A 67,488-nucleotide genomic window follows, 5' to 3' on the forward strand; every position below is an offset into this window, starting at 1 on the left:
GGCCTAAACATATCATATCCTCCGGGGAGACCAAACCAGTCCATTCCTCTAGGAGTCGAGTAGTTAGTCAACTCCTGGAGATGTAGAACTAGCCTGGCCTAAGACTGCATGCACAAATTCCTTACACTTTTTTTTTTCTCATGCAGTCATAATCTATAACATGTATTCAACTACACCGGCTCCTGATTAGGTGACTCAACTCAAATATGTCCACCACTATGCAGTATGTGTACGTGAGAATCAAACATAAAGGCTAAAGATCATAAATAATATCCGAGAACACTGGATGGGTGATCCAAAGCAACAATGCCAAAAGCACTAAAGAAATAACAGGTAAAATGCAGTAACTCATCTATAGTAAGATAAGATCAAGGACAAGGAACGATTACCTTGACATAGGTACTCACAGAGGCAGTTATTTGTCAATTTTGAGAGCAAATGCCAATGGCATTACGTAAGGTCAGAAAGCGTTCTGTATCCAGTGGTTTGGTGAACAAATCTGCCCATTGATAATTGGTAGAAACAAATTCTAATGAGAGAATATTCTTATCAACAAGTTTCCGAATGAAATGATAACGTATATCAATGTGTTTAGTCCTAGTATGTTGAACATGATTTTTGGAAATACTAATAGCACTTGTATTATCACAGAATACAACAAGCTTTCCTTGTTGGAATACCATAATCCATAAGCATATTTTTCAACCAAAGCATTTGTGTACAACAACTACATGGATCAACATATTCAACTTCTGTTATAGACAATGAGTGCAGATTTATTTCTAACTATGTCATGCAACTAAATTCTTACCAACGAATACACAACCACCACTAGTACTTTTCCAATCTTGCAGATTATCTCTTCAATCAGCATCAGAATAACTTGTAATTTCAGCGTTAGTTCCTTTAACGTTCTCTTTAATAAAACTTACTAGAGCTTTGTTAATTTCCACATTTTCAGTGTCGGAGCTTTCTGTGTTTTCTCCTTTGTGTGACGCAATTTACATTGTCCTTCCTCTGGTCTGAACGCATTCTCCAATGACATCTCTAGTTGAATGATCTTTTTGAACCTGTTTAAAAACTGTACGAAATTTTGTTGCAGGTTGTAAACTTTTATCAACTTCTCTTGATTCTCCCTGTGACTGCACATTTGTATTATTAGTTCTTGGCAACCCATCATCAGATAATTCAGACAAATCCACATAATGATCAGCAGTTACATTTATAGAGTCAATTGCAGTTCTAGTTTCTTTATCATCAGATTCATAATCTATATCAATACAACACAGATTACAATAAGTTTCTATGTGACTCTGGTCTTCCTTTTTCCTCCAAACTTTCTTACTTAGATATTTCTGAGTCTTTGTCACATCCTGCTTAGTTCCTTTATAAGATTTAGATAAACCGACAAAGTGAGAAATATCCAGTAAAAACTGACCATGTTGTTCCAACTTACTTCGAATATCTTTAATATCTTTCTCATATCTATCATTCGAGTTGATCACTTTTGAATTGAAGGAAGTCTGAATATTCTCAGTTTTTTCATGTTTTCCAACATATGTTTCACTTGCCTTTGAACCTGTTTGTTCACGAACAAAGTTAGTAGAGAAATTAGAATTTCTATTTGAGCTAGACTTACCAGTATATCCAAGTCCAGTTCTATCATTGTAGCTCTTTCCTGAACTTAAAATGTCAGATAACGATTTCGAACTATTTTGAAATTTTCCGACCTTGTTATATGTTCCATCAAGCAAAACCTGCAACTTGCCAAGTTTAGAGTTTAATAAATCAATTAGATTGTCTTTTTCGATTACCTCATCCTGGAGCATTTGAATCTTTGCTAGAAGCCGTTTTCTTTCAAGCACATGATCACCATTGTCACTTTTCTTTCTCAAGTTTAGTTTCTCCACTTCCCATTCCATTTTTTCACCTTCCAGCTTCTCCACTTGTTGCTTTAATAGAACATTATTTTCTGATATTTTCTCAGCAGCCTTGATAACTTTTGCTTGATATTCAAACATCTCATTATCCTCATAGATGTTTTCTCCATCTTCTTCTTGATCCTCAGTTTTTGAACCTGCATAATCTAAAGAGAAAGAAGACACAAGAGCAAACATTTTGTCCCTTTTTGGGGAACTATCATCATCAACACTCCAAGAGGACTTGTAAGCCTTATTACCTGAATCAAATTTTTTATTTCCACAGTTAGTAGCAACGTGGCCAATGCCACCACAAGTATAACACTTCTTATTACTATTACTACTACTTCCATACTCATACTTTTTTTGTGAGTAATTATCATTACGTTTCTCAAAACGCCTATTATTTCCATTAAAATTCCTCCTAGAATTTTGATTATTTTGTTCATTTGAAATTGACTTTCTCTGACTCAAAAATTTCTCAAATTCTAAAATCAACAGTTCATTATTTTCAGCCTCCTCAGAGCTTGATTTAGGATTTTTTGTAACACTTAAAGCAATATTTTTAGAATTCTTACCTTTCGGTCTTTCATCCTCTTAAGCTCCATCTCCCAAGCCTTCAGATTTCCAATCAACAAGTCCACAGAATATGTGTTGAGATTATATTGTTCTTGAATCGTTGTCTTTTTCATCTGGTAAGACTTTGGAAGAGACCGTAATATTTTTCTTACAATATCAGATTCTTGTAAAGGTCTTCCAAGGCTTTCACATAAACTAGAGAGATCAGTAAAACGACTATAAAAATCATCAATAGTTTCATCATCTCTCATTTTTAAAGCATCGATTTCAGAATAATATTGTTGTAATCTTTGTCTTTTACAGTATCATTACCTTCATTTAAAACACAAAGTTTATCCCAAACCTGTTTGGCTGTAACGCAATTCTGAACTCTTTTCCTTTCTTCTCTGCTCATTGACGCATATAGAGCGTTAAGAGCCTTGTGATTTCTTTCACTAGCCCTAATCTCTTTTTCAGTCCACTCATCTTCATCTTTTAATTCACCAGTGGATGTCCCCTCAGTAGCTTTTGAATTAACATCTTTGATTGGAGGTTTCCATCCACGTTCAACGCTTCTCCATGCATGAAAATCAATACCATATATAAAAGATCTCATTTGAAGCTTCCATTGAGCGAAATCCATACTGTAGAGCATGGGTGGTTGATTCAATCCTTGACGTTCCATCTTTAATCCCACAGATCTCACTAAGTACGTCTAGTGACCTGCTCTGGTACCAATTGAAAATACAAGATAGAACAACAACGAGTAATAGCAGCGGAATATATAGAAGAATTTTATTTTTCTATTGAACAATTCATATTACAATGATTACACCTTAATCAATAATAATATTATTCTCAAAAGTAAAAATACTTCTTACTTAATAGTCACAATCAAACATGAAACAACCTCACTAAGATCGTTGCTTCAAATGTCGATACAACCTCACTAAGATCGTTGTAGACACACGGATGATCAACCTCACTAAGAACGTTGATGTTGCCACTAAGGTCTTCAATGGAGTCACAAAGATCTCCTAGCACTAAGCTTCCATTTTTGTGAATTTTCTTCTCTTTAGTTTCACCTTCTTTCTCCTCTTTTTTTTTCTTGTTCGTGTATCTCCTAGAGGCCACACAACCTACTGCCTATATACATCATATATATAGCAGCCACATATATTCCCTAACCCTAGGAATTAAACCTAACTTCCCTTCCTAATACATCTCACATAGAAAAGGAAAAAATCCATATGAATATGGAATACACATTTTATTTTGAATCCTTTTCTATAACAATTCCCAAACACCATTTAACTAAATATATATTCCCAAATATATATCAATCTACCCATAATCAAATCGGTGGAGACTTTTTTGGTAGGAAAAACAAACCATAATCTTTTCCTAGTCCAATTAGGAAACAACTTCAATTCTCCTTTTGCATATCAAATCTTCATGACTTGTCCTCCACACTTTTGGATCTTCATCAACTATATAAATGCCAATATATGTACCTTCATCATTTATTTAAATTTACTAAACCCACCCACCCACACTCACTGGCCGGGTTTATATTTACTATATTTAAGTGTAGCTGACATATCTGTCTGAGCAAAATAAAAATAGAGAAGCAAGAACCTGTCAGTTTATTTTAGACAGCTGAATATGAATTCCGTCTCCAAAACTGTAATGATTGAGCCGCAGCAAGAAAATGGCAGGTCGATCTTTCTTGGATTTTCTGGCCAGTAGGTAAGTACAGTACCGGGACACTGATCGAAGTATGATTGTACTGCTGTCATCTACTGTAGCATTTGAAGTGTGGTGTTAGGGTTTATTAGTTATACAGTTATACATTTGTATCTCAGCTTTTCTTACCAGCGAACGTAGGTAAAACGCATGAAATGTTTGAGGCTCTGAGCAGCCTTTACTGCTAAGTGCTAATAGTCAGAGATTTAGTGCCTTGAATAATAATGCGCTAATGTACTGATAGGCTGCTGCTAGTCTGCTACTATATCATTTCAGAGCGGTGAGGTACTTATTGCTTGTCCGTTTTTGTTAATTGAGGCTTCGCCAGATGCTTACCAAAAATTACCCAGACACCTAAAGCAGGCAGTCCACTCAGTAGTGTAGCTAGCAATTACTCACAAATAGCAGTGAAGTTTTGAAGGGTGAGAATAAATTTGGAGAGGATACGGATCCATTGCAACCGATCTATAAGCAGAGGGTTTATTATTCAACACTGACTTCATGCATCCGCCTTCAGATTCAGCAGTGTTTGCATGTTTGGCAAGTGGAACACGTACCTAACAATGATGTTAAAAAAAAAAAACTTAACCGTGCAGATAACTAGTCGAAATTTTGATGCTATAATCAGAACGTTCTTGACTTATAAAATAAAGTTCAGTATCAGATAGATGAAGATTTTACAGTTTTACCGGAATTGCATCGGTCTTGGAAGTATTGGGAAGAAGCTGGAGTAATGCGAATAGGGTGCTATTTGATTGTATCACGGCATCATATATTAACGAAGTCAGATTACATTGGTGTATACCAAAATGAATCAAACCACTGCGTGCCTCTCTTTTTTTCATATATATTAAAAGTTAACGCGAAATGTTTATTGTAGTTTAGGACTAGGGTTGTTTCATATGTTAAACAACGATTCAACAAGTATAAAATCGTCAATTAATACGTTTCTATGGCGGAGAATAGTTATTTAATTTGTAGCGGTTTCTAGGTATAAAATCGTCAATTAATACGTTTCTATGGCGGAGAATAGTTATTTAATTTGTAGCGGTTTCTAGGTTATTTAATAGTTATTTAATATCCTCGTTCAAATTTAAGCTAGTTAATCGTTCCATGTGTACGCACAGCGAGTATACCAATGGGATATGGCATTTTGTATTCCTTGCGATGATAGTATTTGCCAAATCTGTGTAAGCGAGTTATGGAGAAGCAAGAAAATGAGACCCTGTCAGTCAATCAATCTTATAAGCTAGGTTAATGTGCATGCCTCCAAAGAGTAATGATGAAACAAAAGAAATATCTCTTTGCTAGAAATGACGGTCCATCAATATCGGATTCTCCATCTACAACAACTAGTGATCAGGCTGGCAGAACTGTAGAAGAGACAATGGCGCCCTCGGCCAAAACTACTTGTCTTCTGAATATAATATCCCAGAACTGGTCATATCTCTCTCTCTCTCTCTCTCTCTCGTTAAAACCACGTAACAATCGATCATCACATGATAATTTACAAATCAAAAGAACATGCTCAAATAAATAAATATCAACGCTATAATAAACTTATTCGTAAATAAAAATTACGACAGTATATAATATAACAAACCATATATATGTACCGATTTTATCAATTATATACATACACAATTTACTATATCATATACATATCATAGTTCATTCTTCTTAATTTAGCGTAATTCTAAATCTCCGCAAGGGGAAATTCGTCACTGTGAGATTTTTACTTAACTTATAATCTTGAGCGTAATTTCCACGATTCCACAAGTGAATCATTTACTTATTGTGTCGATCACCTAGAATAGATAAGAAATGAATTTAGAAGCGTTACGTAAAACCTTAAATGCCGAAACAGTGATAATGTTTTACTGTTCAGAAATTTCTGATTTTTACGAAATTACTGTTCACATAATTACTATTCACGTAATTACTGTACAAATACATATGAATTACGTATTCATGTACGAGTATATACTATTTACATATTTCTGTACGAATACATACTATTTACGTATTTATGTACTAGTACATACTATTTACGTATTCATGTACATTCATGTACTATTCCATCATAAATACTGTTTAAGTAAATAATAATTACCGATTTATCCTTAAGAAATTACTTTTATAATTACAATACGTAAATTACAATTACATTTACTGTACATAATTTACTTTTTACATTTACTACACGTAAAATAATTTTACATTCACCGTACGTAAAATAATTTTACAAAAATTTACTGTTTCAAAATTTATTGTTCACGCGCCACCTCCGGCGACCGCGCGTAGCTTGCCCACTGCCGCCCAAATCTCTTTCTTCTCTTCTCCTCTACCTTCCCATGGCCTACGGCCGCCTCCTACCCTCCTCACGCTCACACACGCGCCGCCCTAGGCGGCGGTGTCTCCCTCATCTCCTCCTCCTCCGCTCTTCTCCAAAATCAATCCAAAACAACCACAATAATTACTCTAAGCTAACCCTCACCTTGATTGGACCTTGGGATCGTCAAATTGTCTCCAGAGAAGCTCGAGATGTCACGGATTCGAAGTTGAGCAGCGGCGAGGCGAGACGTGAAATCGATAACCAATCTCGTCACAGGTGGCAACCGGGGTGAGGTGAGGTTATGGCGATCTAGTCTCCGTGCCCTAGTCTCGTCGGCGACTAACCTTGGACGGCGGAGGAAGATGCAGAAGCTTGGGGACGTCGCGCGGGAGGAAGCGTGTGCTCGGGGTTTGACGCGGTGGACCGTGCGATGCTAATGGGCGGGGCGGTGTGAGCCACGGCGGTCCAGCTGGTGAGATCGCCGGAGGCGATTTGAGGGAGAGGGAGAGAGTCGGGGAGAGAGAAGAGAGAGAAAGGGAGGGATGCGGGTGAAGGGTTTCCGAAAATGGAAACCCTAATCCCTAAAATTCCCTTTTTATACCTTTTTTCCAAATCGGAAACTAATTTCCGTCGTTAATAAATTTCATGTACGACATCCAATTAGGATGCGTGACGTGTCCACGAACTCGTATCGACGAGCTCTACAACTTTCGTGAAGGAAGTTTCACAAACAAACGACGGAGTAAAAGTCGATTCTCGTGTCGCGGAAACGTAACGTTTTTCTAATTAAAATTTCCGATAACGATTCTGTTTTTCGACTAACAACGTCGCGAAGCGAACAAATGTGGTTTATTAAATTTTACAAACTCTATTAATTTCTAAGAACTCAATTTATTTAACTCCGAAAGAAAATCGGGTAATTACAGACTGACTTAGGCTTCGGAGTTGAATAGTCCGCTAACACCTGACATGTTTCCTAATCCAAGCAATTCTAATATAGGCTTTGCAGGAAGAAGTTGTCTACGGTTTTAATACATAAACAACCCTGTAGGGCGGGGATTGATACGCATGCTCATTAGTCACCGTCATTTTGAAGAAATTCCATTTGAATATGAACTTAGATGTTGGGAAAACTAGGTTGATTCTTTGGTAGATTTTTAGCACTATAACGGATGTGTTCATGTTGCTAATTATGATAAGAAGAAGTTGTCTACTGTTTCGATACAGAAACAATCTTGTAGGGCGGGATTGATAGGCATGCTCATTGGACACCGTTATTTTGAAGAAATTCCATTTGAATATGAACTTAGATGTTGGGAAAACTAGGTTGATTCTTTGGTAGATTTTTAGCGCTATAACGCATGTGTTCCCGTTGCAAATGATGATAAGACACTTCTACAAATGAGGCGCAAGAAATTGTAGGTTATGAAATGGGTAGAAGACAAAAGTTAGTCATTTCTTAGGTCTCAGAGCATCTCTAACAGTTTTGGTAAAAATTTTCTAAAATGAAAAAGCAAATGCCAAAATCTCAAAAAAAATATTACTCAAACTCCAACAGTTTATGCATTTTACATGTCTCTGCATTTATTACAAGTGAAAAAAAAAATTTATATAATCCTATTTTTATAACCATTAATTATTTTATATATTTAATATGCTAGTTTGAGATCAATGATTTTAATTTTTTATTGTTTTGATTGGTTGTTATAACTCAAGAGTTATTGGATAAAGTGTAGAGCATTAAATATCTGTTTCTCCAAAATTTTGCAGGTTGCTACAAATTTAAAGAATTTCACATTCTCTCTCATCTATTTCTCTATTTTAGAGAATGTGATAGATGATCTGTTGGAGTAGAAAAAAACCCGAAATCTGTAAATTTTCATTTTTTCTCTAAAATGGCATCGCTGTTGGAGATACTCTCATAGCTAAATTTGTTGTCACAATTAATCAGGATCTGTATTTTCAGTTGATACCAGAAATAAAATCAGCAATAGCCTCAACTGTCACTAAATAATTTGGACAATTTTGGTGATGACAGAATCACATAGAATGGTTAAACGATCCCGTTATCGAAAGGGAAAGTGACATAGTGACAGGATCAGATATAAACACAGATGTTTGCCTTATCTTTTCATGAAATACATTTTACGAGATGCAGACGCTCTATGATTTTCAAGCTTATGTCCATAATAAACTAATACGTGTTTACATCTAATCTCATACTCCCCTGTATCTTCCCATCAGTTTTCACTTTAACTCTAGGCATTATGGTATAGAAAACCATGTGACAGCTACAGAAACGTGGGGCAGCTTTCCATGATCCCTCCGAGAATGCATGCAGTTTTAGTTACATTTTTGTCACAGCTGCTGGCCAAATCGAAATCCCCCAAATAAATTTACAAAGCATGTATCCACATTGCTCGTGACTAGTAGATATACAAAGCTAAGATTCAGATGGCATACATCCGAGCTAGTTTCTCAGCTTCTTCCAAGTCCTTCAAGAACCTGTTCATTTACCAGCCAAATTATAATCTTATATTTAGGCAAGTTCAATATTGATTACAATAACCTCACAAAGTACAACATAACAAAAGGATTCAAGCGACTACAAACCCTCAACTTTCATGTTGCAAAACAGACTTGAAAATGTGGCCTACAGTCCTTACATGGAAGGAGACTCTCAAAGATAGCAGGGTAGGACTCTCAAATGTGTCTCAAAGTAAATAGTGTATTGAAGACCTCCACTAGCAATTTACAGATTTGCAATCAGAATCTCTTTGCTTCAAGCAGCTATTTATTGACACAACATCCTAGTATCCAAGGTTGGTCATGTAAGTCCCCCTAATACCCCCATAGATAGTTCAAAATGTGTAGGAACGATAACCTATTTCGGCTTGAATATTTTGAATATAAACTAGAATTGTGGATGAATTGAAACCTACGGGCAATAAGATAATGCAACCCAAAGAACTCAATCTTCAGAAAATCTTGAAGGTAATATACTCAAACTTATACTTTTCCAAACTTTGCTACCAGCACAAGAAAGAAGTGGCATCATGTAAGCATCTAAAGACATAATTTTCACTACTATGCAATTTCTTCCAGTGAAGGCACAAATCCCTATATAAAGCATACCTCTTAGAATTTAGGACCACCGAACCACCAAGGATGAATTGAACTCCAGACTTAGTAGCATTTTGCAAAGCTACAGAACGAGCCTCCTCATATGTTGTACCACCCACAATGAAAATGATCACTTCTTGAGGCCTGCTTAGGGATGAAGTATTCATAATTCAGAATATAATCCGAGTTTACACATTAAAATAAGTCACTTTACTTGCTGAAAATAACAAGATCGATTCAAAAAAGTTTGAAGCTTTCATGGGAAAGAGAAACTACTACTCCATGTGAATACATCAGGCAACAATACTGTGTCATGACTGATGCAGCAATACTGTTATTAAATCATTAGAATGAGAGATTCTATTGGAATAATCTTGGTGTTGTTCTTGTTACATCATATCAATCATACAGATTATATAGAATTTCAAAGAGAGAATGGTTATCATCAGTTGCGAACCTATGAGAAAAGGGAGATTGGTGGGTGGCAGCTTGTTGATACAGGTTTTCGTCTTTCCTTTGGGCTGTGGTGGGGGATTTCATAAAAGATAAAAAAAAAAAAGGTTTGAACTGTTTAGTCAAGTGTAATAGAGTTCCCACTAGAAGTAGTCCAAGTGCATGTAATGTAAGAGACTCCCGGGGAAGAATTATGATAGTTAAGATTAAAAAAGAAGTAACAAACCTGCCCTGTTGAAAGTGATCTCCAACAAACGGGTAGTCCACGTCTCTCAGTCGTCCCTTGGTAATGCTTTCCATAGTTTGGAAGAGAAGAGGCTGGTGTTGTGTATGTGTTTCTCAACACCCTATAGCATCAGTTAATGTTTTATCAATTTATCCCAAAAGCAGATCCTATGGTAGAAACTAGAAGTTGAAAAAAAAGTTTCAAACAAACCTTAAGTCCACGAGCCATGTTACGTGCAATATTTAAGAAATCTCGATTTCCGAATAGATCCCCAGTGCGCTTATCCACACCAGCTTGCTTCAACAAGAACTGGACCAGCTGTGGCAAAAAAGAAAACTTATTACACCAGCTATAGCTATTACTCTGGTAAACACAAGATAGTTACAGCTGCTGGCATAATTGACGGACAGATTGAGTTTCACAAAGAAGGGTCAATCTCCATCATCAACCGAGAAAAATTAACTTCTTTTTAAAAAACCCTTGTGTTTAAATTTTGCAGAAACCATACAATTTTCCTGGATAGAGCTCTTACAAAAATTCATTTCATATATAATGCATAAATCATAAATTAAAAAATTGTTCTTCCTCAAAGTTTAAAGAATGTCCCGCCAACTACTTTTGCATGTTTTCTTTTGAATTACAATTTTATTATAGCGATAAAAAAAACAATATTTTACACAAGCAAATAAAAGAGACACATTGTGTGAGTTAAGAGGTTAGTGCAGATTAAAGGAACGAAACCTACTGTTTATGGCGTGAGTTAAGAGGCTAATACAGATTAAAGGAACGAAACCTACTGTTTATGGTGTTAGTTAAGAGGATAGTACACATTAAAAGAATGAAACCTTCTGTTTATACCTTAATTTTTCTATTCAGACCATCATGCACCATATAACCCTAAACCCTAAATGACACCTAAAGAGATAAGCTTTAAGAATAATTGATTATTACTAATTTACTAGTCACAGACATTAACACTCTCCCAAACAAAAAATTAAGCACAATGCACAGGTACATAACCAAACGGTGTTTGCAACAACTTGGTTAGCTTACCCCAGGTTTATACTTGGCATTCTTTGACGACAGTTTGTTGAAAAGTTGCATCAATTGTACGGGGCTCTCCTTCTCATAACGTAAAGCATACAACATTACAAGTCGTAGTCGATAGATATCAGCTATACTATCCTTGTTCAAAAGAGCCGTCACTGTCTGCAAATTACAAGGGAAAAAGAAGTGGCATCCAGGTTCGGGTCCATAAGCAGTGACAATTACCCTATGAAGACTCGCTTTCGCTACGGCTCCGGTGGGTTCCCTTAACCAAGCCACTGCCTATGAATCGCCGTTTTACTTCAGTTTCAAGTTTCCATTGAAATCAAAGCGCAGTTGCCAAATGTAAGCCAATAGCTAATGAAGTATCATAGGGACCAAAAATCAAAAATAAAAAATCAAAGCCTAATACAACTAGTGACAAGAACATTGAATACAGAAAACAAACATACGCAATCTCATGGCTGCATGCAAACTTCAGATAACTGATTCACTCCCCTCATATAAAGAAACAATAAGCGTCAACCACCATTTTGGACAACTTATCAGCCCATTTGTATATGGAAGAGCCTGTTTGGGCCTCCAGTCATGACCAGAGAGCATACACATGTCTCATGAAACTGAATCAAATATATCCCTACCTAGCTCCCCCAATTCCCTCTCCTCCTCGTTTTTATATTACTCAATTTACCTTACCTTGAAATTCCATTTCAAATGATCGTGCTTTCTGTTTGCACTATCTAACACTAAAAACATGCTTTCAGCATCCCAATAAGCAGACAATATTAAGTAAAGAACAATTAGTTCAAAGTTAAAGCTATACACATGTTACCAGATCCTTATAAGATCTTCTCTATACACTCCCTAAAACCGTGAAAGGCGTATGAAACATACTGATAGGAGCACAAACTGTGACGTTCTTAATGCGTTTATGCCATATTCTTACTATTTGTTACCTCTTATTTAGTATATTTTAGTTTCTTTTGTATGAATAAGTGTCTAGGTAGAGCTTATATCGATTTATGAGTGAAATGATGATAAAATTGTGCTAAGTGTAAAAAATCTTTGTTGAGATATGATTTCTTATTCGAGTAGGATTCATCATTTCCTATTTCTTTGTTTCTAACGTACTTATTCTTATTAGGAAATACAAATCATGTTGGAGAATGAAAGCAATCTTAGTTCCACAAGAAAATAGAATAAGATATGCACTTAAAAGCCCAATCCATGCAAGAATCAAAATGCTGTCAAGATTCGTAATCCAACTTCGACGGGGTCCCCTAGATAGTTCCGATGGAATTAGAAGATGTACCATATATGGATAGAAAACCGTGTGAGTCTAGTTTATGTAGGATTTGGAATCAAATCAATATCTTATTCCTACATGGAGATATGACCGAATCATTACTCAGAAGTCCAGTGAACTCGGCGGAATTATCTCAGCCATTGATTAGTTTTTGATCCTAGGGCTATGAGGGAAACTTGGGACCTTGTTTCTCCTACATATAGAGCACAAATATGTATCAGAATCTCCATAAATCCCTGCACCAAAGAAGTCAAAGAAGGCATGCAGCAAATTAATGAGAAGATGTAAGAAAGTTAAAAAATGCATGCATCAAATTAATGAGAAGAGATAAGAAAAATCAAACATGGCTGTAACAATTAAAGATTCTTGGTGCCTCCCTAATTCAAAGAAAAAAATTTGTGCAAAATAAATTAACATTAAAGGAGGAAGAAGATATGCAATCAATTTCCAATCCTTATAGAAATTAGAATTCTGACAGTGCAGATCATCCAACTTTAACGGGCTCCTCTGGACAGCTCACAATGATTTAGAAAATGCATGATATATGGATGGAAAGCTACGGAAGTCTAGTTGAAAATGCCAGTTGGAATCATTTCAATACCTATTTTCTAGAGAAAGTTATGGCCACAACAAGACATAAAGGTCAGATCTGCTGAATTGATAAAATCTAGGAAACCTCAACCAATTTGGTTTTAACTTTGTGGACTTACCAGCCTCCCTTGGGTTTCTTCCCCTATATATAGCACCTCATTTCCACATAAAATGACAACAACCTTGCTCACAAGACTTGCCAAAGCTTTGCCCAAACACTTTCATTCACCAAGAACCATAGAATCCGAATTCACCACTCTTCACCATATTTTCTGTCCAAAGCTTGGGAGCCTAGGATACCATACTCTTAAAGATCTCATGCTACCTCTGTAAGGAACCTTGGGATGAGAATTATAAAGTATAACTATATGATCTTCATATTTAGTTTTCGGGTTTTTATGTTCTTGTTCTTGGATGATTTATGTTTAGGTTTTGTTAAAGTTATTTTTATTCTTGTCTATGAGATATTTGTAACTTTTGAATGACATGATGAATTAATGTTTTCAATTTTAATTCAATGATTTTAGGTTTTATGCCATGAGTTTCTGTTTATTTATTTAAATGATTTTTAGTGTATTCTTACTTACGTGTGTGATTGATACCCGGAAGTTGACGTTGCATGTGTAATAATCCAAAGTTATAAACGATTTTGATACTTGGGAGTTGATTAATTGTTTGTTCTTTGTCACCTTCACCGATTATTGTCTAGGTTCGGTTAGACTTGTGCCTTTGAATATGTTAATTTCTTTACGTGATACGTAATTGCATGATGAATTGGTATGTTAGAATTCGAATGAGGCTGGGGCTGAGTTCGAATGTGTTAAAGTGTCATTGAGTTAGGAGCCTTGGGAGGAACTTAACTACATAATTGATTTTAGGATGTATAATAAACCTTACGGCATGAACTTAAATGAGATTAGATTTCGTTACCTTTGTTCTTACGTTATTTGTTTGGTAATTGCTTATGTGTTGATTGGTTGATCACATGTATATATTAGTTTAGGTTTATTTTCTGTTTGATCCGAAATATATCTTAAATCTTTCAAACTCTTATGAATTGTTTGTGATTCTTTACCCTGGTTGGATCCTCGGTTCGTGAACGATACCCTCTTACTTTATACTACTAACGATGCTTACATGGTTAATATTGATCTCGAGTAATCGAGCCGATGACATACACCTTTGAAAAATGATTCTTAAATCATATTGTTATGAAAAAAATTGTTCATCAAAAGCGGTTTGGACTGGTTCAAATAATAAAATGTGTAGTTGTTTAACTGTAGTGGGACAAGAAAGTGAGCATGTTTGAGTAAGAATCATTTTCTTCGCAGAAGTTTATTATTTGTACCTCAAAAGCTGCCATCTGCCCACCATTACAAGCCAACTCCTGTTCTGTTTGCGAGACTAACATAAGTTTACGCTCTTCGACTAGCTTGCTCATTTCTGTTACAAGTGAGACATGCTTTGAAACATTTCCATGCATCTTTCTATACTCAGGGTAACTGTCAACAAATCTAGCCATGTCGTCTGCAAAAAGGAAAGAATTTAAGTATTTCATTCAGATATGATACGCTTCAACTATTGTTACCTATTGGCTCTTGCCAATATTTAGTAACAACAGGTCCCAAATCTAAATTGTAGAGATTGCGTCCTCCTAACCTATCGTTTGAATGTTCTGGTTACTTTTGGAAATGTGCTGAAATTCATCAACTAACTGCTTGATATTCATCCCAATATCACCAAAGTTTTCGTACATGTTTTTCTTGAAAAAATCATCTTGTTCAGATGACAGCACAACTTCCTAGAAGTGTCAATGGCGCAAATGCAATTGTTAGCAATAACAATTACAGACAAAAATAATTGCAGTACAGGTGGAAAATACAGCTCAACCTGTTGATCCTTTGGAAACTTTCCAATGCTTTTTAAGTCAACTTTGTTGTCTTGAATGCCAATCAATTCATGAACCATTGCCTGTTCCACAATGCAATCAATCAGCTCCTTAATATTTCTACTGATTTCATTGAAACATTGCTTTAGATTAATGGCAAACTATCCAGGCATCTATCATGTAAGAGTGTGGCAAAATCACAATTACCTAATAAGTCCAGTGATTCAGCAACGGGGTTACAGGATCATCCGTCCTATCAATTACCAACAATAGTGGAGACATTTCGGTTTGTCTGAATACAAATAGACCACTTTCTTTCTGGTACATCAGCTTCTGTTACAGTCCAAAGAAATACTATCAGTGCACTTACGATACATGTCTTGCAGCAGGCTGGAAAATTATTATATCACAACTTGTATGAAAATTAGAGTCGGTATGGAACAATTGACTGAGGCTGGAGTACAGGAGGAAATACAAACCCCTGAAGTTTACATTCAAAACAGTAATTCGAATGCTCAAATAGTACACATGGACAAAAATATTGGCATACATGATAATATACACCGTACACCGCTGTTTCCTGTGCAATTGATTGTGCAACATCAGATGTTCTCTGATAACGAATAACCGGTCTTCTTTTCAATGCCAGAAAAATAGATGCAATACCATCTACAATCCGGTCTCTGAAGTTGCGCTGTAATTTCAATAGCTCATCAACAGCTGGGAGCATATAAACGTGATTTGCCGGCATATTCAAAGTGAAATGATACTGATCAACTGCAACAAAGTCCGCATAAAATTCCTCCACATTAAGATTATAATTATGTCCAGCATGAACTGTGGAAATCCTAATAAGCAAGATGCGAGGTGTGGTTGCACAAATCATTATTATAAAGCAAAAACTTTACTAATACTCATGTGTCAAAGCAAGGCTAGATAAAACCATCCTACACTCCAAACATTACTAGATACACATGTGTCAAATCAAGGCTAAAATACCATCCTACATTCCTACATTACAAAAAATCTCCGAAACTCGATCTCTCTCGATGAAGCTAGCAACTATCATTCTATATAACCTAAATGCTAACTAAAATCAATCGAGGATCGTGATGAAGGGGATGAAAACAAGTACCTGAACTTGTTGCACAACTTCATGCTCATCCCTATCAGCTAGATCACGAATATCCGTGTCCTTCAATACGTTGGTAAATTCAGGTACAGCATAAAACTAGAAATGAGCTCCAAAACCATCACAGATTCCATAACCAATCAAAATCAAAACAAGAAGCTATACAGAGATGATACTCTCCGAATCTCGGAGTGGCCAAATGCTGACGCAGCTTCTGAATGTTCTCCGAAGTAGCCACGACGAAGTAAATGGCCTTGAGATGTGACATCGCCTCTCTCGATTTCGAAATTGAGTCCACCAGCTCCACCAGGAACACTTCCTTCTGGAGAAGCTCCGACTGCGAATAGGCCACGCTGACTATGCTGACCTAGAACGGCGGTGATTTTCAGTGATTCGGAAATCGGAGAAGTTTGAAAGAGATTGATGGAGTTTTGGATTGTGAAGTTTTTGGTTTACCGTGTGGGAATCGAGGATGAGGACCTTCATGCCGGAGATGTCCTGGAGCATGCGGCTGATGTAGTCGCGGACGACGGAGACTAGCACCATTGTGCAGATCTCTGCGGCGGAGATTACGACCATGGTGGTGGTGGTGAGTTGGGATTAGGAGATCTAAGAGCATCACGTCCCGTTTTCGGGAGTGTCAATCGTGGGCGTCGCTAGTTATAAGAACATGATGCATAAGTGTGATTGCTCCAAGATTAAAAGTGTGGGAGATACATGGCTCTCATTCCGAGGGTTTCAGGTAGGCCGACCCAGTTCAGTTCGGAGAGCTTGTCGCTAGTCGATGACTTAACATCGAAGAAAGGAGTTGGCCGCCCTACACATAGGTTGGGGTCATGAGCCGATCCCTGATGAGCCAAAGACATGTGCCAGCCGAATGACTAGGTCCATGACAATATGCACCTCATTTACTCCATCACACCATCAATTCATCAATTAAATTGCCTCCATCAATTATTATTCACTGTAAATTACATTTATGTGCCAATTTTTATACAGCGGTGCAGCTCCGTCAATTCATCAAATTATTATTCATCAATTTAATATTATATTTCATAAGTTAATTATAACCAATTGCAGAATGATACGTGGCTTTTTCGAATGTGGTTATCACCAAAATATTGTTATATGATTTCCGATCGAATTTTAGACCATTCATAAAAGTGGCATGCGTCATCGAGACATATATTTGTCGGCCAAATAATGTCATTGAATTTCAGATAAGATTTTCGACGGATAACAATTTGACACATGCTATAAGAATAGATTTTATCATCTGAAACCAACCATAAATAAGATTCATCACCAACTCTCAACTTACCTCAATCTTCACAACTTTCTTCTAAATATTGCAAAACACTTTCTCTCAAATAGTTCCATCATATTTCCATATTTCACTATTATTACGATGAGTTTTGTGCGTAAATTATTGAAGCAATGAGAACAACACAACCAAGAGGATGCTGAGATGATGGATGACAAGATGAATAAGGCGACCATGATAAAGGCATATCTAGATAATTCAGATGAACCACAAAGACACAGTTCACGTCTTGGTTGCTCTCCCAATAACCCCAGGCACATGATATCTAGGGGAATAAATCTGATGGAAGATTACTTCATCAAGCATCCGATCTTCCGACCTGAAGAAATTGTCGAAGGTACCGAATGCATGGCCATGTGTTCAATCGCATCATGACGGCCCTTTGCAACCACGACCGTTATTGCTATCAACGAGAAGATGCCATTGGAGTACTAGAATTGCTGCCCCAACAGAAGATGACATGTGCCCTCCATATGTTGGCGTACGACGCAGCTGCTGATCAATGTACAAAGGTAACCAGGATTGGGGAAGCCTGAAGAAGTTTTGTCAACAAGTGTTAATGCCATCCCCTGAATGGGGTGATCTCCAACTTAATATCCTCTTGCTTCGGTCACCGGACCGGTGGCCGGAGACCTAGAAAACCCAGCCGGCATACATGCCGAACCAGCTACTCCTCTGCTTGCTCGGGTATCGCCATTAATGCCGCCCATGGTGGCTCACCTTCAGAGACAAATATAATGTACTGGCACACGTTCCCAAATCGAGAGAAGGGCCAAGCATATCGCCTAGTGCACCTATATATAGGTTGCACAGACCACCTAAAAGTGGTAACGTATTCCTAAGTTCTTAACTCTCGAACTTATTCCGTTTCGGATATTAACTTAAGCTTCGGAGGGTCGAAGACTAGCGTATCGCTGGCTCTTTGACTTGTTGTGTGTAGGTCCCACTGAACAGACACACCGGAATACAAGGCTACGAGAATCTCGATCCCCCGGATTTACCTTCCGTAACAACATGTAGAATGTTTTTTTTTTGTTTAGAATACCTTCGCGCTTCAACAAAGGCTGACCTCCAAAAGCTTCTAGCAAGGGCTAATCATCGGGGATTTCTAGGTATGATCGTAAGTATCGACTGCATGCATTGGGAGTGGAAAAACTGTCCAACCTGATGGCAGGGGGCTTACACTGGAAGGCAAGGACGTTCCACAATTATTCTTGAGGCAGTGGCCTCGTACGACACGTGAGTATGGCATGATTTCTTTGGTGTGCCAGGAGCTTAAAATGATATTAACGTGCTCGATCAATCACCGGTTTTTGAAGGACTTATCGCTGGTAATACCCTGATTGTGACGTTTCACGTCAATGGTAAGAGATATAGCAATGCATATTATCTTCCTAACATAATCTATCATAGGTACTCCACGTTTGTAAAATCTATTACAAACCCCCAATCACAAGTGCATAAACTATTTGCAAAGAAACAAGAAGCGTTCCGCAAAGATGTGGAGAGGTGCTTTGGCATCCTGCAATCTCGTTGGGCAATCCTTCGTCATGGGGCTCAGTTGTACAGAAGATCCACACTCAGAGGTATAATGATGACTTGCATCATATTATATAACATGATTGTTGAGGATGAATTTGTGGAAGAAAAATTCGTCGAGGCAGAAGAAGAAGACCTCATGAACCCACTGACGACAAAAATTTATGATGGGCTAGTAGATCATGAGGGGAATCGAATTCCTTTTTTACCAATGCAAAGAGATGGACGAAATCAACATGCATTTTGAGACCATGTTGACCACCTACAGTCAGCTTATATACATACAATTCTTTAAGAAGATTTAGTAGAGCACAATTGGGCATTGGAAGCCAACCAAGAATAATCAATTATGCTATTTTATTGTAATTTTATTTGATATTGTATTTTTAGTCAGTATGTCAATTTAATTAGTATTGTAATTTCATGTATATGTACTTTAATAATTAACAATGATAAAACTTGTTTTATTTCATAAAATAAATGAAAATTGAGGAAACAAAATAAATTAAGATCCACATAACTAGTATTCATCATCAAAGTGAAGAGTATAACACCCTTAACTAGTACTCTCATTCACGCCTCTCATGATCTTTTCTTTCCTACGTTTGTACCATGACTTTGTATTTTGGGTCATTATAAAAGTATCTGTGGACATAATTCTTGTTTCTTCTAGCAATACATCCATAGCATCACATCGTGTCATCCTGCTTCTTTTCTTTTCTCTAGTTCCAAGGTCTCTCTAGCCAACCGAAGGGTTTCTTCATCTCTTCGCATGTTAGCCTCTAAAAGTGTTTTTTGATTACATTGCAATTATGAAAAATAGCTAAAGACTTATCATATTTCTCCACCATACCTTTTTCCCCTTCTTCTTTGCTTCCTTGACCGCTTTTATTCTCATAGGCCTAACCGGACTAGAGATACGGGGTGTCTATTGGTTGGACGGTGGAGTTGTGAATCCTGCTTCATCATCCTCCAAGTCAACGGGCGATTCCATGTTATGGGGCTCAGGAGAACTTGGGAAATTCCGCTCATAAGTTGAAGGAGTACTTTGAACCCTCACAAAATGAGAATGATTCTTCACCGCTTCATAACATGCAAATTTACTGAATTTTTTGTTTATACTCTTGAATAGATCGACTGAGCTCATACCTCCTAAACAATAAATAACAACATTAAATTTTATACAAATTAGATATATACGAAAATAAAATTTATGTTAAATATTACATTTTGAAAGAAAACAATACCTCATCTAATAAATTTGTTCCACTAGCGGCATAATTACTTGCTTGTTGTAGACTACTATGCCACTTCATACGATATTTCTTCAAGCGAGGAAAGTGTGATTCCATCCCTTATTTTGTACAAGCCTCGATCAAAGTTTCTTTGTGAAGTTTGCACCAATTTTGGACGTAATTGTCGAAAATCCTTTTCCATATATTGTCTTTGCTTTGATATCGGCCGGTGATGGGGCAAGTGGATTGTCGAGCCCATGAAACACACAATTGTAACTCTTCGGAAGGAAGCCAAGTAGTCATTTTTTCATAGAATACAAAATAAGTTGGTAATAGATGGAAGAATGTGAGAGGAGATGAGAGGTGAAGTTGGATGAAGATTTTGAAGGAAATGAATGAGTATCTATAGGAGTAAAAATAATGTGTATTTTTTTTAAATGAAAAAAAATTCTAATGGTTTGAAAACAGTCGAAAATTTGACCGTTTGCCACATGGAAGCTCTCCATTGGGCTATCCAATCAGTCTTTTATTTTTTCCATCAGAATTTAAAAAAAAATTATGCTAGAGGGGCGCCCACATGCGTCCACCAATTGCCTCCACCACTCCGGCAATCGATCATTGACTAGGTGAATGCCAAAATTGATGCTACAAACATGGGTCCCACCATTTTTAGCATCTCTCATTTCTCCCGCTGCATTGATTCTCACATTCAATTAAGTAATTTTCATGCCAAATTGACTGATTGTCTCCGTGTGGTGGAGTTGCTCTAAGGGAGGGTGAGAAATGGGAGAGGATAAAAAGAAGGGTGGTGAAAACACATTGTTTATTATAGCGTGAGTCGGGTTTTCCCGATAGTGCCCCTACAATTTTCTTTATATTTATCAGCTAAATAAATCAAATATTGCACCAAATATCGCATGAGTTGAATTTACAAACTTTCACTTATAAATTATGTTGTTACCTTTTCTTTTATAAATTATGGCCAGTAATTTTTGAATTTTTCTTTCCTTAAAAAGATAATGATTGTTCGAATGTATCTGGCATGAACATACTAAAGCAGTCACTAATCTAATCAATAAACTAAATTTAATGGAATACCTCAACAAGGTTTGTAATTAGAGATTTAGAGACTCACATGGTCATCCTTTTGTTAGAGCTCTTGGTAAATGTAAATTTAATGTTTAAAGCGTTTGTTTTGAGGGATGGTTTACAAGCTGCTCTATTTCGTGATGCATATTACTATAGAGAGAGATTCGAAAATTCTTATAGATAGCATGAAAGATCAAAACCCCTTAGAGAATTTAACTGAAAGTTATTAAGATTTTGGTAAGAAGTTCTTGTAACATTGAATTGAAGCGCAGTTAGAGAGTAGTCAATTATGTGACAAATATTACATTTCATCGAATGCATTATTTACTTCCTTGAGTTTTTTTTTTCTTTTCAAAATCTAGGATGCTATAGGGTTTTTTTTATCTCCTTGAATGGTATTGTCTAAAATATTTTTATTTTTACTCAAGGTAAATTTATAAGTGGTGAATACAACATTTTACTCCACCTAAACAAAAGGAAAGAAGGTCACTTTAAACTAAGGTAAAAACAGACGAACCAAAAAGTAAAAGCAGGTGCCGTCTTACATTTGACCGAAAATGACCCCAAAAGAAAGAAATAAAATTGGAAAAACAATCATTACCAAAATAACCGCCACCGAGCCTACTCTCCTCTTCTCCAAAGTCTTCGCAAGCCACAGACCCTCATTCCCTCCCAGATCACAATCAACTCTCTCTCTCTCTCTCTCTCTCTCTCTCTCTCTACATTTCTTCATTTTCTCTCTCTAGTTTAAATTCCGATGGTGCCTCCCCGAGTCTCATGAATCATCGTCATCGAATATGAGAGTGTCTTCCCCTAGTCCCGTTGAGCCCAGGCACCGCCTCTCTGCTTCAGCAAGGTTACTCTCTCTCTCTCTCTCTCTCTCTCTCATTTTGAATTCTAGTTTTCCGATACTGTAATCTTAGTATGATACTATGATTTCGAGTTCACTTTCCGAGGAGTGTTTGATTTTTCACTCCCGTAATTCATGTACTGATATACTTGCTTGAGCTTTGAATCCTATGCATCTGTGATTCTGTTAGTTGATAATGAGATGGCGCATTGGTTTTGGTTATGTGTGTATGCAGATCAAGGTTTTTCATTGCTCTATTTTGTGTGTTTGAAAGTTGTGTCAGTAGAGTAGTGTGTGATGTGAATTTGAGCTTGTTTTGATGAAGTAAGGAGTGTTTTTTCTTGAAAATTGGCTACATTTTACTGTCCGATTTATTCGGCTTTGTCTGGTGAGCAGTGTGTAGATTAGTCAGCTTACTGGTCACGGATCAGTTTCTGTGCTCTTGCTGTAGTTTTGCAAGTTATCGAGCGTTTCGTTTAGCAATGTGCTGAATGAAATTATGGAAAATTCTACACATTGTTATGAAATGCCGTTTGCAATATTTTTCTGGCTTTGCGAACATGAGCTCACATAGTTATGAATCTGTTTCTGTTTCAGTGATGACGCTAAGAGAAGGTTCCTGAGGGGTAAAGTTGTTAAAGATGAGGAGAAGTCTCTGATTGCTCCTGCTCAAGATAGAAATCTTAACTGCAAGCCTACCTTGAAACTTGTCTTGGCTGTTATAATAGTGGGGACTTTCGCGACGCTCTTATTCTCTCCAGTTGTTCATATTGTAGAACAACGGTCCAGTTCTGAATCTCGGTATGTCCTTTTGGCAGAATACCTTTATGGTGTTAGTGTCCACTCAACACCTTTTATGGTAATTTATGGTGTTGAGGTTCTGAAATGTATTTTAACTGTTCTTGGAATAGTATAATTGTCATACACTGCTCCCTCTCTGTCTGAAATTTAAAGTATCAGATAATAAGCAACCATTGGTTGTGTTTGCTCACAAGAAACCATTTGATTTGAGTTAAATTTCATTGCATGTAGGCTATCTTCTGAAGACAGATTGACAAGAGAGAGTGTTGGTGCAGATTTACGTTATGTATCGTCTTTAGACATTAATTGGTATGAAATATCGGAAGTCGTTGAGAAACTGACAGACGTGAAAGATTATCAGGGACTGGGTCTATTGAACTTTAATGACGATGAGGTCGATCATTGGAGGGAGCTCTTGCCAGATATAGAGCATGTTGTTCTACACCTTGACCATGTGTCAAACAACATAACATGGGACTCCCTGTACCCAGAATGGATAGATGAAGAAGAAGATTTTGAGGTTCCTACTTGTCCCTCTCTACCAAAGATTGAGATTCCTGGAAAACCACGGGTTGATTTAGTTGCCGTCAAGCTTCCCTGTAACAAATCAGGCAGTTGGTCTAGAGATGTAGCCCGTTTGCATTTACAGCTTGAAGCAGCAAGGCTTGCTGCTTCATCCAAAGGGTATCACCAAGTGCATGTGCTTCTGGTGACTGATTGCTTTCCAATCCCAAATTTATTCACCAGCAAAGAGCTTGTTGCACATAAAGGAAATGTGTGGCTTTATGATCCAAACCTGAATATATTGAGAGACAAGCTTCAGCTCCCCGTAGGGTCATGTGAACTTGCAGTTCCTTTGAAGGCAAAAGGTCAGATTTTTATCTTGTGTTGTTGATGTTTCTATTTTTATGTTTATTGTTGTTTGATACCTGTCTACATCATCATTTTGGTGTTTGCATGTCTTAACCTGGTCCAGTTCTCATCCCTTAAAATGTTGAGATGAGTTCAGTTGCAAATGAACTTCACATTTTTACATGTTTGAAATAGCTAAGCATTGTAGAATAAGTGGAAGTTGTTGCAAAAAGCTTCTGCTTTTTTTTTTGGTGGACCTGATTTGGATGTGTAAGTAGTGGTCCATCACCAAAAGGACCGATGAGTTTTATATGTAGTGATCCCCACATCAATTGGGATTCTTCAGACTTTTATTTCAAATGAGGGACTGGAAATGAATGAATTACTGGAGTGTTATGAATTGATATATAATGTTTACCTTGCAGCCCTCCTCCACGGTCCCGAAAAAATTAGAAGCACTTGATTCTGTATTTGGACCAATACATGTGTCTTGTTTTGTAGAGACTTCATGATAGAGTCAATTCGTTTTGGTCAATTCTTTTCCTTCATGTTGTCTGCTTGCTCCATCCAGATGCATATGCAAACTCTTAAGAATGATGAATGGGAGTGTTGTTTCTTTTGTTTTTATTTATTCCTGCGAAAAGTGAGTGAACAAGCTATGGATTCTGTTGAGTCCCATGTGGTTAATGTGCTTTACATCCCCTAATCATCGGCAATGTCCCTAATTGTTGCACTACTGAAAAACCTTCACGTTTTCTTTAGTTGTGCATTTTTTATGTAGAATACACACAGCTTCATATATGTGCATATTGTATGACATCAATTCTGTGTACATGATGTTTGTCATGCATTACGAAGACCTCCCATTTCAAGGATGCATGCTATTTTTAGCGTTAGTTTCAGTTAATTAAACAATCCGGTGAAAACATTCAGATGAAAATGGGTACAGATTTTAGGATCTGATTGTTTATGTAAGTCTATTAAGTTCTATTAAGCAACTCACAAGTAGTAGGTCCATTTGGAAGAAACTACAGTCTTGATTTTCCTAATGTATTTTATTGATTTTCTTTCTTTCTTTTTATGAACTTGAAAGTTCGTCTGTCCTTTAATTAACGCACTTATATGATGTCTTGTGAACAGAAAATTTTTACTCGGAAAGAGCCCACCGAGAAGCATATGCAACAATCCTGCACTCTGCCAACTTATATGTATGTGGAGCCATTGCTGCAGCTCAGAGCATTCGTATGTCTGGTTCAACACGAGATCTTGTCATACTTATTGACGAAACCATCACCGAGTATCATCGAGAAGGATTGGCAGCTGCTGGGTGGAAAATTCACTTAATCCAAAGAATCCGAAATCCTAAAGCTGAACCAGAAGCATACAATGAATGGAACTACAGCAAATTCCGTCTTTGGCAGTTGACTGATTATGACAAGATCATATTCATTGATGCTGACATGCTTATACTGAGGAATATTGATTTCCTGTTTGAGATGCCAGAGATATCAGCCACAGGAAATAATGCTACTTTGTTCAACTCGGGTGTGATGGTTGTTGAACCATCAAACTTTACATTCCAGCTGCTCATGGATCATATCAATGAGATTGTGTCCTACAATGGCGGGGACCAGGGGTATTTGAATGAGATATATACCTGGTGGCACAGGATTCCTAAACATATGAACTTCTTGAAACACTTTTGGGAAGGTGATGAGCCGGAGAAAAAGGAAAGGAAGACACACCTCTTTCAAGCCAATCCTCCGATCCTCTATGTCCTCCATTATCTGGGTAATAAGCCATGGCTTTGCTTCCGTGACTATGACTGCAACTGGAATGTGGATATTTTGCAGGAGTTTGCTAGTGATGTTGCACATAAAAGGTGGTGGAAAGTGCATGATGCTATGCCAGAAAACTTGCAGAAATTCTGTCTTCTTCGGTCCAAGCAGAAGGCGGCACTAGAATGGGATCGGAGGCAAGCTGAGAAAGCAAATTACACCGATGGTCACTGGAAAATTAAGATAAAAGACAAGCGTTTGAAGACTTGCTTTGAAGATTTCTGCTTCTGGGAGAGCATGTTATGGCACTGGGGGGAAAAGAATTGGACAGATAACGCTACTACTGTTACACCATCACCACCTGCACTCACTACTGCATCTATCAATTCTTCATGACTTGTTTCTTCTTTCATACTTTCATAATTAAATCCAATGATACAAAGCCAAACACAATGCCTGCCTACACATTCAAGAAAGCGAGGAGTCTCGTCAGCATCCCAAATAATTGCAGTCACTTTACTTGATAGTTTGGGGCAATTTATTTGCTTTTGTCTAGAGAACTTTTCTCAACTCCACCACAACGTGTTCGCGATTTGATCACTCTACCACCCTATGTCGTCCACGATCACCATATATCGTCCACAATCATTTAGTCTAGTAGCATTAGTCTATCAATGTATCGTTAACAATCATTTGGTTAAGTAGCATAACTCTATCAATATATCATCAAACAATATGTGATCTACCATCACAAGTCTTCTATATGTAAATTTGCCTCGTGGTATCTAAACACGACCCCGACCTAAATATAAATACCACATTTCACAATTTGCTTACTTATCTAAAGACACAAAACGACGCCGCTTGTCACTTGGTGCTCGGGTCCCTTCCTCCCAAAAACACTGCCGTTCAAATTTTACCGGACACATTTCGGGTCGCCAAGACCAGATTCCAGAACACAGCCTCTTCTCAGTTTCAATTGTAGAAGCAATGGAACTGAGCACAGCATGGACTTCCAGAGCCTCTGCTATTCCATTTGCATCACTTCTGACCACTCCCAATAGTTGCAGCAGCTCTCACTTCCTCCCACCTCACAACCTCTCTATCCCATTTCGCTTTGTTCCCAGTAAGTGCCCAACACTGCAGGCTCGCAAGCGGAACTCGGAGCCGGAGCAGCAGCCACGTGTCAGCCCAACGATTGTTGAAGAGGTCTCTGAGGATGATGAAGACGACGATGTTATCTTCGATGACTTTGATGATGATGGTATGTGTCTGTAAACTTAACCACTTCACCGTTTTGTTATTCACTATTCAGTTCTGTTTTGAGGTTTGGTTTCTGATGATCATGTTTGGATGGTGTTACTTGGTTTCATTGTACTTTGTAATGATTAAATGTTTAGTGTCTGTCTGGCATTTGGAATTAGACACAGAAAACTACGGAAAGTGAGATGATGCATAATGTTGGTTTCTAGGGCTGTTTACATTGTCTACGTTCTTACCAAAGAAAAGAATAGTGAAATGTAATTGTTTGTTAATTGTTATAGCTTATAGGGTAGTTGTAAAATCTAGGGAGAATGGCTTCTCTTGTCGTATTTTGATATATACTAAATTGATTTCCTGATCATATAGAGGCATCAATGGATGATGATTATTTTGGGGATGAGTCTGCGGCGAATGAGGCTGAGCTGTATGTAAGTTCTTTGGATAAGTTATTGGTACCGTGTTTTTATTATGTAGATGGAAGCTGACAACATTGACTCTATGTCTTTGTAGGATGGAGATGGAGGTGGAGGAGGTGGAATTTCTCTTGCCGGGACTTGGTGGGATGAAAAGGCACTGGAAATAGCTGAGGAAGTTATTCTGACCTTTGAGGGTGACTTGAACATATATGCCTTTAAAACGTTGCCAAATTTCACCATTCAAGTCCGCATTGAGAAGCTTTCGAACAAGTAAGCACCAGGCCCTAATAAAATGTGATTGATTATGCACAAGACTTGTTGGTTCATTTACAATGCATACATTGGCATGTGATAGATATCTGTGCGTATCCTGTATAAGAGTTTATTATGAAAATTTCAGATAGCAGCACATGGTCACATGCAAATTTAATCATGTTGATAATTCCAGGTTATAGGTTTTGGGGAATTGGCCTACACTCTGTGTTAATATTATTCAGACTAATCTTGTCTAGCTATCTAATTTTCCAATCATTTTCAGTATGCAACATAAATGATGTTCAGGATCAAAATAATGTAGGTTACATTTGATTCATTCAGTAAATTAGTTTCATATGATTGTAGTGGGTAAATTCTACCTTTGTACTATAAGTTATTAAATGGTGAATGAAGCTCCTTTTTCGGTGCTTTTGTTAGATACTGGTGCCTTTGTCTTTATATTTTGAAATATAACTCATCTTCCAGAGAGAATTCCTGTGAGCAAATTTGAGAATGGGAATATGATCCAAAAGGCACAAGCAATTAGGAGATGGAACAGCAATGATTTTCAGGCACAATGTAACAGCACATACTAAGACTTCCTCTCAGGCAGGGTGCACACACAGACATGGGCATACCTGGCCTGCAAATGCAAACTAGAACCACGGGACTTAGAATCAGACCATGAGGTTATGCTACTACGTCAAGCTACCATGACTTCCAGGAAGCTTAAGCTATTAGATAATATCACTAACAAGCCTGGTTAAGTGTGCCAAGACCTATATATTTTCTGTCTGAACAACTCTTTCATTCATGCTCTTTGCTTATTGAACTCTTGGGTACAGAAGAACAAGGATTACCTGTATGAGTAGGAATTCATAAGTTTTCTAGGCACAGTAGGCAGCTTAATCAGAGCCAAGCATGTAATGATTAATTAGTCTTGTGGTCAAATACTAATCGTGGTTGACTGTTTGTTAAGTTTCATTTGTGTTTACTTTTGGTTTTTGTATTGGTAGGAAACTTAGATCTTTCTGATAATTAGTTTCTCTCTTAAAATTGAATAAATTGTCATATGATTTTGAGTGCGAACCACTTGAACACTCTACAGATCTGGCTCCCCAAGTATGGAAGACATAGAAGCTTTCTCTAGAACCTATCGAACAAGGCTGGATGAAGCAGAGCTTGCTCGATCAGTACCTGAGAACTTATGTCTTGAGGTTTACTTCTATTTCACTCTCTTAATTACTCTTTTACTGTTTACAATTGGTTCTTTTATCCCATTTGTAGTTTATTAGCATATTATCATTGATTATTATTGCTTCATCCAATTTAGTCATGAGCAAATGAATTCAATTGTCGCCTTGCTATACATGGTGTAGGCTATGGACAACAATAGAGACGGTATTGTATGCAGCTAGGCATGAAACCTTAATTTTTGGGCGGCTTACTTGTTTCAATTAATAATGCCAACTAGATTAAATTTCACCACCAGAGCTCTAGTTGTGAAGCTGAAAGTTTGGATTATAAGTTGTGATATTTTTATCTGTCCTCTAAACAAATGAGTGTATTTTCAGGTCTCATCTCCTGGCGTCGAAAGGGTAGTTCGGATTCCACAAGATTTGGATCGATATAAAGATCGACCTATGTATGTGAAATATGTAACTGAGACGGATGCAACTGGTTCACTATCAGAAAGTGATGGTATTTTCAGGCTTGTTTCTTTTGATATGGAAACAAAATGCTGCATTTGGGGTGTGGCAGATGTGAGGATTAATAGAGAGAAAGCAGGAAAAGGGAGACCACTTAACAAAAAGCAGCGGGAGTGGCGATTGAATACATCTTTTGATTCCTTAAGGTTAGTCCGGTTGTATTCTGATATTTAATCTTATGCCTGTAAATCACCTGGCCTTTTCTTTTGAAAGAGTAGAGATAATATTAGACTCTATCAGATAGAGTACATAAATAATGAAAATATTTTTTTGGAAATTTCAATTTACCATCTTCGGTTTCAACCGAGTTTGAGTACTCATCGAGTTTTGACACTGGGACTGTATCTATGGTACTACAACAGTCCAAGTACCTCTAGGGAGAAGATTTGAGCGGTTCGGTCTGTATATATGGCCAATATGGGGGTTCTTGTTGTGATCTAGCAAGAGAAAATAATCTGCTAGGACGGTATCCTTAGCTTTACAAATCATATGAGACTGTAGAACACAGAGGGGCGTTATTTTACAACCGGCTATGGTCTACAATCTACCAAACTCGCAAAGAAATAAGTGAACCATCAAACCTCTACTCGATTGCCTACACTATTCATTTCAATTCTTCAATCTCATGTTATGGATTCCGATCCTATCATAAGCACCCTAGTATAAGTGAGGTTTTTTTTTTTAACCCAACACTCTTCGGGAGTGGCATCACCATCAGACAATCCCCTTCGCTTTCTTCACTAATCGAAATTACACATAATCCAACGATGATGATCACTTCTAGCTAGACAGTTCCGATATATCCATTATCTGTCATACATGAAGCAAACATGAGCAATTGCATGGAGTCAGTTCTGTAACAAGCTTCATATAGAAATGGCAAAGGCAACTACTGTATATGTTTTACGATGCGAGAGATTAAAAAAGCACCTTCGCAATGTTGTGAGGCTGTATCGCCCTTCATATCACGAATAAGTTCACCTCCATCCTTCTTCCATATGAATATATGGCTGCACCAGCTCCCGTTGAGACATACTCATCATTTGGCCCAAAGAAGCTCACAGTACTTGGGTTTGCAGTTCTATGACCGGAGAATTGCTCCGGCTTGCACCTTCATGTTTCCAATCTGGAACTTAGATGGGGGAGGACCCAGCCGGACAACCCAATAATCTTCTGGAACAGATATATGATGAGCCCATCACAGTAGCTCACAAGTAACTCACCGGCAGGAGTTAGAGTATGCCAACCCTGAGATCATAAAGTGGTGTGTACGAATCAGGTGAGGAGGGCGAAATGTGTTCACAGGTTCAACCAAACTACTAAATGCGTCGTACGTCCTTCCACCATTTTCTTTATGTCGCAGACGCGTGCAAATACATCATCGCCTCCTGTACAGAAGTACGTAGTTTGGATTCGTTGGGTCGAATACCATCTGGTATAAATGTAATATTGGATGCGGCTCTCCTATTATCACTTTCTTGCAACTGAATAGCGTTGTACGTAGCAGAATTGCTTCGCGCGCAGATCAAACTGCAAAAATCAAAATCCTGATTAAAGCGATTTATGTATGTTGATAGGTTGGAGTATTTATAACTGCAGTGCATTTATGTCTAGGGGAAAGTCACTAAGTCGGCTTAAAGGTTTGTTTGCAAATAGCTGATAGGTCATTTTTTAAAACGTCTATAACAAATCCTGTAAAACATCAACGTTAATATAGAATAAATATGGATCGTTCAGTCCGGGAAATCAAAAGGGCATCAAAACTTATCATGTTATTGGGGGATTTGAGTTTGATTATAGAACTCCTACTGAAAATAAATCATAAATTACTATTTATATGATCGACTTCTATTTAATAAACTTAAACCAAATTTACCATTACATCATATAATTACAAGTTCGAACCTATCATGCATTCTAATTCGACAAATTACATACTTTTTAGACACCAATACAATTAGAGCCTTAGGGGATCATCTAATCATGCAAGATTTCAATTAACATTTAGATTGACTTATGGCCTAATTTAAATTTGCATGCAATCGAATTCAATAACACTGAGTAGAAATCAAACAAGATTACATTTAAGCACCAAATCTTTGTTGGAGACAGTGTTTCATGTATGGCGTCACCCATCATGGTTTCACATGCAAATTTCCATAATTTTTACCACTTTAATCAACATAAACCGAACCTAATTAGGACATGATTCGATTTATGTCTATGGTTGATGAATCTAGCACTCAAACACAATCTTAGGGACTGCATCCAAACACTAAATTTATATGCACATATCTGAAAATTATCTAAAAGTATGAGAAAGATGATTAGAACACAACAATAGAAATACAAACTCAATAATTATAGGAAACCATCAATTCAGCAAAGAACCAAAAATCCAATAGATTAATCTGAAAATTTCGATTTTAATACAAAACAATAATCTCACACAAACATCATACTACAATTCTAGAAAATCAAAAACTAACAAAGCCATGGAGATGAGTTGCGAGAATCACACGTAGTAGAAACCTTGGAGGTGTGTCTTCAATGGTGATTTCGGTGGAGATGAAATTGGTATATGGGGGAGAACGGCTTGCTGTTTTGGTGAAGGATGTTTGAGGTAGTATTTTGGCAAATGTTTGGCTTATTAATGCAAAGGAGAAATGATCTTATTTTGAGAGGTGAAGCCATGTATATATAGAGGAAAGAGGGAGGTAGGCACGGTTTGAACTTGCATCTTTCTTCCTATTATAATGCCATACTTTAATCCTTTAATTCATGCCATGTTTTATTCCCTAAATCATGTCATGTTTTATTCTTTTAATGATCATCTTCTAGCTTTTAGGTTGCATATGCATGACTTCATCTCTCTTCTTTTCACTTAATTAATCTTCACATTTATTTATTCCTTCTATTTTCTTCTTCCTGTGGCAATGACGCTATTTTTTAATTCTCTCCACTTTGGGCACTCTCATCCTCCATGTTCTCCTTAATTATCTCTTCTATTTAATTGTTGCATGACTTCCTCTTGTTCTACTATATTATTATCTCTTAAATCCAATTAGAACATGCAAATTAGTATAATAGGAAAGTTACGGAATAATAATTTCAGTTCAAGTATGACTTTTCCAAATGGTACGTTTCCTAGTCTAAAAAGAATTTCTAATGCAAATAGGATTCCCGACAAATCACAAATGTTACAGAAACGTCAAATAATGAAGACTCTTAATTCAACTAGGTTTCCTAGTTCAACGGGGAATCCTACTCTAAATAGGACTCTTGACAATTTCTACGTTTTCAACTTGTTTTAGCACAAAAAAATGCAACCAATGCCGCCAAAAACTCCTCCTACGACTCAATGACTCGGTATTACAAGAATAAGGGCTAAGCAAAGTAAAAATGGAGGTAAAAACATGTTAAGAACTTCACACAAAGTGCTCCTATCAATAGCTTCGCACCACTTTTATAGTTGATCAACCTGCTTCTGACCTTAAGGCAATTTTCCGCTCCAAACTTCCTGATTAGAGATCAAGCAAGGTAAGACTTTCATCTCAGACTTTTCATTAAGTTTGAGGATATGCAGTAAAACTAGTATCTGGTAATGTGTCCTCATGGTTGTAGATTTACCCCCTAATAATGAATGATTGCTTGTCGATAGGCAAGACTCCAGTGTTTTGCATGATAGTTAAATTTGATAATCTCTCTTACTCGGTTTATGTCTTTAAATGATCTAAGAGAAATTGTAATTTATGGTTGCATGTCTTCTTTAGTGATGAACTATAGACTTTATATTCGCCTTGTCTATTAATTATTCTTGAAACAAGAGGATGACTTGCATACTGGCCTGGTATATCTGTACAAGCCATAAAGCATTTAAGGTTGATATGGTCTTGGGTCTGGCTTAGTTTAGCGTACAGTATTGATGATCAAATATTATTCTCTGCAGTGGTATGAAACTTATGAATAACAGATGATCTGCCATGAGTCCCTCCACTGAGCACTATAGCACGCTTGACTTGCTCTTCATGACCTAATCTATATCTCATATACTTGCCAAATCAAATGGCTAATCTCCGAAGCACTAATGGAGTTGCCACAGAAAGAAAAAAAAAATCGATGCATTCAGAATTTGGAAGAAGGGCAAGGTGTGCAGTTGTATCTTGCAATAACTTTGTGCTAGTTGCTCTCAAGTTCTCTCCACACAGCTGGCTTATAGCTACAAATCAATCTATGTGCATACTAATTCTTGTTAGGATCCAAAATAAAAATTCACGTAAATATTGTTGTTTTCTCAATGTGCCAAAAAAAAAAACATCAAACTACCAACTCAAACAAAATGAAAAACTCCACTCACTAGAATGATTAATAATACTGCAGAAGGGTATATACTGTCTGCACTGCGGTGAGACAGAGAAGTAAACCCGCTGCAATTAAAGAAAGAATCATCCATGGATTAGCACAGTAGTCACGTTTCAATTTTGCTTCCCAGTGATTCCATTTCACTTCGTAATAGGTATTCACTTCAGCGCATAGGCCATGATACAGGAACCCTCTGAGCCATGTGTCATTGTAAAGCTTGTTGAAGACCTGCTTGGAACCATCATCAGCACTCAACCAGTTATCAATTATTTTATCCTCGCAGAGGAGTTCCATATCACTGCTCGAACCAATGAGTCTGCCCAGCAAAACGGCATAAGAAGTTATTTCATAAGAGCGACCACGATAGCATTGCTCAAAGGCTATTAGGTTCCTCAGCAATGGTTCGGTCATCTCGGTAACTAGTAGCTGTGGAATTGTAAAAACCCCTTTTTTGAATTTTATGTTCAGTATGCTCTTACTGTCTACCGGGCCTCTTTTAAATTCCACACCTGACTTTGCGAGTTTAGTTGCCGGAGGAATTTTCCATGCATATTTCTCTCTTGGTTTTTTATATTTCCAGAGACTAGATATTTTCCCAGTGGCTGGAGGTGTAACATCTTTGAGTGGAAAAACGAATGAAGTTCTTATAAGATCGAGTATGTGCACCACCTTTTCATTTTCATCTTCTCTCTTATCACCAACATACTCTAAATAGGATTTGCACGAATACTTTAGTGATGGTTCTGAGGACAAAACGGTAAGAATGAGTATACGAAGGGAGAGGTAATCGCTGGGGTAAAAATCAAGGGTAAGGGTATATAGACGGTCCAGAACAAACCAAGGCAATTGATTCTCTAGTAGCAAAAGGTCATGGTATAGATACTCAATCATGTAATCCATGTTGAATACAGGGTTATTTGGAGTATGTCTGTTGTAGTGAAACTTCCGAAATAGTTGTATCAGGAAGCAACCATCAAGTATCAGCATTTCTACAAAGTCATTCTTGCTAAGAGAGTCGAGTGACTCCTCATAAAATTCACGGGCACGCTCCTCAACAATTAAAATCTCTTCAATCAAAGTATCCAAACTATTTATCTTCATGTTTGAGAGGAGGTTTTGTAAATACCATTGTTTCAAATCTTGTATCGGTTGCAGTTGTTGAGTTCCTAGATGGAGAGGTCCGATTGAGACAATATGAGGCTGATATGCGTCTGGATTATGTTTCCGGAGCAGTTCGGGAACTCTGAAGATGCAACTTGTGGCAGATAAAGGCGCATCATTGTGGAGCTTGGCACTCATGCTGTTTTTCACATCTATAACAATGGATGCTCGACTATTACTTGCCATGTCTTTATCATCAACTCTCCTGAGATACTGAAACATGTTGCATACAACGTTAAATACTGAACTATAGACCACGAAACATGATCAAACATCTCAGATTTAAATTCAATGTGGATTTTCAGAATATTTCCTGATATAAATACAATTGTGAATTTTATTACATTACTGAAATGCAGAGATGTACCTTAAGGAACTGCAATTAATGCAAACTAAGACAAAAACTCATTAGGGGAATGCGATTTTTGCAGTATGCCACTGAAACCAATCAGAAACCCACACACACATACACACACACACACACACGTATATATAGAAACTTTGAATATGTCTAGATATTCTAGTGTCTCCAATGTCAATGACTGATTCAAAAAAATAAAAATAGAAATGGCCCCCATGTTGTTATTGTCAAGAAAAAACAATACGGAAAAGACTAATACAAATTGGCAAATTGCAGAGAATATCTCTAGGACGCCTAGTGTCGAAGAGGTCGAAATTAACAACAATAGCTTCACTAGGAAGAATGTCAAACTTCCAAGAGAGCATGGAACGGGAACTGTGAACCAGACAAGCTAAGGCATTAGCAACAACTCCAACAAGTTAGCCTCGCGCAAGACATGAGTAATAGAGTTTGCTTCAACACTAGCCTCAAGGATCTTGATGTCGTTGATAATTAATAAGAATAAGCGTCCAAAGAGTGAGATTTTTTGTCGCACAATTAATGACTAGGGGGCCATCTGTAATTAGTCGTCTGGCTGTTGTCTTGCAATATAATAATATATAAGAAAAACATATATATTTTTATTATTTTACCTTCTACTAATTTTGGAGCTATATTCATACGATGACACTCTCTCAGCAGAGCAAGAAACTGGACACCACATAATTGAGCAACTTGATAAGAGTAGACTTATTTGATTATGGATAGACAACTCTTTGCATGGGGACTTTGCATGACATTTCACTCAAGTTGATTTAGTAACAATCGCAGCAGGCCACAAGTTCTGAACTTTTCATCAATTGGATACGCAGATGATGTTTAATTAGTCTTCCACTACATAATTAATTAGACATCATGCATGTAGCCATGCATGTACGATGCGTGTATATAAAAGAGACAATAAGTCATATAAAAGAAAAAAATTTAGCATCAGTCCCAAAGTCTTGTGGTAAGGACAATGTAGTACCCATATTCTGAGTTGTACCAATTCTGATTAAGTCTAATTTTGTTTATCACAGATTTTGACAAAGTCAGATTATGAAAATATTGATCTGCCACTTTGCCACTTGATAGTGGGTGCCTTGTGATTATATGAAAGTGTCACTAGCTAATTGACCAGGCCATGACACTACTTGGCAATTGGTATTACTTATATACGCTGACATATATGAAAATGTTAGTTGGACATCGACCGGGAGAAGTTTTGGAGAAGTAAAGCTTTATTTTATATGGAAAAATTTTAATATCGGTTCTAAAACTCTTGTAGTAAGGTCAATGTAGTACCCAAATTCTCAATTCGTTATCAACACCTAGAAGATGGAGTTGTGACAGAAATTGGTCTCAGACCCATCGTTGATGGTGAATTGCGAGTTTGAGTACTACATTGATACGGTTCAACCAATGGCGGACACATGAATTTTTATCTATGGGGGTGAAAATTGGGAAGAAAAGGACTGCAAAAATTGAAGTGATGAAAAGATATCGAGCAATGATCAATATTTTCGTTGATGTTTGCATCATATTAGTTGTATGTGTTTAAACAACAGAATTTTGATCTTTACTGTTATTTTCTATCCAAACAATGAAATACCAGAGTCTACCACTAACATATTGGCTCTATGAGTCAAGTGCATATTATGCAAGTAATAAATTGCAAATTTATTTAGTCAAAGAACTTGTATATGATCTCTCATATGTTTCTGAGTTGATGGGGCAAAACTTGTAAAAATCTCAGGTTAAACCATACAAAATAGGGAAAAATACACTCAGTTGACCTCTCTGCGTCCGTATATAGGTACAACTTAGAATATGAATACTATATTGACTTTGACACAAGAATTTAGGGACCTTTGAAATTTTTTCCATATAAAATAAAACTTTACTTCTCCAAAACTTCTCCTAGTCGATGTCCAACTAACATTTTAGTATATGTCAGCATATATAAGTAATACCAATGCATGGCCCGGTTAATTAGTTAGTGGCACTACATACAATCACAAGGCACACACTATCAAGTGGCAGGTGGCTAATCAATATTTTCATAATATGACTTTGTCAAAATCTGTCATAAAACAAATAATATATTGTAGAAAAAATGGAATTGGTCTCCTCATTTCACTGATAATCTCCTTTTTATAGGGGTTATAATTACAATAGAAAATAAAACCTTAGTCGAATGAGAAAAGAGCACAACACACCTATTACATTTGAGAATAATATATATGTGATAGACTCTTCCTCATGTCTGCATCTCCCTTGATCTTTACATTAATCATGGAAATTTTAATAACTTTTTCATATTTAATTATGCTTAATTTGGTAGGTATTTATTTACGCCAAATATGCAACGACATGAATAAATGTAAATAGTATTCATTCTCATCATGTCGTTTTCTCATTTCTTTATAGGAACTATAAACCTAAACTTTTAGGTATTTTTATCTAAGGCTCTGATTCAAAATTATCTTGATTCATCCCCTCTGAGGAATTACCAAAACATTTGACTCTTGACCCATTCCAATATAAGGGATTAGTTAATCAAATAATAGATAGTAAGTGGGTCGGTTTGAAAATAAATGAATTGCTAGTTGTCGAATATTATTCTCGTCAAACTTAATCCTAACTAAAATAAAAAAGGTTCGGCCAATTTGACCCGCGTGTTTAAGTAAAGGGACTGAGGGAAGTAAGTTAAGGAGTTTGTCGGCTATCCAACTTTCAGGCATTAAGATACGTTTCAGGCATGGATGATTATCATAAAAAATACCCAGCATATCATAAGATTCCCTTTCTTGAAAATTTTGTTGCGTGGGCGCTGAGTTATACAACGAATCAGAGGTCGAGTCAAGTATATTGTGTTAAGTGCAGTAATGCGTCTTTGCACTTGTATAGGGAATTTCATTTCCCAACACTTATTCGTCATTTTCCATTTAGAAGAAATGGATCTATCTTTAAAGATTTCGACTGATCATAGGAGTTATTGATGCCTCACTTTTAGCCTTTAAAGTGCCTAAGCCGATTGATGATTAATCATGAACATTACAGTCTTCGAGATCCATATCGAGACTCTGTCTTCCCAAAGATCTTTTGTTGTTATAAGCGCCTTTAGATCTTAATAGTTATTCGCGATATAAGCAAAGAAGAGTAAACAGAAACACACCAAAGTTATAGTGGTTCAGTTGAAGCCTACCTCCACTGTGATCTCTCTTAAGAGATTTACTAGTACTGAAGAATTTAGGTACAAGTACTTGTTGCAAACCTTAACCCCTCCATATCTAGCTCCTATCTCTCTATCACCCTTAGCTCTCTCTTTAGGATTTCTATCTCTCTGTCTAAAAACCCCCATGCAGCCCTATTTATATCAATAGGGGCTGCTGATACAATAAGGACTATGATTACTAAACCTAACACAAATTCTAATAGAATATTGGAAGATATACTCTCCTAAAACATATAGAAAAGCTGTGTTAAATTCTTTCATTTCTAAACCTGGATTTGATTACTGAATCCTAACTCTCCAACATGCATCAACGAGCCAAAAACACAACATCTTTTTCATTTTCGACTTCGGATTTACAATACATATCGACATCTCTTTAGTTCATTAAGAGTCCATGTAAATCTATTGAATTCGCAATGACATAATTTATCTTATCCCTATTCCAAATCAAGTTTTTACTTCATGAATGTTTCAATTTCCTTTGTAGTGATTCGTGGTTTAGAACCACTTCTTAGGTGGATTAAGTCTGTTCTAGGACTTCATGTATATCTCTTAATTTTGATCCCTATAGAGATATCTTATTTCAACATTTAAGCTACATTTGTCAGTTTTTCGGAAACTACCAAACTGATAAGGTAGTGGAGTGCAATGACATTACGAGAATATATCTTTGTGGTCCATTACAAAGGAATATATCCTTGTAGTCGATTCAAGTACGTTTGTGAGAGACTTTACGCCATAAGGTGAGTCTAAACTTTTATTTCTCATTACGGATCCTAACAAAGCCACATGATAGGGTTTACGCTTGCGGTGTCGGCTTCACCTGCCAAATATCCAAGAAATTCTCATGAGGTGGATTTGAGATTATGGATCAATTGATCCGATGTGCCAAACTTACTTTCTTCATTTGATCGAGTATATATTGAACATAAGGTGGTATCCCCCTCTTCCTTGGAAAGCCAGGGCTTATGACACCATTTTTGCCACTTTATGGCGTCACTATGCCACCATCTATGGTGGCGACGCAATGCCCAATTCCTCTTGGGTGGCGTCATGCCCTCTTCTTAGGACATTGAACCTTGCAAGCATATTTGCAGGTAATATCTGTGATCTCATCATTTTGTGCAATAGTGGGGATTAAGATGAGACACAGTGTGACAAACCACGACAATCTTGTTGTTCCACTTGAACATTCTTTGTTCTTATCTCCCCCTAACAACGGGAAGACTATCTCATCAAAATGATATTCCGCATATCTACCTTAAAATGAGATCGTTTATCAAGGTTGCAATATGGCGGACAATCTGGATGCTCGTCTCCAATAAGAACACTTATTCACATTAATTGGTTTCACCATTATGCAATGTGACATCGCAATTTGGCACACAGGTTAATCTGGTTGAGCTCAAGGATTGTAAATCCATGTTAATCATGGCGAGCTCAAGTATTTCGATCATTCGATGTCATGGATTTAATTCATTTTACAATGATGATGGTGATGGCCGGGCAATAGTGAATAATAGGTTGTGTATGCAAATTTACATTACCCTAAACGGAAATATTTATGTGCATTACCACTATTAAGACTATTACTGTAGTCGTTTTTTCTTGGGACCAAAGTAAATTTGTAACTAGCATAGGTAGCATTAGTTTTAGTAGTGAATGGTGTGATGACATGTGACCAGCGTGTCGACATATTAACCAATACTATAAAGTATTTAAGGTGTCCGCAAGTTGGTTGAATTAATCTACATAATTTTCATTGGGTTAATGTTTGAACATAATGTGAATACATATATGTGTCCTTTGCATAGAATGGTCTCAAACCTAATTGCTTTAAGAGATAGGCTTTGGATAATTAGTTTGTCATAATGTAATCACAACGAACACAAGAAGCACAATAAGAAGTTAGTGTATATACTTGTGCATCAAGATATTTTACGGTTCCGCCTCAGAGGAGCGACATAATATGGGGATGAAATCGCATTTTCAATTCATCCATAGAATAATTTTTAAGGATTTTTACGGTCTTTTGTTTCTTTAGTTCTTGCTTCTATGTATTCTAATACATGAATGTCCATGTGTAATTCCTTTAATATATGGACGCACATATCACGACCTGGGTATCCCAGCGAATCGTGTCAAAACTCAAATATGTCGAAATCCAAAAAGTTCATTTTCTTTTGATGTTGTTGGATTCATATAGCAATTACATACACAATCATTAGAGATTTGCATAAGTTGCAAATTGTAATCTCTTTTATTCTTTTCACATGAAAAGTCGTTAACATAGATATTTAAAACTTATGAGGGTTCGATTGTCTCATGTTGGCTCTTGTTACATAAAGTGTCATGAGATATATAGTTAAGACATAAAAAATGGAATATAAACCCAAATTCCTTAGATTAATTTGGTAGAATCGCAAAACGATACTTTCATTCGATAAGGTATGTACATTGTGAATCCCGAATGAGTAGAAATGATTGATCCTTATTAATATTATTAATATATCCATCGATGTAGTACTATTGTTCTTTATTATTATTATTGTGAGGATCGTATGATGCATTTTTTTGCAATCAGTTATTCATATTATACTGATATTTTGTGAAGTTGTTTTACTTTGTGCGGTACTTCGCAAAGTCAAAATATTGAAAATCGAACCACTTATATCTTAATTAATATTAAAATATTCTCAATTCATTGAGAAAAATTCACGACTTTTTATTGATGTCAATGATTTGCATCAAGGTCTTGTCCAATCCAAAGACACTTCAATACAGAAGTCTCTTTAAATTTTTAGGCATAACATCAATTACAATATCTTGGAAAATTAAAGCGAGACTATAATTAGAGTCTGGAACTTCATTTAGTGAGCTAGATTCCTATCGCTGTTTTGAATTGAGATTCTTTTTTTTAGGTCATGTTTGTTCGATAGTGAATATATTTTTTCAAATCGTCGTACTCTCATTATTCTATACTCTTTTTGTAAGAGGGCGCTCCATTGCTCATGTCATATCCCCTATGCATAGTAATTGTCATTTGCTTTAGGGTTATTACTACATTATTATGCAAAATTTGTTTTAGGAAATTTTTTTGTCCTGAGAGACTTGACGTTGTCATTCAAGATTTTAATTATGCTTTCAAGCTATGTGCTGGAAACATATTTGCAAAATTTCAGTTATGGTTGAGTCTTAATTGGTTTGTATGGGAGATTTATACTCAAATTTTTCAGAGTCCAATATATGTTATGCTGGTTTAACCAACTGTAGATAGAGTACAAGACTTATTAATTTCACAGTCTAACACTCTAAATAGACATACATGAATTAAACATAGCATGATGCATTATGATCACTTTGAAACTTTGCGTAGTTACATAATCACAATCAAGATATACAAATTAATTAACTTCCAAAAATAAAAATTGGGATTGATGACAAGATATTACATTGTCATATTTTTCAATGCTTCGTGAAAATATTTTATCACAGTAATATGTTTGTCCTCTCTTTTTAATTATAAATGCTCATAAAATTTCGTTACATGGCAACGCTCATTGCATATAATATGCTAAATAAAATAATTATAAAAATTATATAAACATAGCATGTGCAACAAGTAGAGAGCATATCATCTAACATGGCTAAGTAATTTACAAAGATGAAGCAATTATCGTACTCACAATACATGTCAAAGACCATGTATAAATATATTGCTTAAATAGTAAATCATAGCATTATGACTTAATTACATGCTAAGTAGTCAAATTTTAAAAATTTAAATCTTCATAGCATATAACATGTCACAATATTCAGAGGCTTGCTTTGCTCACGTAACATGTATAATCTCATATATATGAATGAAATTTACTAAAAGCGGTAAAGCTAATGTATATCTTTCTTGTAAGTTTGCCAAATAAATTACATATTAAGGGATGATTCTGGATCCACTATTCTAAGTTGCTCATCACGTTGTTATTAATAAGAATTAATTTCAGTTTACCTCCTTAAACTTTACACCTAAAATCAATTTACCCCTTAATTTTTATTTTAATCAGTTCATCCTCTATACTTTCAAATGACATCAGACAAAATTCACATTTTCTTGGTTAAAATCCGATCAAAAACTATCAAAAGAATGCTTCAAATAATTAAAATCCGACAAGGTGACAATCTCCTTGAAGTTGGATAAGGCAATAATCTCATAAAAATCTGACTGGCAACAAGTTCATAAAAATCCGGCAAGGCAACAATCTCATTAAAATCCGACTGGCAACAAACTCCTTAAAATCTAACAAGACAACACTATAAGCAGTCAACTAAAAGATATGACTTCCTTATACTAATTTAATAAAATGTCATTGGGATCTTTATCTGTTCCCAAATCCCAAAGGATTGTAATACTAGCTAAATGAACTCTTTGTTAACAAAATAACTTGAGTGGAAATTTTTTAATCTGACAATGCAACAATCTAACTAGAATTCGTCAAGCCAACAATCTAATTAAAATCTGTCAAGGAAACTCACTTGAGTTGCAACAATCTAGTTCATGAAAATCTAACAAGGCGACAATCTCATTAAAACTGGACAAGACAACAATTTCATCAAAATCTGACTGTCAACAAACTCGTTAAAATCCGACATGGTAACAATCTCGTTAAAGCTGGACAAGGTCACGAAATACCCTGTTAGAGTACGTAGAGGATCAAAACAAACTAAGCTAAACAATGGTTACCCCAAGTCCAAGAGTAACAGTCAAAGTAAAGCATTCAAATCTGACTGGCAATCTCATTAAAGTTGGACAAGACAACAATCTCGTTAAAGTCCGACTGGCAAAAAACTCATTAAAATCTATCATAGCAATAATCTAGTTAACCCAATTCGACAAGACAACAATATAAGCACCCAACTAATAGATATGACTTTCTTGCACCAATTCAATGAAATGTCATCGACATCTTTATCTGTTCCCAAATCCTAAATGATTGTAATACTGGCTTAATGAGCTCTATGTTGACAAACTCACTTGAGTTGCAACAATCTAATCCGACAAAGCAATAATATGTCACTATAATCCGACAAGACAACTATCTCATTATAATCCGACATACAACAATCTCATTAAAATCCGACAAGGCAACAATCTGACCTGAGCAGTCAATGACTTCAAGTTGGGCAAAAAATCGCTTGAGAGACCAACTTGTTAGCATAGCATGCTTTAAAATCTCAGAAGGCAATATTTCCGAGGGACCAATTAGGACTAGTCTTTATAAAGCTCATAGCTTTCCAATGACAAATTCTCTAGTGAAATTCCGACTAGGACAACACGAGACCACATCAAAAATAATTCCTCTACCCAAGAAAAGAGGGAGCACCAGTGATTGAATTAAGGTTTCATACTTAAAAATTGGGGTTTTCGTCATACCTAGTAAATTTCTAAGAGGGGCAAATCAAAATCAAAGGGTATGGAACCCTAGATCAAAATGAATCGATTTGGTAATCTAAGGGCAAATCAAAAACACATCACGTGAAATTGAATTGGAAACTAAAACTATATCAAAACCCTAGGATCGAAATGAATCGATTGAATTAAAATAGATAAAGAGAAAACTAAACTCGAAGGAAAAGAAATTGCAGAAAAGAGAAAAGAAAGAACAAACCTTAACCTGGTGGTGGTGAGGCGAAGCGATCGAAGCTTAACCCATCTCTCTCTCATGGAGCAGATTTGAAATTCGAATTTGAATACCCTAAATTGAGAGAGAGGACCATTTGGGTTAATATTTCAATCTTACAGAGTTAATTATAAGTTTATAACCTCAGCTAGCCAGCTTCACCCAATAAGAAAATTCGTTGGTTTTTTTTTCTTATTTGAGGTTCTCTTAAAACTTGTGGTAGAAGTCATAGGCAACTTCATTCTAATTTGATTCTTACTATGTGGAAGGATTAAACCAAATACACAATAATATAATTTTGTTTATACCACTGGATTCTTACTCAAAACATAATCAGGTGACAATTATTTGTTATATAGCCCCTCAAACTTTGAATTTGAGCATATATCAAATAGAACTCTAGTTGTTATAGTAGGGTTTTAACTTTTAAAGTTGCTAGATTATGTCAAAATATTCATATTGAAAATCTACAATAGGAGTCATAGGACCATCGGAAACTTGACAAGATGGCGAAGTTAAGGTTCTAACCAAATTCACAATTATTTAATTTGTTAAGTACTGGATTAGTGGATACACCCGAAACATAATCAAAAGATAATTATACAGTTAAATAGCAACAATACTGAACTCTGAGAAGTGAGAATACAGTATATCGAATAGAACTAGAGTTGTAAGAATAGGATTATTGAGTTTCACGTTGGAGGCATAGAATGCGCCAATGCGCTTAACATAGTGATTAAAGAGCAAGAATTAGCATAATTATGACAAGTTTCCGGGTCAAGTCCATCAGCATCGTAACATAAACTTATCGCACTTTAGCCTTGGTATATATCCGAACGAGTTGAAGACAAGTATTGAGTTATGACCTCGTAATTTTTCAACAGATGAAATCAGCGAACAAGACGACATTTGTCTCTGATACTTGATCGCTTTATGCCTTGCCCTGGTGAAGTAACCGGCAGAGGATGGAAAAATGAGTTATTTTTGGGAATACGAGTACAACAAGCACGGGACATGTAGAAAAATGGCAAGGCATATTTCCCCTGCTTCTTATACTCATGTCCCAAAATCAACTCAATTTCCCAAGATGTTCTGTTTCGATTTTGTTGCCGTCGCGATAAAAAGTAAGATGAAACTCTGGTGAGAAATGCATAATGGTAAAAGAGAAACAAATGAAAAGAAACAGAAAAAAGCAAAATGAAGGAATAGATTTATTCTTGTGGATATGTCTACTGATTTGGGAAAACGGTAATATACAAGGGGTTCCAGCACTGACTGGGGAAAGGAAAATAGAGTAGGAGGCAAAAGGAAAAGAGAATGAGTGCTGCCATGTGTAAAACGGAGTTTGGAAATTGAACAACCAAATGTGTACAGTACAAGGATTTTGAAGATTTGGCAGGGAGTAAAGTTAACATTTATACTGGATAACATCACATCACAAACACAGTGTACATGACATACCTTCTATTACCATGGTACTTCAACATGCAGTTTATGTAGTTTGGTCATGAAAGGGCCATGAAACTTACCTAATGGCATTGCTGGTATGCTTCCAGGGGAGATAGAAAACTCTCTTTTCGTGTCCGTCGGATCATCTGCTTGTTAACAGGCCAATTTTACCGGATACCTTTCCCATTAGTCAGATACAACATTGGACAATACAAGTTATGATAAGCAAACGACCATTTAGCATGACTCAGAAATATATTGCAGCTCGCAAATGTTTATGCTGTAAAAGAACATTGTAGATAAGAGTGAAAAAAGTACAAAAAATTACAAAGTAGGAAATAGTATGAAAGGAAAGATGAGATAAAGGCAGAGCTCAGCATTAAGAAGCTTGAAATTCTATAGACGTTCAACTATATATCAAATTGCATTTTAGACTTTTGGTTTAGTTGGACAAAATTTGCTGCTTACAAAGCTCTGTAAGATGTAGCTGCTTCTGCATTCTTATCTCACAATCTCAGCCTTCATCAACTTACAGCTGAGACCATCCTTTTTTGTTATAACTAAAAAAATTGATGCAACATCTTATGAAGTTGCCCGTAATCACATGGAAGCAACAAACCGATTCTATATCCATGGGTTTGCTAGTTGGATGGCTGTAATTCTATGTGAAGGAATCAGCTACATAGCGAGTATCAACTAGTAGAATTGCTACATAATCATTTATGTGCCGGATTGCTCTACCTAATCTAGACAAGAAAATCCCACTTCAATATTTGAAAATCTATATCAAAAATTAGGATCATAATTTAATTATAACTTTATAACTGTGGCTACATAAAATAAAAAGTGGCAAGCTAGCTCTAAAAAAACTGAAGTTGAACAAAATTATGGATGTCAGAAAAACATACCAATGGACTGATTTACAGCTTTCATGCAAAAATTCTTGTAATATTCTTTTCTCTGTGTCTGCAACTTCGGAGGATATTAAATCCTTCATATGCTTCACCACGTGAGTTGGTCATCTTAATTGAATTTGAATTTCTCAATCCTTCAATGTCCTTTACCCTCTCCATTAGCTCAATATCAGAAAGGCTCGCGTAGGGCAGTCCAACTATGACTACACACCACCCCATCCCATCGTTTAAGTGGATGCCCTCCTATATCTTACCACCAACGACAGCAAGAAGTATGGCCCCATCCCATCGCTTGAACCAAACCAAGCCATTAGCAGCTGCAACCCTGCAAATCCCGAATAGCCAATAAATCTGAGCAAGGGAGTGACAGAAGTTCATTCATAATTTTGTTGTTATTCTTAGTACACATATCCCTGTATGCCACCAAAGTTTGTTCAACATAGAAGCTAAGCTACCAGACATCATTGAGTTTCCTTCACCAATTCTAAAACCAGCCCATTATTTAATATCACAGATAAGAAAATTAAACTGTCACGACTTGTGCTTTCAAAAGCTTGAAAACTTTGCTGGCAGTATTTAAGAGGACTGTCGGGCGTGACCTTGTATCTGGTCTCTGTTTCAAGACCAGTTCGCACAGTCATTGCGATATGGTCAGGTTCAGATAAGATATTTAAGAGCAAATAACCATTGATCTATGTATGTTGATGAATACTTTACTGATCCTATGATGTATTAGATAAGTTATTTGATAATGCACCATTAATTTCAATGGAGCTACTACCAAATGGCTTCTGCACATTGCTCTCATCCATCAATCCTCTCATTTTTGCAACACAATCCCATCTATGTGAACTTGCATAATTATTTGATGAGAGAATATAGTTCCCACTGTTAGAAGGGTCCAATTCGATAAGCTTGTGTGACACAATCTCACCCAAGGCCAGATTTCCATGAACTTGACAAGCACCCAGCAAAATTCTCCATACAACAACATCAGGAACCACAGGCATATTCTGCATGAACTCATACGCCTCCTGCAGTTTACCAGCACGACTCAAAAGATCCACAACACACCCGTAATGTTTCATCTCTGGCATTAGTCCATGAATCTTTCCCATGCTTTCGAAGTATTCCAATCCCTTATCCACTAATCCAGCATGAGCGCAAGCTAAAAGAATCCCAACAAATGTTCCATGAGTTGGTCGGATACCTTCTGTTAACATCTCTGAGAAGAACTCATGTGCAGAATCTGCAAAACCATTTACTGCTAGGCCTGAAATTACTGAAGTCCATGACACAGAATCTTTCTTATCCATCCCTTGAAACACAGCCAATGCTTTCTCAGCCACCCCACATTTGCAATACATATCTATCAAAGCGTTCCCTACGTAAACATCTGTTTTCACTCCATGCTTCCTTATGTACTTATGCAGAGCTTCTCCCACATCCAAGGAACCCACATGAGCACAAGCAGATAGCACACTAGCCACTGTCACCTTGTCTGGCCTGACATTAGCTGCCATCATTTCACGAAAAAGACTCACTGCCTCAGCATGTTGGTTAGCTTGAGAATAACCAGTGATCATGGAAGTCCAAGAAATCACATCCTTATTCGTCATCCTATCAAAAAACTTCCTTGCATCAACCAACCTTCCAACCTTCGCGTATCCATTGATCATGGCATTCCATGATACAACATTCCTTTCACGCATCCGATCAAACACTTCCTGAGCCAAAAGCGGCGAACAACGGCGTCCATACATATCTATCAGAGTATTCCCCAAGTAAACATCCACACCAACGCCAGTTTCATCCACATACTTCACCATACGATCTGCAATTTCCCATTCACCCAAGTGAATACATGCCAAAACAACTTTCACCATCGTCACCGCATCTGCCCTCACATTCTGTGTCACTCTCATTGCCTCAAATATAGCCAAAACCTCATTATATCTGTTACACTGACTATACCCACATATCAAAGAGTTCCAAGACACCACATCCCTCACAAGCATTTCGTCAAACACCTTCCTGGCACAACCCAAATCACCACAACTCGAATACATATGAATCAAAGCATTGGAAACATACAGATACGATTCGAACCCAAGTTTCAAAGCACAAGCTTGAGCCTTTTGGCCACATACAATATCCGAAACTCGAGCACAGGCCTTGAAAATGAATATGAAGGTCAAATTGTTCCCAACTAATCCTTCTTGGCTCATTCGGCTATACATTTGAATTGCTTCACTGGGCTTTTCACTCTGTGACAGTCCTCGGATCATGAGGTTCCAAATCATCAATGTGGGTCGCTTGATATGATTGAAGACGAAACATGCTTTGTTTAAGTGTGGTGGAGATAGTGCATAGAATCTGAGAACGTCAGAGATTGAAGATGGGTCTTTGTGTAGGTAGGTTCTGACGAGGTGGGCATGAAGCTCTTTGGTTGAGGCCAAGGTGGCCATCGGTGGTTTTGGTGGCGCTGTGGTGGTGCTCAGGTGGCGTGTGTCTAGCCTGTAAAACAATTAATCAGCAACCTATTGGAAGTAAAAGTAAAGATATGGAACAGTAAAGTACAATCAACTAAAACTCAGAGAGTTCTGTCAAGGCTAAAATCAATGGAATTGTAAGTGCTTACATCAAACCTGGAAGGGGCAACCTTCTGGGGATCACAAAAGTCTTCTGGATCATGATGAATGGGGAAAACATCCTTGATTCCTTGTTAACAGACCAAACTTTCTCTACATTGCAATGGTGGAAACATGTCTCAAAATTACATGGTCAAACTGGTGTTGTAAACATTGGCTTCTGTTATCTGGCATGCAAAAAAAAAAACAGGCTGTATAATCAATTTCAAAATTCTGAGCAGCCTTTCTTGAAGACCAAGGTAAAACAATGGGCGCTTCGAAGAGTTTCACTGACCACCTGAGCTGGATCAATATTGTAAATTAGTGAAGTTGCCAAGATTACAGACCATTAAATACCAAATTCATAATAAAACTGAGAGTCGAATATAATTTGCATGATGGCAAGTATGATGTCCCAAGGCCTAACCCCTATTGAGTCTAAAAAGCTGTTGAACGTAAACAATAAGGACCAAAATGCAGACAAAACCATCACAAAATGCATAATAAGGACCAAAATGCACAGCTAACAATCATTAGTGTAAGAACCCGACCAAAAATCTTTAAACAATCATTTAGACCGGCAGATTTTGAAAATACTATTACGAATGCCACTGCAAACCTGTTAAATAAATCTTAATGTGCATATTAGCCAGTACCACTCTCTTACAGGCTAGAGAATTCGAATTTTAAATATATTTTAGTGCTCCCACCGCACAAATCAGGAATCTAAAAGTATATAGTTAACTAATATCATATGAGAATGCCATTGCAGACCCGTTAACTAAATAATTAGGAATGCCTTTGCAAACCAGTTAGCTCAATCTTATGTGCACATTAGCCGGACCACTCTCTTTCTGGCTAGAGGATTTGAAATATATATCTATATATATTAGTGCTCCTACCACACAAATCTGAAACTCAAGCATAGACATTATTACTATACACCACAAGCACATTGACATCAAATCATGAATGAAAATCTATAGGTTCAAAAGCATAAGGAACAGAGTTCTAGTGTAAAAAGATTTCACCAATGAAGAATCTCGGTCATAGAGACTGAAATCATAAAATAGGCCTAGGCCTAGCCTAATAACACTGAAACGCCCATACAACAACTATCATAGGCAACCTAATAACAAGACTAAAGATGAACCAAATGACGACAAACAGGTAGTAAAAGCAAGTCTTACAAGATGTAAACAATAACAAGTGAAAAAACAAACTTTAGCAAAACAGTATCCGACAAATTTCTTCACCTAATCTAAATCCCAGACCAAACATCCTTAATCACTGTAAGATGTTCTGTTCCACTGCTAATTAAAACACAGTAAAGAAGTCATCAAACAATTTACAGGCATACTGAAACCCCTATCATCATCAATAAACAATTTACAGTAAAGAAGTCATCAAAAGCTGCCCAACTAATTGCAGGGTATCAATGCAGTTGGAGTAACTACCATTGATCAATAATAAACACGAACATATATAACAAGAACAACAGAATCACCTACAATCAGCTAAAGGTAATAATCGAAACACCCCACAAAATCCACATTTGCAGTCATCCACCCACTTTTCAGAGACTGAGATAATCAAGCATAAGGCAAGGGAGTCACTCACATAAGCAAACCAAAACCAAGACCAAGTTCCTGCTTTCAACTTCCAGACAACCTCTTCCTCTTTTCCTCTCTTGTTTCTGATCTTGTTTTCTTCAAAACAACTTATACGGCTCCTTCTTTCTTTCTATCTCCTCTTCTCTCTGTCATCTATCTTTCCCGTCTCTTCCTCTCTTTCTTTCTACCTCTTCTTCCTTTCTCTTCCCTCTCCCTCTTTCTCCTTCGTTCTCTTCTCTTCTACTTTTCTCCTCTATTTTTTTCTCCCTCTCTTTCTACCCCCTTGTGTTTCTATCCCCCTCTCCCATTCTCTTTCTCCACCATTAAAAAGTAGTTAACCATTCGTATCTCTTAACACTCAATTGAACAAAACCGAAGGTAAACCAGATGGTAAATAAATTTATACCGAGTGTTACATTAATGTATAAGGCCGTTCACTTTAAAAAAAAAAGGAAAATGTAATAAAAAAATATAGGTGTTTCAGGATGAAATAATTGTGTATTATTTAATGATATAGGGGCCTATATATAGGCATTACAAAACTACAATCTCGTAGGATTCGGAATCCTAATCTATTACAAAGCTTGATCAAAGGGAAAAAGAGCACAACACACCGTCTACATTTGATAGCATCATGTGAGCTAGACTCCTCCTGAAGTCTACGAAACAACTCCCCCTGATTAGTGCCATAATCATGGAGTACAAAGAACAACGTATACAACGTTCATTACATGCTTCTCAAACGTAGTTTTGGGTTAATGATTAATCATTAATCTAGCCACACATCCTTAGATCATACATGATATACTTAGCGAAACTTAGATCTTAGGAAACAAGATTGCATAACAACTCAAAACAAGAGTTTGCAATGAAAATCAGATTCTCGGATAGAATGACCTTCACTCACTTAAATGGTCATAACTTCTTCGTCAAAATAAGTATCAGCGAACCGTAAAATGTTCTGAAAAGTAGACACCCGTGGCTTTCCAATGACATAAGGTTCACAACCTCATCCGATCGGAGAAGTTCACAATGCTCTGTCGAAGTTGACTGACTTGCAAATTTCCGGACAGGACTGTCCTACTTTGCTAAAACGGCCATAACTCACTCAATATGATAGCTATGAACAAATGGTTGGTGTCCCTGGAAAGTAGACACATAGGTCTTTCCAACGGTACTAATTTCACCATATTTCATCGAGCAAGCTGTCTTGTAGGTCTCATTGAAGTTGACCTATGAAACTGGACAGATTCTGATTTGTCACATTTAATGTGTCTTTTGCGAAAAGAATGGGGGAATGGACCAATGAAAGACTGATTTTGGTCCAAGACGGAACCGTCGCATCCTCTACGCTACCAGTGTCGACTGCTACACCAAGGCGTACGTTGATGTTACTGGAGCTGCTGGCGGCGTTGGTGTGGATAGGATTTGTGTTGGTTCACTAAGTGTAGAACTAAACCCATGTCAAAGAAGCAATGCAAGTCCAATGACAATGCATAGGCGCATAGTTAATCACGTCATAATGAAAGCAATAGTGTCCCAACAACACTAACATGTATGAATGTATAGCTCATTGAATCTCTTCATCATCTATACTTAGACGGAATAGAGAATTAAGAATTAGCTTCATATGAACACATATGGGTATGAGTTCTTGCAACCGATTGTACTACGTTCTCTCGAACGTCGCAATCTGATTACATAAGTTCTCCGTGGTTTAGAGGCATTTAAAGTCCCTCTGGCACTCTCATATCTGCGTCAAGATCCCTTTACAAATATTATATGACCACTATCATATACTGCAAATTAGTTTTCATGGACACTACTACTGATCAAGTAGCGGAACGCAATTATGTCCATAACGAGAGAATATAACTCATCGTAGTCAATACTAGGATAATGAGACAATCTTTGCACCATAAGTGTTGCATATATCGCATGACTTCATCTTTCTCATTACACTTACGAACAACGACCAACATAACAAGTCTAGTTCAGCCTGTATTGATTCTTTTCACTTCGGTCAAGTTGCTCATCGTTGATGCTTTACAACGAAATAAGAGCATAAGCGAATACATCATCAATCATGGGAGATCAATCCATTAAACACATGCGCGCGATGTATACGATCAATTTGTGAGAATTCTATTCTTCTCTAACATCAACAAAAGGAGTCTGTAGCGTCCCACAGAAACTTAGTTGATACACATGTTTAGAGAATATCTCTTGATGATGGGCGAAATACTTATGCCTACGCACTTCGCTTCTTTCTGGTTTTGATTCCAGAGAATAATGGTCTCCCCCTCATCTAGGCAGGAGCCAAGACCAAAGCTATGACCCTTACTAGTCCATCTTTGCGTTTGCCGCCCTTGTTTTGTGGTGCAATACCACGGGCGCCGACAACACCACAGCGTACGATGGTGCCATCGCTGGCTTCCTTCCCACTGTCAGGGATGGTGCCAACGGTGCTAGGACCAGGTCATATGAAATTCTCTCATATTCTGAGAGTTCCAACCTTACCAGCACATCACAACATTTATGTGCGATCTCGTCACTTTCGCAATATCAGTAAAGTCATTGAGCATCGAATCTTTGACATTTTGGAGGTAGATAATGCGTTGCACATTTGCTCACTTTGAGTAGTGCGGGATCTTAATGAGACATAATGTCACACCACGTCAATTTCCTGGCGTTAAAACCGGAATGAGAGCATTCCATATCTCCCCCTAACGACGGGAAGTATGTCTCATCAAAGTGACCGTCTGCTAATATCGCAGGATAGAGATTAACGGTTGTAGATTGAAAATAGCGGACAAGTGTTGGTGATTCATAAATCATAACTAACCAGAATACTTAATCGTTTCAAGTAGACCCATTGAGATAATAAATTGAGGCACATAAACAACTTTAACCAAATAGGCGTTAGTGAAAAGAACGTTGGGACCGTATCCAGTGACCATCTGGTACGCACTAAACTCTTGGCAAGTTGTGGGTCTGAAACGAATAAGTGTCGCTGCATGCAACATCATTACATATCCCCTTGCAAAAATCGGCATGTTAGTACCCATAACCAAGTCCGAGCTCTGCGAGATCGTGCAGTGAATGAACATGAGGAATAATATGTTCAACGACGATCCCAGTAGACATGCAAAACGAAATCATCAAAGTCGTGGGGGTGAACTCTCAAACGGTATCCATTCAAATAGATTTGAGAGGATAGGAAGGGTGGTGAGCCCTTAGGATGATGATCATAGCTAAAAACTTTAGCAAAGGCAGCGTTTCTTGTGGAAAGCAAAGCTACGTGTGACCAAGGTATCGATGCTCTTAACCTATACCATAAAAATACCAAAAAAATGTTCGCATTCGGTTGGATAGGGTCCACTAATGTCACCTTAAATACTTCGTAAGAATGGAATGTTCTCGGTTGGAGCCTTATCAAATAAGGACTTCCTTGAAATCTTGCAAAAGGACAAGCTTTGCAAAATGAGCGATGGGCATCAGAGATTACCATAGAGGCATTAGAAAACACGGGAGGCATCACAAGCTCCTACGAAGGAGGGGATGCCGCCACCGACGGCCTTAATGCCATGGAGCCGCTAAATAGGCAGGCTCGGCCTCACCGTGTGGAGCATGGGTGAGGTGGTCCTCCAATCGCTTCGTGAACATGAAAAATAGATGATAATGTAAATTTCAAAGAACTCGAATCATCATATCTTGCTCAAAATGACCAAAAAACGATCATGTCAAAACGAGAAGACAGTAAAACCGAACCCATGATTCAAAGAATCTTGAGTTACATAAAGCTACTGCTGCAGGCAAGCAAAACTATGTCGGCAGGCTAACAAAGCTACTGTCAAAGCTTGAAAAAGATACTGTCAATGAAATCTGACAGATTTATTCCTCTCCATTCTTAACACAAATATCAAGATGAAAATCCATCATTGGCATGTATGGCCTTTAAAACTTAGCAAGACACGAAGATATAGAACACAATCTCCGCACGAGATCCGTAAAACAACTACCTGCGCCGTAGGACAGTGTGGGTGGTTACGCAATTAGCAAGACACTCGATTTCACGACCGGACATTCTCAAAAGTAAGATTAAGAGAGTCAACGACGCGGTGAACTTCTCTACACAATACGCCGTAGGATATTGTAAGAGGGGGGATTGAAACAAATGTGCAATCCCATCGAGTGTATCACATGGAAATAGAACTACATTCTTCAATTTAAGAGTTGGAAAAACATGGTATTGGAGCAGTTCAATACCAAACAATTTGGGTGGTAAAGACCATCCAATTGGTGCGGGTGGTCACCAATAATAATAAAATCGTTTGAACTACGAAACGACTTGGAGAAAACCGGAAAAGTAACCCGAAAACCATGTCAAAATAACTCAAAACCGGGTGAAATTTGGACTAGGAAAACGTGGCAGCAAGGACTGCTGAAATATGCCGGACGGATTTCCGGCAATCGGTGCCGCCGGCTTCCGACGAGTTTTTCAGACGTTTTTTTTTTCGTCGTTTCTCGTCATTTTTCCGACATATCTCAGTAGTTCTTGCTGCCATGTTTTCCTAGTCCAAAATTCATCCGGTTTTGAGTTAATTTGACATGGTTTTCCGGTTAATTTTCCGGTTTTCTACAAGTCGTTTCATAGCTCAAATGATTTTATTTTTATTGGTGACCACTCGCACCAATTGGATGGTTTTTACCACCCAAATTGTTTGGTATTCAACTGCTCCAATACCATGTTTTCCAACTCTTGAGTTGAAGAATGTAGTTCTATTGCCATGTGATACATTCGATGGGATTGCCATTTGTTTCAATCCCCTCTCTTACAATATCCTACGGCGTATTGTGTAGAGAAGTTCACCGCGTCGTTGACTCTCTTAATCTTCATTTTAAGAATGTCCGCCATGAAATCGAGTGTCTTGCCAATTGCGTAACCACCCACACTGTCCTACGGCGCAGGTAGTTGTTTTACGGATCTCGTGCGGAGATTGTGTTCTATATCTTCGTGCCTTGCTAAGTTTTAAAGGCCATTCATGCCAATGATGGATTTTCATCTTGATATTTGTGTTAAGAATGGAGAGGAATAAATCTGTCAGATTTCATTGACAGTATCTTTTTCAAGCTTTGACAGTAGCTTTGTTAGCCTGCAGACATCGTTTTGCTTGCCTGCAGCAGTAGCTTTATGTAACTCAAGATTCTTTGAATCATGGGTTCGGTTTTACTGTCTTCTCGGTTTTGACATGATCCTTTTTGGTCATTTTGAACAAGATATGATGATTCCAGTTCTTTGAAATTCACATTATCATCTATTTTTCATGTTCACGAAGCGATTGGAGGACCACCTCACCCATGCTCCACACGGTGAGGCCGAGCCTATCCGTGCCATGCACGGTGAGGCCGAGCCTGCCTATTTCGGCGGCTCCATGTCATTAAGGCCGTCGGTGGCGGCATCCCCTCCTTCGCAGGAGCTTGTGATGCCTCCCGTGTCTTCTACTGCCTCCATGACAATCTCTAATGCCAATCGCTCATTTTGCAAAGCTTGTTCTTTTGCTAGATATCAAGGAAGTCCTTATTTGCTAAGGCTCCAACCAAGAACATTCCATTCTTACAAAGTATTTAAGGTGACATTAGTGGACCCTATCCAACCGAATACGGACATTTTTCGGTATTTTTATGGTATAGGTTAAGAGCATCGACGCGTTGGTCACACGTCGCTTTGCTTTCCACAAGAAACGCTGCATTCGCTAAAGTTTTTAGCTATGATCCTCATCCTAAGGGCTCACCACCCTTCCTATCCTCTCAAATCTATTTGAATGGATACCGTTGGAAAGTTCACCCCCACGACTTTGATGATTTCGTTTTGCATGTCTACTGGGATCGTCGTTGAACATATTATTCCTCATGTTCATTCACTGCACGATCTCGCAGAGCTCGGATTTGGTTATGGGTACTAACCTGCCGATTTTTGCATGGGGATATGTAATGATGTTGCATGCTGCGACACTTATTCGTTTCAGACTCATAACTTGCCAAGAGTTTAGTGCGTACCAGATGGTCACTGGATACGGTCCCAACGTTCTTTTCACTAACGCCTATTTGGTTAAAGTTGTTTATGGTGCCTCTATTGTAGTCATCTCAATCGGTCTACTTGAAACGATTAAGTATTCTGGTTGGTTATGATTTATGAATCACCACCACTTGTCCGCTATTTTCCAATCTACAACCGTTGATCTCTATCCTGCGATATTAGCAGACGGTCACTTTGATGAGACATACTTCCCGTCGTTAGGGGGAGATATGGAATGCTCCCATTCTGGTTTTAACGCCAGGAATTGACGTGGTGTGGCACTATGTCTCATTAAGATCCCGCACTACTCAAAGTGAGTAAATATGCAACGCATTATCGACCTCCAGAAAGTCAAAAATTCGATGCTCAATGACTTTACCGATATTGCGAAAGTGACGAGATCGCACATAAATGCTGTGATGTGCCGGTAAGGTTGGGACTCTCAGAATATGGGAGAATTTCATATGACCTGGTCCTAGCACCGTTGGCACCATCCCTGACAGTGGGAAGGAAGCCGGCGATGGCACCATCGTACGCTGTGGTGTTGTCGGCGCCCGAGGTATTGTACCACAAAACAAGGGCGGCAAACGCAAAGATGGACTAGTAAGGGTCATAGCTTCGGTCTTGGATCCTGCCTAGATGAGGGGGAGACCGTTATTCTCTGGTATCAAAACTAGAAAGAAGCGAAGTGCGTAGACACAAGTATTTCGCCCATCATCAAGAGATATTCTCTAAACATGTGTATCAACTAAGTTTCTGTGGGACGCTACAGACTCCTTTTGTTGATGTTAGAGAAGAATAGAAATCTCACAAATTGATCGTATACAGCGCGCGCGCGTGTTTAATGGATTGATATCCCATGATTGATGATGTATTTGCTTATGCCCTTATTCCGTTGTAAATCATCAACGATGAGTAACTTGACCGAAGTGGAAAGAATCAATACAGGCTGAACTAGACTTGTTATGTTGGTCGTTGTTCGTAAGTGTAATGAGAAAGATGAAGTCATGCAATATATGCAGGACTTATGGCGCAAAGATTGTCTCATTATCCTAGTATTGAGTATGATGAGTTATATTCTCTCGTTATGGACATAATTTCTTTCCGCTACTTGATCAGTAGTAGTGTCCATGAAAACTGATTTGCAGCATATGATAGTGGTCATAGAATATCTGTAAAGGGATCTTGACGCAGATATGAGAGTGCCCAATGGACTTTAAATGCCTCCAGACCACGGAGAGATTATGTAATCAGATTGCGACGTTCGAGAACATTTTACGGTTCGCTGATACCTATTTTGACGAAGAAGTTATGGCCGTTTAAGTGAGTGAAGGTCATTCTACCCGAGAATCTGTTGCAAACTCTTATTTTGAGTTGTTATGCAATCTTGTTTCCTAAGATCTAAGTTTGGCTAAGTATAGCATGTATGATCTAAGGATGTGTGGCTAGATTAATGATTAATCATTGGCCCAAGACTACGTTTGAGAAGCATGTAATGAACGTTGTATACGTTGTTCTTTGTACTCCATGATTATGACACTAATCAGGGGGAGTTGTTTCGTAGACTTCAGGGGGAGTCTACCTCACATGATGCTATCAAATGTAGACGGTGCGTTGTGCTCTTTTTCCCTTCGATCAAGATTTTGTTTTTACCCAAGAGGTTTTTATTTTTCTTGACAAGGTTTTTACCGAGGCAACGATGTGTGCACCATGCAACCTAGGCATGCGACACAAGGAGGAGTGTTCTGGGAGAATTACTATTCTACCCTTGTGTGTGTCTTAGCCTAATAGGTTTCCTGTTAGGAGATAGATTAGCATCTCCGTAATAGATTAGGACTCCGAATCCTACGGGATTGTGGTTTAGTAATGCCTATATATAGGCCCCCATATCATTCAATAATACACAATTATTTCATCCTGAAACATATATATATATATATATATATGTGCAAAAACAGCAACTTTAAGAAAAACATACTTGTTGGTTGGTTTGCCAAATAGACCGCATATAAGTAAATTGCTCTGCAAATCAATCATCATGAATGAAGTTGCTTGATGAATTCCTTTTTGATCTTCGTCTGATGACATAAAAATCTTGGGAGGATACGATCGAAATCGTATGTAGATGACAAAAGTATCGTCCATCTCAGCATGAATGTCATCACCATAGTACGACGAGTGATCACTTTTCCTATGCAAGCACGTGAAACATAGTTAGAAAACGAAAGCGTGCAAATAAACGATTTAATAAGTAATAGGAAAAGAAAAAGGAAAAAAGAGAAATAGTTTAAAGGCCCAAAAGACTATCGGGCTCGTCAGGCCATAGGCCCAAAAGGGTAGAGAAGACGGGAGTAGCTTCTCTTGAGCGAAGAGTTTGCTTGTGCAGTTCGCGTTTCTTGCGTAGATATGCAGGAGGAGCAATTTTGAATCCTCTGATGCAGGGTCTTGCGGGGCAAAAAGATATTTTTGCGGAGGGAATGCGAAAGAGACCCTGCGGGACTGCGGGGCTGCGTGCAGGGGCAGTAGGGGGGTCGCATGGGCTGCAGGGCAGGATGCAGGGGCTGCAGGGGTCGCGAGCGGGGCTGCAGGGGTCGCGAGCGGGGCTGCAGGTGTCGCGAGCGGTGCTACAAGGGTCGCGAGCGGGGCTACAGGGGTCGCGAGCAGGGCTGCAGGGGTCGCGAGCGGGGCTGCAGGTGTTGCGGGCGGGGCTACAGGGGTCGCGAGCGGGGCTACAGGGGTCGCGAGCGGGGCTGCAGGGGTCGCGAGCGGGGCTGCATGCGGTCGCGAGCGGGGCTACAGGGGTGCATGCAGGGGTGATGCAGGGGCTGCGTGCGTGCGTGCAGGGGCAGCGAGCAGGGCCTGTAGGGGATGCGATGCGGGGGCTGCGTGCAGGGGCTGCGCCGACGAGGAGCGCCAACGTGGAGATGCCGGAGGCGGGAGACGACGGCGGCCGGCGGTGGAAGAGAAAGAAAAAAATTATAGGGCTCTAAAAGTTTCAGGGTTTTATGGCAACATGCTGATAACGTGTTTCAGGATGAAATAATTGTGTATTATTGAATGATATGGGGGCCTATATATATGCATTACAAAATCACAATCCCGTAGGATTCGGAGTCCTAATCTATTACGGAGATGCTAATCTATTTCCTAACAGGAAACCTATTAGGTTAAGACACACACAAGGGTAGAATAGTAATTCTCCCGGAACAATGGGGACAATCAAATACATTAAGAGAGGTGTAATGTATATGAAATTAGTAGGAGTTTTAAAGAAATCTATGAAATTCAAAAGTCTAGGTGTATTTAATATAGACTTTTAATTATCAATACAAAACTAGGTGTATTCAATTAGGAATTTTAAAAGTCATTATGGAATTCATGAAAGTTTATGAGTATTTAATTCGGACTTTTAAAATGAATAGAATTCTGTAGGTATTCAAAATATCATTTATACTTATGAAATTATAAACTCATGGAATCTCATGGACTTTGTAATGTTAATTATACACACCACAATCCAAAAATTGTCTAGCCTCTAGACCAAAGATTTTCATGGATTTTCTCATGAATTTTATCATTGTATTTAAAGACGTTCATTCTCCACCATTTTTTATTTATTTTCTTTTTGTCTTTTCTTTACCGATTTTTTTTCCTACAACCTAACATGTTTATGCCCATGTTTATTCCTATGATCTCATGATTGTTTTTTTTCTTCTTTATGTTATGTTCTTACCTTGTATCTTTACACTTATTAAAACCTCATTCTCATATGTGAACACATGTTCAATGTTAACAATAAAAACAATGACGATAAAAGAGGTACCTAAGAAGAAAAGAGAATAATAAACATATCAATGTGTCATGAACACCGACTTTTTTAGTTTGAATTTTCTGAACAATTTATTTACTTCCATTTCTTTAGTACCTATTTGTTGATAGATTAATTCTGAAAGGGTTTGTTTTTAAATTTTCTTAAATAATTGAGATTCTCTAATGACTTTGTATTTTTGTAATACACAACCAATAAATTTGCTTAGAAAAAAAAATTCCGTATAAAATTTTCTAGGATGCATTAATTTCCATCCAATAACACCCACGAGGCGTCAGAGAACCCATATGGCCAACCTAGATACTTAAGACGCACCCGGAAATGAAGTAAATTGTCACGGAACCATGGACTTGTAGTTTACAGACATGATATGCATATTATTCAGTTACCATGCGTTATTTTCATAACTGACAAAAAAAAATTAGTTTTAGTTTTTTATGAGTACTGAGAAATCTATGAGAGTCGATAATCAATATCAATTATCTGGATTTCACGAATTAATAAAAGTTTGTAGATATCAGTTTAAAGTCAGTGGTTGAAACCAATGATTTTGATAATTCTATAAAAATCTGTATACTTTTTAAAGAGTCTGTGGAGTTTCTAAAAAGTATGTCAATTAAAATAAATATGCACAAATTTATATATAATACACCCCATAAACTAAACCTTCATAGAGTTTACAGGGTTCTTCGTCGATTTCCCTATATCTCTTCCGTTCCTTGAAGCTTTAGTGCTAGTAAGCATGACCCTGATATTTTTGTTGCTGTCAATCAGAGAAAGATGTAAAACTAAACTATAGGAACTATCAGTATAATTAAAACAAAACCCGCAAATAGAATGTAGCACTATGTTATCAAGCACATAAGATCTAGAATTCAATGCAAGTTAGATTTAAAAACGAAGCCGGCTAAGGTAAATACCTACACTGAAAGATCGGTTTGAAGCAGTTTTCTTTGGCTCGTTAAAAAATCAAGCCAATATATGTTTGTGTTCTCTAGCCCGGTGGGAGTTGTTGAGAGTGGGAATTTGTGAAAGAAGAAATTTGGAACAAATATGGAACGTGGGAGGAGGACTGCATGAGAAGAATATGGATAGAGAGGAGTTATCTGTTTTTACAATTTTGCCATGCTTGTATTAAATGATTTGTACAGATATATTTATAGAGAAGGGCTATTGTGGGAAAAACTGGTTCACGGTTCCATAAGGCCTTTTGGCTTAATTAATACCGATGTGTATATATACAGCACTAAAATAAGAGAAACTACCAACTTAACGAAAGCCTAAGAAAATAAGACTGATATGTGAACTATGTCGTAGGGAAAATCATTTTATTGATACTCCCATTTATATATAGGTCAAAATTACAATAGAAATAAATTGTAATTATAATGGTAATTAAAATTACATAATGGTGATTAATTTGTTACGTCCGTTGATCATAAACGTCATTAACACATTCCGTTATTTACTTTAACGAATGCACACTAATGGTGATTTTCCTTCAACACTCCCCCTTGTGCCGAGCTGAAGATATAATGGTGCATAAGGTGTTGCCTCATTAAAAACCTTGTCAAGTAACAAAACCCAATGGGAGAAAATAAAACCTTGGTCGAAAAGGAAAAGAGCACAACGCACCTATTATATTTGAGATTAAAATATATGTGCTAGACTCCCCCTGATTTCTGCACCTCCCCCTGATCTTTACATTAATCATGGGAGCTTTGATAACTTTTGCATATTTATTTTAAGCATATCTGACGACAACATAGTTGTGTTCATCATTACCATGTCGTATTCTCTTTTCTGTATAGGGACTAAATAAGCCTAAACTTTTAGGTATTGTTGTTGCGTGGGCGCAGAGCTATAAGACGAATGAGAGATCGAGTCTTGCATATTGTGTTTAAGTACAATAATGCGTCTTTGCACTTGTATAGAAAATTTCATTTCTCAACACTTATTCGTCATCTTCCATTTAGTGAAAAACGGATCTATCTATAAAAATTTCGACTGATCATGGGAGTTATAGGAGCCTCACTTTTAACTTTTAGAGTGTATGAAGCCGACTGATGGTTAATCATCAATATTACAGTCCTCAAGATCCATTTTGAGACTGTGTCTTCCCAAGGACTTTTTCGTTCTCGACTTAGGATTTACAATGGCGACATCTTTTTAGTTCATCAAAAGACTGTGCCAATCTATATTGAATACGCAGTGACAATTCATCTTATCCCTATTCAAAATCAAATATTTACTTCGTGCACGTTTCAATTCCTTTTGTAGCGTAACGTGGTCTAGTACCATTTTTCTTGGGTGAATAAAGTATGTTCTATGACTTTCATGTATATCTCTTAATTTTGATCATACATAGAGATATCTTGTTACAATATTCATAAGCTGCATTTATCAGTTTTCCGGAAAACTACTAAATTAGTGGTCAATTACAAATGAATATCTCCTCGTAGTCAATTTCAATGCGTTAGTGAGAGACCTTGCGCTATAAGATGAGTCTAAACTCTTATTTCTCATACGCATTCTAACAAAGATATATGATAGGGTTTACACTTGCGGTGTCGACTTCACCTGCCCAAATACCTATCTATTTGTTAGTGAACCTTAGTTTATGTTGGATTGTTTCTTTCTATTAGGCCAAATTTACTACGTTGGTATTTCTCAATGAAGTATGGTTCGATATCAAGACTCAATATCATATATTCTCATGTGGTTTGTATTTATAGATATCTCTATATTTTTAAGGGTTTGTTCTAACATCTGAGCCGTCCCCCAGTGATAACCAAAATCCATTCATTCTCATGAGGCGGATTTGAGATTATGGATCAATAGATCCAGTTGTGCCAAACTCGCTTTCTTCTTTTGATCGAGTATATATCGAACATAAGGTGGTTTCCCCCTCTTCCTTTGAGAGTCACGACCTATGACACCATTTATGCCACTTTATGGTGTCAACATGCCACCATCTATGGTGGCAACGTAATACCCAATTCCTTTTGGGTGGCCTCATGTCCTCTTCTTAGAACATTAATCCTTGCAAGCATATTTGCAACTAATATATGTGATCTCATCACTTTGTACAATAGTGGGGATCAAGATGAGACACAGTGGGGACAAACCACAACAATTCATGTCGTTCCACTTGAATATTATTTGTTCTTATCTCCCCCTAACGATGGGAAGACTGTCTCATCAAAGTAATATTCCACATATCTAGCGGAAAAAGAGATCGCTTGTCAAAGTTACAATATAACGGATTATTTGGATGCTCGTCTCCAATAAGAACACTTATTCACATTAATTGGCTTTACCATTATGCGATGTAGCGTCGTAATTTGAAACGTAGATTAATCTAGTTTAGCTCCAGGATTGTAGATCCGTGTCAATCCTCGCAAGCTCAAGTATTTCAATCATTTGATGTTATGGATTGCAATTCATTTTACAATGATTATGGTGATAGCCAATAACTAGTGAGTAAAAAGTTGTGCATGCAAAAATTACATTACCCTAAAATATTAGTGCATATTACCATTTACCAATATCAAGACTAGTACTTTAGTTGTTTTCCGTGAGACCAAATGTGTTTGTAACTATCTTAAGTATCATTAGTTTTAGTAGTGAATGGTGTGATGACACATGACTAGCATGTTAACACATTAACTAACACCATAAAGTATTTAAGGTGTTCGCAAATTAGTTGAATCAATTCACATAATTTTCATTGGATTCAATGTATTGTATGAACATAATGAGAATGCATGTGTCATTTGCATAGTATGGTCTCAATCCTTATTTATTTAGTTAATAGGCTTTGAATGATTAGCTCTACATATGTAATCACAATAGACATAAAAAGTATAATATAGAGTTAATGCATATACTTGTGCATCAAACATTTCACAATTCAACATCAGGGGGGGTATGAAATATGCGGATAAAATAACTTCTTCAATTCCTAAAATTATATTTCTAGGATTTTCATAGTTCTTTGTTTTGTTTGTTCTTACTTCTATTTATCCAAAACATGAGTGTCTGTATATAATTGTTTAAATATACAGACACACATATCCCGACTTAGGGTCCAAATGAATCGTGACAAAACCCAAATATGTCAAGATCCCAAAATTCATTTTCTTTTGATGTTGTGGGATTCAATTTAGCAGTTTCATATATACTTGCAAAATGGACATATAAACTTATGTAATTCGCGGTTACATCCGCAGTCATTAGAGATAATGCAAAGGATGTCAATCGTAATCTCACTTATTTTGTTCACATGGATAGTCGTTGACATAAATATTTAAAAACTTATGAGGGTTTGATTGTCTCTTGTTGGCTCTTGTTATATAAAGTGTCAATGAAGTATATAGTTAAGACATGAAAATATAATATAAACCCAAATTCTTTAGAGTAATTTGATAGAATCGTAAAACGGTATCTCCATCTCATAATGTATGTACATTGTGAATCCCGAAGGATTATACATTAGCGATCATTATTAATATTATTACTTATATCCACGAATATAGTACTATTATTCTTCAATACTACTAATGTGGGGATCACATGATGCATTTTTTTGCATTCAGTTATTCATGTCATACTAATATTTTGTGAAGTGGATTTACTTTATGCGGTACTTCGCAAACGCAAAATATTAAAAATCGAGCCGCGTATATCTCAATTAATATTCGAATATTCTCAATTCATTGAGAAAAATTCATAACATTGGTTGTCTGTCAACGATTGCATCAAGGTCTTGTCCATCCAAAGACACTTCAATACCGAAGTCTATTTACATTTTATGCATAACAACCATTACAATATCTTGGAAAAATTAAGGGCAAACTATAATCATAGTTTTAAACTTCATTAATTGAGATAGATTCTTTTCGCTATTTTGAATTGAAATTCTTTTTAAATCATGTTGTTCGATATTGAATATACTTTTTCAAATCATCATACTCTCATCATTCTATATGCATTTTGTAATAAGACGTTTCATTTCTCATGTCATATCCCCTATACTTTTTTGTCACACGGTACATTGGTAACGATTGTCATTGATCAATTTGTATGAAACTATATGTTCTAGTAATTGCCCTTTGCTTTGGGATTATTACTGCCATATTATGCAAAGTTCGTTTTGGGAAAATTTCTTTGTCCTAAGAGACCTTACTTTGTCATTCAAATTACGCTTCCAAGCTACTTGCAGGAAACATGTTTGCATAATTCGAACATGGTTGAGCTTTAGCTGGTTTGCAGAGGAGGTTGGTATTCAATTTCTTTAGAATGAAATTTGGTTTTGCAATATGATAGTTGTAATATGCCCAAATGATGTAGTTTATGATGTATTGAAAATATATAGCTTGAAAATATATGTTGATGGGTTGAAGCAAATCAATGATGGGTTGTGATTTGTGGTGTTTGTTGTAGCAATTATATTGTTTTTTTTTTCATTACAATAATTATATTGGTTGATTGTAGGGGTGAAAAGGTTTTGTAAACATTTATCTCATGACCATTTTTATTTATAATGGGTCTCACCTGTAAAGAATAATGATTAATATCTAGAAATAAAATTTAATTAGATTTTGGATTAATTTTTTTTTTTGCAAATTTGGTACGCATTGGGGACCAAAGGAAAAGTAATTGTCTCACCATCTCTATTGATTTTGGGGAGAGAAGAACACTATTCATCGGCTTACCCTCGGCTAATAATATGATATTATAATCATTGGTACTATTCAAGTGCCAGAAAACAAAAATGAGGGGTGTGAGTTGTGCTTGTGCAAGTGGTGTCTGGAGTGGGACGATCACTTAATTTCGTCCCCAAACTGTTAAAATACAAAACGGAGATGGTACAAATAGGGTTAGACAGATTCCGTCCCCATACCCTAATGAGCACAGATTATGTCCCTTATAAGGTGAATGGGTACGAAAAAGTGGTTGTGCCCTTAGGCCCTTTGGCTAATAGTGACATAGTTGTCGAGTGGAGGTGCTAAGCGAGCGAAAAAAAAAAACCCTAAAGAGAAACCCTAGAGCAGTGCGGTGCAACCGAGCAAGACTTCTTGAGAAGTATGGGCCCTAGAAGTTAGACAAATTATACAAAACGATAACTAAAGGGGGTCATATATATTTAGTCCCCAATTAGGGAACTTTGTTCAAGTTCATGCATAAACTAGACTAGATGATTAATAATCCTTTCAAACTATAATCTTAAAGATTTATTTTGTTTGGCTATGTTTTATCTTTTCTTTACAGACCCAGATAAACTAATCCACCTTAATTGATTGGTAATCACTGATAAAATTGAGCCCCACGAGTATACATATAACAAAGTTCAAAGTAGACTGCAGAGTGCAGCGGGGGAAGAACTTGGTTAGATAACAAGGACGGCCATGTTGTTCTCTTGTTACGCTTTTTAGAGGGGAGTGCCAAAGCAAATCCCAGAAGGAGACTCGAGTTCATCGAGCTTCATCGAGCTTCATCGATTGGTCACTGTAGTCCACTTCCCCATCTTTGCTTTGCATGAAAAGAAGATGTTCATCAAGGCATCATGCGGTTTAAAGTAATCAAGTGACTTTTCTTTTTCAATACAATTTGATAGGTTTATTAATTAACAACTATCGAAAAAACATCAAGCCATCTACACAATCAGCTGTTTATTTGTGGTGTCGCCGTGTCGAGTATTATTAGCATTTCACAGTCCAAT

The 67,488-nt window shown here is 37.2% G+C and overlaps 5 protein-coding genes across 7 annotated transcripts; 2 read left to right on the forward strand and 3 right to left on the reverse strand.

Moving 5' to 3' along the window:
* Nucleotides 1-8,572: 8,572 nt before the first annotated feature.
* Nucleotides 8,573-16,937, reverse strand: LOC126783756 (vacuolar protein sorting-associated protein 45 homolog). Its single transcript, XM_050509284.1, is given in 14 exon segments — nt 8,573-9,063; nt 9,694-9,825; nt 10,361-10,472; nt 10,475-10,481; nt 10,571-10,678; nt 11,414-11,569; nt 14,653-14,831; nt 14,964-15,105; nt 15,195-15,275; nt 15,400-15,525; nt 15,764-15,994; nt 16,328-16,434; nt 16,490-16,691; nt 16,781-16,937. Coding segments are annotated over 14 exon segments (1,761 nt in total). The 5' UTR covers nt 16,904-16,937; the 3' UTR covers nt 8,573-9,008.
* A 5,179-nt stretch (nt 16,938-22,116) lies between these two features.
* Nucleotides 22,117-26,245, forward strand: LOC126783723 (putative UDP-glucuronate:xylan alpha-glucuronosyltransferase 3). The gene is made up of 5 exons (XM_050509240.1): nt 22,117-22,215; nt 22,247-22,367; nt 22,959-23,162; nt 23,394-24,031; nt 25,155-26,245. Exons 2-5 carry the CDS (start codon nt 22,309-22,311, stop codon nt 26,186-26,188), a joined length of 1,935 nt encoding a protein of 644 aa, XP_050365197.1. The 5' UTR covers nt 22,117-22,215; nt 22,247-22,308; the 3' UTR covers nt 26,189-26,245.
* A 203-nt stretch (nt 26,246-26,448) lies between these two features.
* LOC126783740 (uncharacterized) lies at nt 26,449-29,663 on the forward strand. Its single transcript, XM_050509260.1, has 5 exons — nt 26,449-27,056; nt 27,422-27,483; nt 27,566-27,741; nt 28,835-28,943; nt 29,301-29,663. The coding sequence occupies exons 1-5, from the start codon at nt 26,783-26,785 to the stop codon at nt 29,607-29,609; spliced, it is 930 nt and encodes a 309-aa protein (XP_050365217.1). The 5' UTR covers nt 26,449-26,782; the 3' UTR covers nt 29,610-29,663.
* Nucleotides 29,664-33,693: 4,030 nt separating this feature from the next.
* Nucleotides 33,694-35,399, reverse strand: LOC126783730 (UPF0481 protein At3g47200-like). The gene is made up of 2 exons (XM_050509249.1): nt 35,326-35,399; nt 33,694-35,171 (listed from the first exon to the last, which is right to left on the reverse strand). Exon 2 carries the CDS (start codon nt 35,142-35,144, stop codon nt 33,801-33,803), a length of 1,344 nt encoding a protein of 447 aa, XP_050365206.1. The 5' UTR covers nt 35,145-35,171; nt 35,326-35,399; the 3' UTR covers nt 33,694-33,800.
* Nucleotides 35,400-46,031: 10,632 nt separating this feature from the next.
* On the reverse strand, nt 46,032-51,112 carry LOC126783725 (pentatricopeptide repeat-containing protein At2g22410, mitochondrial). Of its 3 annotated transcripts, none has more exons than XM_050509243.1 (3): nt 50,864-51,112; nt 49,255-49,431; nt 46,032-49,130 (listed from the first exon to the last, which is right to left on the reverse strand). In XM_050509243.1, the coding sequence occupies exons 2-3, from the start codon at nt 49,323-49,325 to the stop codon at nt 47,336-47,338; spliced, it is 1,866 nt and encodes a 621-aa protein (XP_050365200.1). In that variant the 5' UTR covers nt 49,326-49,431; nt 50,864-51,112; the 3' UTR covers nt 46,032-47,335. The 3 variants fall into 3 exon arrangements, with proteins under 3 accessions (XP_050365200.1, XP_050365199.1, XP_050365198.1); XM_050509242.1 differs by having other exon boundaries at nt 49,255-49,541; XM_050509241.1 differs by having other exon boundaries at nt 49,255-49,546.
* Between the last annotated feature and the right edge of the window lie 16,376 nt (nt 51,113-67,488).

This window comes from Argentina anserina, chromosome 2, assembly GCF_933775445.1.
Source record: "Argentina anserina chromosome 2, drPotAnse1.1, whole genome shotgun sequence".
Taxonomy (NCBI): Eukaryota; Viridiplantae; Streptophyta; class Magnoliopsida; order Rosales; family Rosaceae; genus Argentina; species Argentina anserina.

Excerpts from the sequence above, each read along its gene's own strand:
- LOC126783723 (XM_050509240.1), top strand. The coding sequence starts at position 22,309 with ATGAGAGTGTCTTCCCCTAGTCCCGTTGAGCCCAGGCACCGCCTCTCT. Across the intron at positions 23,163-23,393 it reads CGGTCCAGTTCTGAATCTCG|GCTATCTTCTGAAGACAGAT; the intron begins GTATGTCCTTTT and ends CATTGCATGTAG. Across the intron at positions 24,032-25,154 it reads AGTTCCTTTGAAGGCAAAAG|AAAATTTTTACTCGGAAAGA; the intron begins GTCAGATTTTTA and ends TCTTGTGAACAG.
- LOC126783740 (XM_050509260.1), top strand. The coding sequence starts at position 26,783 with ATGGAACTGAGCACAGCATGGACTTCCAGAGCCTCTGCTATTCCATTT. Across the intron at positions 27,057-27,421 it reads CGATGACTTTGATGATGATG|AGGCATCAATGGATGATGAT; the intron begins GTATGTGTCTGT and ends CTGATCATATAG. Across the intron at positions 27,742-28,834 it reads ATTGAGAAGCTTTCGAACAA|ATCTGGCTCCCCAAGTATGG; the intron begins GTAAGCACCAGG and ends AACACTCTACAG.
- LOC126783730 (XM_050509249.1), bottom strand. The coding sequence starts at position 35,144 with ATGGCAAGTAATAGTCGAGCATCCATTGTTATAGATGTGAAAAACAGC.
- LOC126783725 (XM_050509243.1), bottom strand. The coding sequence starts at position 49,325 with ATGTTTTCCCCATTCATCATGATCCAGAAGACTTTTGTGATCCCCAGA. Across the intron at positions 49,131-49,254 it reads TTGCCCCTTCCAGGTTTGAT|GCTAGACACACGCCACCTGA; the intron begins GTAAGCACTTAC and ends ATTGTTTTACAG.